General features: G+C 40.6%; 4 protein-coding genes across 4 annotated transcripts in view; 1 reads left to right on the top strand and 3 right to left on the bottom strand.

The window, feature by feature from the left end:
* dmrt2a (doublesex and mab-3 related transcription factor 2a) overlaps positions 1 to 5,447 on the bottom strand; it is a 6,452-nt gene extending 1,005 nt beyond the window's left edge. The window contains exons 1-4 of the mRNA XM_061767098.1: positions 5,325 to 5,447; positions 4,073 to 4,439; positions 2,863 to 2,965; positions 1 to 1,476 (exon numbers count right to left, since the gene is read on the bottom strand). The exon at positions 1 to 1,476 is cut by the window's left edge and continues 1,005 nt beyond it. Coding sequence (XP_061623082.1) covers positions 506 to 1,476; positions 2,863 to 2,965; positions 4,073 to 4,426 — 1,428 coding nt within the window. The 5' untranslated portion in view covers positions 4,427 to 4,439; positions 5,325 to 5,447 and the 3' untranslated portion in view covers positions 1 to 505. The remainder of the gene's footprint in view (positions 1,477 to 2,862; positions 2,966 to 4,072; positions 4,440 to 5,324) is intronic.
* Positions 5,448 to 14,517: 9,070 nt separating this feature from the next.
* On the bottom strand, positions 14,518 to 18,906 carry dmrt3a (doublesex and mab-3 related transcription factor 3a). The gene is made up of 2 exons (XM_061767106.1): positions 18,508 to 18,906; positions 14,518 to 15,649 (listed from the first exon to the last, which is right to left on the bottom strand). Exons 1-2 carry the CDS (start codon positions 18,869 to 18,871, stop codon positions 14,694 to 14,696), a joined length of 1,320 nt encoding a protein of 439 aa, XP_061623090.1. The 5' UTR covers positions 18,872 to 18,906; the 3' UTR covers positions 14,518 to 14,693.
* Positions 18,907 to 22,941: 4,035 nt separating this feature from the next.
* Positions 22,942 to 53,307, bottom strand: dmrt1 (doublesex and mab-3 related transcription factor 1). Its single transcript, XM_061767109.1, has 5 exons — positions 52,119 to 53,307; positions 49,840 to 50,017; positions 45,229 to 45,380; positions 39,486 to 39,648; positions 22,942 to 25,145 (listed from the first exon to the last, which is right to left on the bottom strand). Exons 1-5 carry the CDS (start codon positions 52,371 to 52,373, stop codon positions 25,012 to 25,014), a joined length of 882 nt encoding a protein of 293 aa, XP_061623093.1. The 5' UTR covers positions 52,374 to 53,307; the 3' UTR covers positions 22,942 to 25,011.
* A 378-nt stretch (positions 53,308 to 53,685) lies between these two features.
* On the top strand, positions 53,686 to 58,592 carry LOC133474925 (cilia- and flagella-associated protein 157-like). Its single transcript, XM_061767108.1, has 6 exons — positions 53,686 to 53,854; positions 54,076 to 54,347; positions 55,856 to 56,009; positions 57,640 to 57,907; positions 58,209 to 58,425; positions 58,498 to 58,592. Exons 1-5 carry the CDS (start codon positions 53,703 to 53,705, stop codon positions 58,365 to 58,367), a joined length of 1,005 nt encoding a protein of 334 aa, XP_061623092.1. The 5' UTR covers positions 53,686 to 53,702; the 3' UTR covers positions 58,368 to 58,425; positions 58,498 to 58,592.
* Positions 58,593 to 62,100: the final 3,508 nt, after the last annotated feature.

Consider the following 62,100-nt stretch of genomic DNA (forward strand, 5'->3'; position numbering starts at 1 on the left):
TAGCTAAAAGAAAAATGTAATCTAACGCTACCAACATAGCACAGTTAGATAAAAACTTTGAAATGTCATTACCATCACAAGATTAATCAATTTTTTAATCAATATGCCATTGTGGCGGTAATGACATTTCTCTAGGGTATCTGACAAAAAGACCAAATAAAAAAATAAAAAAAAATCTTAAATCAATACATACGGACATGATTCTGACTCACAGAAAGATGACAATTAAGGTAAGGTAGGTATATATCGTTTTTGTGACATTTTATTTTTGAGAAAAACGAAAATCAATAGTGCCCGAAATAAAATAAACACCCATATACATTTTGTGACATTTTGTTTGGTGGCACGCTGTGAGATTTTTCTTCTGTAAAATGAGTGCCTCAGCTCACTAAAGGTTGGGAAACACTGGTATCGTTAGTTATTATGGGGGGTCATCGATCACTATTTGTAGCAGGGCTCCGTTCCTATCCATCTGCGAAATGTGGGGGTTTACTGTATTTATATTTCAATGAAATGCCTGACTCATGGCAGGCCTTTTCAAAATGGCCTCCACAGAAAAGGAGAGAGACTCGCTTGGGCCCATCTTGGTCCCTCCCGGCTTGGACGGGAAGTCTTTGGCGTACCTGTCGGCCATTTTGCCGGCCTGCGCGTCCTTGCCGGAGCTTTCCCTGAGCTTGCGGGCCGCCTCCTGCAAGAGTTCTTTGCAGTACGGCGCCCCCCGGAGTTCGGCCACTGCTGTCCCACCACCGCCCTTGTCGCCCAGCGAGTGCTGGATGAGAGAGTGGAAGGTGGAGTTCACTTTTAGAGAGAACTTGGCGGCATCCTTGGCCGGGAAGGCTTGTCCAAAGCTCCTCTTTGGCGGGTAGAAAGCAGAGTTCTCTCTCGTAGTAGATTTTGGTGCCACCCTTAGCGGGTCCTCGTGGTCCTGCAAAGTGGCAGCTCGCAAGCCCTCGGTGTCGGCGGCGTCCTGCACCGGCGGGTGGCTCTCGGCGGGCATGGTCTTGGGCTCCCACACTGCTCCACTGGGCTTCATATTCTCCACCGCCGTGGCGTTGAAGAGGCACTGGCGGTAGAGCAGGGCGTCACCCAGGTTGGCGGAACCGCGGGGCCACACCACGAAGCCTCCCCGCGGGTAGTGCCGGTAAGTAGTGGCTACGCTCACGTTGGACGAGATGAGCTCCATGTTGTTGGCGGCCGCAGGGTACGGCATGGGCACGTCCAAACAGGCGGGGCCCAGGCACATGTCCTTAGGGGGCGCCTCAGGCGAGTATGCCACTGCGTGGTGCGCCATGTTGTTGGAGAAGAGCAGCGGCGAGACCTGGCCGCTCTCCAAAAGCTCGCGTTCCTTGTACTCGCGCTCCAGCATGATGCTCTCCAGCTCCTTGTCGGCGAACGCCCGCCTCTTGCGCATGCGGTCGCTAAGCGGGGGCGGCAGGGAGGAGGCCAGGAAGGGATCGGACGGCAGCGGGCGGAAACCTGTTGATTGGGGGGAATAAAATAAGAAACTTTAGCAGGGATGAAACAATATGTATTAATATCTCCATGTGCTGTATCGTCACAGGTCATGAGACTGTGTCAATTAAAGCTGCAGACAATGATTAATTCATGTTTTAGGGCAGGTCATAAAACTTTGCTGCGTGTTTCGCCCGCAATCAATGACAAAACTCATATATATATATAGCGCCGCCAATCTGTCTAGTACATGGGTTTCGAAGTTGATAGCAATGTATGTATATGAATCATGGAGTATGTCTTTGAAAGACTCCTCGAAATGGCCAAAAAGACCTTAAAATGGTTGTTTAAAAACAAAATAGCAGACTTCCTGTCTTTTCCAGCATTGCTTCTTGAGACTTTTTTGTAGGCCTAGACATGTCTACCAAGGTTCATGTTGCTACATGAAATGTTTAGTCAAGATATGACCTTGTGAAATGGAATTATTATTTGATTTTGGTGTTTTGTGGTGAATCGTCAAACTTAGCTGTCCAGCGTCACCCACCCGGAATGATGGAAACTCAAATCACAATTTTGCCTTGCCCGTCTGTCTATCCATCCATCCATCCATCCATCCATCCATTTTCTGAGCCGCTTCTCCTCACTAGGGTCACGGGCATGCTGGAGCCTACCCCAGCAATCATCGGGCAGGAGGCGGGGTACACCCTGAACCGGTTGCCAGCCAATCTGTCTAGTGTAGCTGTTTCAAATTTGGTAGCAATTGGACCAAATCTCTTGGATAAGTTCACTTTTAAAAGGACCCCTGAATATGAGTCAAATGGCCAATTCAAAGCAAAATAGCAGACTCCCCGTAATTCTTCAGGCATAGCTTCTGGAGACTTTTTTTGTGAATCTGCTCATGATGAACAGGGCCACTAAATTTCATGTTGCTAAGTGAATCTGCCTTCAGTGGCTGGATATTATTTTAAGCTCCAGATGTAATTTTGGAACTTTTTGGCCAAAATGGGAGACTTGCTGTGTCTTTTTGGACATGGCTTTCTGAGGCTTTTTTTGGGTTTGCTCATTATAGACATGCCTACCAAATTTCATGTTGCTAAGTGAACCTCACTTTGGGTGCTGAATTTCTTTTTAATTTCATGGGGCATTACTGAGACATTGTGACACCAAGCAATTACATTCACCAAAGACCGCTGTCTTGTTTAAACTAAGACCCTTTTGTCATGATCAATACATTGCAGATTAATAATGTCCATAACTATCCATGTATCTTGAGCATTGAATTACTTCTAATTAAGTTAGAACGATTCATCATGCCGTTACAACAGATAACAATAATATTTACAACAGCTGCTTTAATATGAATTATTTTTCAAGACCAAAGGAGGAAATATGTAATCTTCAGTTTTTTACCTTCGAGGATGCTTTTGGCCAGCAGAGTTGATGGACGAACATGTCTCTGATAGATGGTCCTCCTCTCGGCTGGAAGTTGTTTCCCAGATAGGCCTTTTTTGTCCTTATAGATTAAAAAAAAAGAGCTTGTCCTTACATACAATAAAAACAGTTGTAAGCCATCATTCTCTTTGTCTCCCAATTGTAACACTTAAGGGGATATGTTTCATCATTAATTCATTCCATCATAGCTGAAACATTGCCCCATGTCTCATGTTATAATCCTTATGGAAACAGATAGGCCACCCAAAACAACATGTGCATTGCATTCAGTTTAAAATAAGATGTTAGATCATTTTGTAATTATTTTTCTCTGAGTGTCTTATTAAATCTAATGAACTCATAAAAACACATGAAACCATATAATCGCAAACGGAGCTACATCGATACATGAATGTAACAGTAGCGCAAAACAAATGACTCAACCCAGTCAAAAGCTTAGAAAAACACCTCACATGAAGAATGATGGATTATCAACCCTTTTTAAATATAACAAACAACAAAGGGTCCAAATTTTGGTGGGTTGTACAAATTCAAAATAATTAAAATAAATCGTTGTGAAATGTATGCATATGTTATTTTGTTGAACATTTATTACAAATCAAGTCTAAATAAAATTTGAAGGAAATTCAACTCTTGCAAATATACACTGTAATGAGAGCATCTTTCGCTTTTTAGTTTTGCTCAAGACAAGAATCCAAAATAAATGGACCAACTAATTGTGCACATTTATATCTAAACATTCTACAATTGGAATTCAGATTTATTTTTTCAAAAAGTAGTCCTTGTACATTTTTGTTTTACTTTTACATAAAGGAATAGCCAGACAGACTGACTGATTGTACATGTCGAAAGCATTGAAACACTTTCTCATGCCATGGAGTAGTGACGTGTCTCCAAACTTTTGAAACACACAACCAACAAGAAGAAATACAAGAGCAGCATAGAGGAGGAATTAAAAGAATTGTAAACCTAGTCCAGAAGAAAATGTTGACCAGAGTTTTATACATACATATCTAATTTTACACAAGTATGTGTCCCGAAGCACAGAGGGCCTACTTTTGCCCCCTCTGATTTTAACACGCGCGAGCGGGCCCCTGACGCGCCTTGCACGCTCCCCTGGTTAAAGAGGCCCGTCCGGGTTCGAAGGCCGGCCCTCCCTCAGCCTTACCTCCGTGGCTTGCTGCCTCCGTAGCGCCACCTGCGCGGCCATGACCCGCTGCCTCTCCACCACCAGCAGGCAGTTGGCGCACTGGCAGTCCCTCCAGCGGCAGAAGCGTTTGTGGCCCTTGAGGCACGACACCACGCCGTGGTTGCGGCACCGCGCGCATTTGGGCGTGCGGCTCAGCTTGCGCTGCTCGCCCGGGCTCAGGCCTCCGTGGCCCGGCTTGCCGGCGTGAGCGTCCCTGCCGTCCCCGTCCGGGTTGCGGTTGTGGGGGTCGTCGTCCTCCGGTCGCTCGCTCGGCTCGTCAGCCTCCGCCTCCACGCTCTCCACGTCGATCTCGAACTCGCAACCCTCCGTCATGTTTGCAAGCGCCCTGCACATAAAAGTGACCTTTTATTGAGTTAACGTCGATCGTTAATGCCCTGAATATAGTGACAATATGTACATAAATGGCTTGGAATTGTTTGCATATTCTTCTACTTGAAGTGGATAGAGGGATAAAAAGGACACTGTTTTATTAGTAGTAGTAGTATTATTGTTATTATTATTATTTAGTCGTTCATTTGGTCTGCAGTATACAATTCTGGACTCTAAAAAAAACATTTATGTTTTCATGTAGCATCCATTATAATTCAGCACTTTGAGAAAATTGTTTGGGTTTTTTTTTTACATTTTGGCAAACGTTTTTGTAGAAATGAGAGGGAAATGCAAAAAAGGTGTAAAACAAATCTGAATCTTTTAACCGCTTTATCTGCATATTTTATTTTAAGGTAGCTGGATTTTTTGGAAAAAAAAAGTCAACCTAAAAAAGTTTAAGTGACGAATTGTAATGCAGACTATAGGAATAAATAACAATAAAATGCATTTCTAATGTTAAAAAAAATTGCAGAATGCTAATCAATAATATATGAATGACTAACACATTAAAATACTATGCATGCAAAACAAATAAAAACCAACATAATTTTAAAAAATGTAAAAATAAAAGAGCAGGATTCTAATCCAGACTACATAATTTTTTTTATTCAATTAAGTGCTTTAAAGTCCAGACTATATGAATAATAAATACAAAACGTACAAAAGAAATCCCAACAGTAATCCAGAATGAATTAGTCTTTTTTAAATAATTCAAAATATATGAGCATTCCATCAAGACAAAACTGTCATAAATTAATTATAAGTCCAACAATATTACTCATGCAGTTTTTAAAAAGACAGTGTCAGTAGTGAGGAAAACAAAACAAAAATCATCTTTTACCTCCACGAGTGGACGGTCCCTCCTCTCCAAGTGTTTTCCAGCCTACTGGAAAAGCAGCGAGCCCTTAATTAGCTGTTAATTGAGTGTTGGTCTGTGTGTGCGCGCGCGTGTGTGCGTGTGTACCGACTGAGCCAAGTTTCCTCGTGCAGCGGCAGCTCACAGCAACGCTTTCTCGGAAGCCACGCCCCCTCTTTGGTGATTGGCTGCCTCTTACCGACACAGCCAAATAGGGAGCCTCGTAGCAACCGGAGACGTCAAATCTGCTTGGTGACACTTGATTCAAGGTAACTTGACAACTGAACTCTTGTAATAAATGTTTGTTTGAAGATGAAACATGAAATAGGAGTGTTTAAAACTAACTAGTACGTTATTTATGTTGTGGTGTTTCAGACAAATAAGTATATTATTCAAGTCTAGTGCTATTTTAGCTCACTAATGTCTAATGCCAGAAAATCTAGCGCCAGCTAGGCTAGTTAGCTCCTTCAAGAGATTTCTTCTTTTTATTTTAATTGTATTTAAATTCCTCATGATGATTAATGTTTCTAAACAAGCCAATGACGAAACTAACATGTTTAGAAATGAGCTGGCTCTCTGCTATCCAATCTCCATTTAGCCATGGCATACTTAACGCAAATTAGCGGCAAGGTAGCAAAACCCCATTGATATTATATGACGATGTTATTTAAACACCCATTTATGTACAGCTAGATTTGCCAAATAAAAAAGTCAAAATCATAGTCGTCCTACTACAATGTGCCCTAAAATCTATTCTGTGATGAAATGGGTATCCTTATACATTATATAGCAACCAAAAAAAACCCATTTATTATTGGGAGTAGTTAATGTCCCCCAACTGGCCGTCTATCGTGAAAAAGCAACCTGAGATGCTAAAGAGGCATGTGCATCTTAGTTTAATTTTTTAAAGTTATTATTTGTTTAAAGATTTGTATTTGGTAATAGATTTTTGTTTTTATTTGTTATGAAATTTTACTTTATGGTTTATTTATTTTGACATTTTCCATTGTATTTATTATTTGTTTTTTTGGGTTTTATTTTTGTCATTCTATTAAAAATATGTTTACTTCATTTGGTTATTTATTTTATTTTTGTTTCATTCTATTCTGAATGATTTCTTTGCTTTATTTTTTCATGTATTTTTTCACTTTATTTGGTTGAAATGGTGTACAGTATTTCTTTTATACATTTTCTTTGTTTTACATTTTGTTTTATTTTATGCATGTATGATGTATATGTATATTTTTTTGCTGCATACATTTTTAGACTAATAATTACATAATAACTGCAATATGTAATACTATCTACGATGTTTCCATGTTATGTCAACTCCATTTTAGTTCAATTAATTCATAATGTGGTAATGTCAGCAAATATGTGTAGGAACTGTGTAATAACTCTTAACCTTAGATTTTGTGCATGTTGGTTTAATTGTTTACAGTTATTTGTTTTATCAATACGTATTTCTTATACTGTTTTCTTCAATATGTTTATTTTTATATCTAAATGTATTTATTTAGTTTTTCCATAACTATGATCACCTTTATCTTTTATTTTATTCTTTTGTTATTTTGTTTGGGTTTTTTGTCATTAAATTTTTTTTTACTTTATCTTGTTTTCAAATTAAATTAAAATAAAATAAAACAATTAAATTAAGATACTGGTTTATTTTTTGTATTTGTTTATTTCCACTTTATTTGTATAAATTACATTTTTCTTGAATTTTGTTTTATGTATTATGTACCGTATATTTTGTGTGTATTATTAGCTATTATGTGTAATAACCATGTAACATCTGTGTGAAGTAATAATCCTCAATCTAAGACACTAAAGTGTGAAGTCTTTGCTTCTCTGGGGTCCTAACTCTTCCTCCATGTGTGGAGAAAGGTGGGGGTGTCTGAGTGGTTTATTTTGGGGGGTGGTAGGGGGCTGAAGACCTGCAGGTGCAGCTTGATTCTCCACTTTGTCTCTTAATTTATGACGGAGGTTACAGGCGGCCACCCTGCGCTGCATTTTCCTGGCCAGGAATGCTTTGATCCGACGGGCCCAGGCCACGGCTCGGGTCGGAGGGATGCGCTCGTCACCAGGGTCTAGACACCTCCAGGTGTAACATGTTCTCTGTGGCTCATTAGGAACCCCTGGGATGATACTTTGAAGGAATTCCTGGCATCTTAACAAAAAAAAAAGTTACACTGGGAAATGTGGGACAGCCTGTAGACCTTGAATGTCTTCCAGAGGTCCTTGTGACGGTTCTAAATTTCCTTGAGAGGGGACTTCTGGCTTCTCAATAAAACCTCGCCTATGTGTCCCCCATGAGGGTAAAGTCAAGTTTTTACCATTTTCTAATATGGAACATGCTACTAATATGCAGGCCTTTGCCAGGGCTTCACAAACTTTTTCCAGCTCGACCCAGATTACATATAGCGTTCCTCTCCCGGGATCCCTGATTCATTTGCCAAGAATCGGCCACCCAATAAAAACTGACACCAGACCCATTTTGGGTCTGCTCTGGCCTACGAAGCTACACAATCAAGACCCCAGCAACCATAGCTAATTTCAGCTATTTGCTCTTAAAGAGGTCTTGAACCAATCAGTCTTCAGGTTCAGAAGTCATTGTAGAATCTCAAAAATGTTTTTCTGTCATTTTGGGGTTCACGGGACACGGGATTGGTTGTATCACTCCCGAAGTAGGTCCAGACCCTGGTTAGGAAGAAGAATGTTGTTTTTGAAGGATTTGCTATTTCTTGAAGGGATTTCAGGTTCTGTTGATGATTTTATGTTCTTGCGGGGGTTCAAAAGAGTCTTAATGTAGTTTTAGGTCCTGTGAAAGAATACTTGAGGTTATTACCATAGTTCTGAGTAGTCTCTGAAAGGGTTCATTGACTCTTGAGGGCTCACAGTGCCTGTTAAATAATGGTTTGGGGTTCTTGCCATGGTTCCAAGAAGTCTTGGGAAAGGTTAATTGACTTTTGAATGGGTTCAAGGTCGTGTTAAAAATGTAGGTTTCAAATTAGTATTTAGAAGGATTCACTGACACTTGAAGGGGTTCCAGGTACTGTTAACGAGATGTTTGGATGTTGTCGTGGTTCTAAGGAGTCCTTGAAAGGGTTTTTAAAAAAAAGAAAATGGGGCTAAGGCACGTTTTGAATGTTTTTATCAGGGAGCATGCTACTGACGTGTAGGCCGCCATCATGGTTTCATATACCTTTTCCAGCTGCATAGATGGATTACAAATGGAGTTCCTCGCTCAGGACCACTTATCCCTTTGTGAAGAATCTGGGACCCAATAAAAACTGCCCATTTTGGGTCAACAATCGCCTGGAGATTCACAATCATGACCTCAGCAACCACAGCAAATTGCCATTGTAAACTATGTTCTGGTCCCCCGAGAGAAGTCCTTGTAGACTGCCCAAGGTGTTATGTCATTCTGGGGTTAATTGGAATGGTTGGCTCATTCCTGAAGGCGTTTCAGACCCTGTTTATGAAGAAGAATGGGTTACTTGCAGGGGTTCAAATCAGTCTTTGGAAGGATTCACTCATTCCTGAAGTAGTTCCAGGTCTTGTTCAAGAAGATTTGGGGTTCTTGTGGTGGTTGGAAGGAGTCTTTAAAAGGATTTACTGATTCTTGAAGGGGTGTCTGTGCCTGTTAAATATTTGGCGTTCTAGCTCTAAGGAGTTTTTGGAAGGATTGAATGACTCTTGAAGTAGTTCTAGATCCTGTTAAAGAAGATTAGCCATTCTTGTTGGGATTCTAAGGAGTTTTTTGTGGGGTTTATTGAGTCTTGAAGCGGTTCAGGGCCCTGTTGAAGATTTGGGATAAATGCTGTGGTTTTGGAAGGGTTGAATGATTCTTTAAGCAGTTCTAGGTCATGTTAAAGAAGAGTTTGGATTTTTTTGCAGGGGTTCAAATAAGTCGTAGGAACAGTTAATTGACTCTTGAAACAGTTCCAGTTTCTGTTAAAGAAAGTTTGGTCTTCAAAGAAGACTTTGGAACTGCGATTGGCTGGCGACCAGTTTAGGGTGTACCCTGCCTCTCCCCCAGAGTCAGCTGGGATAGGCTCCAGCATGCCCGCGACCTGAGTGAGAATAAGCGGTACGGAAAATGTATATATGGATGAGACTTTGGAAGTGAATAATGATTCTTGAAGAGGTTCCAGGTCCTGTTTAAAAAAAATAAAAATAAAAATAAAATTAAAAAAAAAAAAGTTGTAGTGGATTGAATGAGTCTCTGGAAGATTTCTTTTTCTTGAAGCGGTTTAGTGCACTGTTTAAGATTTTGAGGTTCGTTCAGGGATTCAAATGAGTCTTGAGTTGAATTTGGTGTTTAATGAATATTTCCCAGGGCTTTACCCAAGAGGATTTGGGGTCCTTGTATGCGGTCAAAAGGAGTCTTTATGAAGATTCAATGATTCTTCAAGCAGTTCTAGGTCCTGTTAAAGAAGATTTGGAGGGTCTTGTGGTGGTTCAAATGAGTCTTTGGAAGGCTTTATTGAATCCTAAAGATTTTCCACGGCCAGGTTCTGGAGATGTTGAACAGGTTTAGTGCTGTTGAATGAAATCTTGGTCCTTTCCCGATGTGCAGACATCATTGGAAATCACAAATAGGTGTGAAAAAATAAAACCTATTCAGATGTATACTAGATATTAATAAGTGTTTTCATCATTCACTAGGTTGTTTTTGTTTGTGTGTTAGACTGCACATATCGTGAATGGTCGCAACCTGTATAAACACAGAGTTGAAATGACACTTGATCCCATGTTGTGGTAATAATTGAAAGAGCAGCATCTAGTTGGAAGTGTCCCACTGAGAAGAAGAAGGAGGTGCACTCCACAAAAAGTGTAAGAGGAGCACTGTTATGTTAATTAACCTGTGATGGACTCACAACACATGCACTTAAAGACTAAAGCAGACGTCGCGGGCGGCATTTGTCTCCGTCTCAAGTACTTTGACCCCTCCATGCTGACCTGGCGACCAGTCAAAACCAAACGCAACACAATAGGCAACACAATACCTCAGTTCTGACCACGAACTGCGCTATTACGTTGTTCATGTAGTTTATTTATTTTCCTCATTTAGTTTTTATACATTTTTACATTTAGTTGCCCTTTCCTGATTTCTTATTTTTTTGCATGTTTTTCAAACTTAACTGTTTCCCATCATCAAACAAATTTAAATATTAGTCAAACAAACACAACACAAGCAAACACAAAATGCAGTTTTTAAATCAAGATTTTTATTATTACTACATGGCCCTGTGATTGCCCACCCCCTGTGAAAACATACCTGTGGTTTGTCATACCTGAGTTCAATTTCTCTAGCCACACAAAGGCCTGATACTACCACACCTCTTCTCAATCAAGAAATGACTTCAATAGAACCTGCCTGACAAAGTGAAGGAGACCAAAAAATCCTCAATTGAGATCTATTGGCATGGAAAAGGTTATAAAGCCATTTTTAAAGCTTTGGGACTCCAGCGAAACACAATGAGTGCTAGCGTTGTCCCGATCCGATCTTTGAGATCGGAAATCGGTCCTATGTTAGCAATAAAAACAAAAATCAGATCGGACTGGACCGAAAATCTCCCTTTAGAGCTCAAGATGTGCAGAGCGGTTACTTTATGTAACCCATTGGTTAATAATAAATGGGTCTTTTTTTTTTTCTCTCTCATGCCTACTGTTGCTGATTATTTTTCTCTGCTTGTGTAGTATCACTTGATCAAGGCTTTTCTAACGTTCCATACTACAAAATACTGTAAGTATGTACAGTATGATTGTTGCGGAAATCGACCGATATCGGTATTGGCCAAAACTCAAGGCTGCAGCAGGACAATGATCAATAACACACTAGCAACCTCACCTCTGAATGACTGAAGAAAAACAAAATGAAGACTTCGGAGTGGCCTAGTCAAAGTCCTGACCTGAATCCTATTGAGATGCTGTGGCATGGCCTTAAAAAGGCGGTTCATACTCGAAAACCCTCCAATGTGGCTGAATTATAACCATTCTGCCAAGATGAGTGGGCCAAAATTCCTCCACAGCGCTTTAAGAGACTCATTGCAAGTTATCGCAAATGCTTCATTGTAGTTGTTGTTGCTAAGGGTGGCCCAACCAGTCATTAGGTTTAGGGGCCAATCACGTTTTCACCCAGGGCCATGGAGGTTTGGAGTTTTCTTCTCCCTTAATAATAAAAACATTCTTTTAAAAACTGCATTTTTACATTATTTTGAATTGCAATTTATGTGTTTATTTACTTAGATATTTATATATTTGTAATTTTTGTTTTAATTGTTTCATTTTATTTGTTAATTTATTGTTTTTAATTTATTGTATTTTGTGTTGTTATTATTTTGCTTAATACATTTTAATTGTAATTGTGACTGTGTTTTATTTAGTTTCATTTTAATCTTTTGTCATTCCGTTTTATTTTATTTGTTATTTTTAATTTAGGTTTACCTTTACTTCATTTGGTATATTTTTTGTTACTTTTGTCTTTTTTCAATATTTGTAACTGTCCCTTTTTTCTTTCCAATTTTTTTTTCCAATTTATTTATTTATTTTTACCGTGTTATTTTAATGTGTATTTATTTACATTGTACTGTATTTGGTTGAATTTTTGTTCCACAGCTAAATGTAACGTGTAATAAAAACGCATTTCAAGAAAGCAGTTTTACCACTACTGGGCACTTAAACTTTGGCCCAGTTTTTTGATGATTTATTTTTTTCATGTGCATGATACAAAATGAATGTGAAATCAAAACGATTTAGTTATAAACTATAGAACCACTGTTTAAATTAGTGCATACAAAATGTTTAATGTTCAGCGCCTTAGCACAATAATGAAAAGTGGCAAATGTCGTGTTGACTTCTAAGCACTAGATGTCAGGCAAAAGCAGGTAAACACAACCGTCCTGAGTGTACCGATTGACTGGAGCAGTTGGACTCCTGAATTGTACACATGTTGTGTAGCCATTCCATCAGCAGATGGCAGCATTCGTCATGTTATTTGAATGGAAGAACTCCGGTTAAGATGAGTGTCTCCTGAAGTGCAAAAATAGTTATATGGCAATCAAAATGAACCCGCTGTATGTCTTATATCCAGTATGCTATCTTTAATCTTGTTATTGCCTTTATAACGTTTTTTTCGTAGATGGAGATGCTTTATCTGGTCTGTCGTGGCGCCACCTGTTGGACAAGAAGACCACGCCGGATGAGAGTCGCTTGACGTCCCATCATGTCCCGTTAGTGTTTCACTTCCTTTTACACTTTTGAAACACTTTTTCATACACGCCGCTATTCGTTTTACACATCACTATTTACCCTACATACTATAAATACTACTAGTACACCTGCTGCTGCTACTACTATCACTATTACTACTACTATTGTTACGACTACTACTACTAGTACAACTATTACTACCATCATTAATACTTATCTTTCTATTCGCTACAGCTAAACTACTACCACCACTCTAAATATAATAATAATCATCATCATAATCATAATAATCATACATTTGTAAGCGCCTTTCTTGGCCTTCAAAGTCACTGTACATCAATAAAACAACAGTAAAAACAGAAGTATACAGAAGGAATAAAACAAATAAAAACTGTAGGGCAGTGCAAGTAGAGTGAGTAGGAGACCTTGAACAGGAGGGTTTGGAGTTGGGATTTGAAAGTGGTGAAAGAGGCTGAGTTGTGGCGGTCGGGTGGCAAAGAGTTCCAGAGCTGGCGAGCAGAACGGCTGAAGGCTCTGCTCCCCGTGGCGCTGAGACGGGCAGGCGGGTGGCGGAAGGCGGAGGAGGTCGGCCAAATATGGAGGGCCTTATTGATAGAAACGAGGAGCTTGAATTGAATTCTACATTTGACCCAGAGCCAGTAAAGTTAAAGTATCACTACTGTTACTACTCGTATCACTACTTTCTCTGTTTAGTACAACTACTATTATTTCTTTCACTACTGCTTCTAAAACTACACGACTACTACTAGTACAAGTACTACTACAGCTACACATACTGTATACAAAAATTACACGACTACTATTGCTTCTACAACTATAGCCACAGTACTACTATTACTAATTACTAATACTACTACTCTGACAACTTCTAAATTGATTTAAATTGATTCTACTACTATTACTACTACTACTACTACTATCATAACTGCTACTACTCCCATTACTACTAGTACAGCTATTCATATTACTACTACTAGTACAACTACTACTAGAATTATTACTTTTTGCTACAACTACTACAACTATTGACAACCATTAATACTTTTGTCATTCACTACAAGTAAAACTACTAATACTAATACCACTATTGATATTGCCATTACTACTATTGCTATTACTACTATTAGTATTACTACGAATGTTACAACTACTAAAACTACTAACTCCTAATACTACTTCAACATCAATTTAGTACCACTAGTGCAACGACTATTACAACTGCTACCACGTTTACTGATACTATTGCTACAACTACTACAAATACTTCTACTTCCATTTACTAAAACAACAACTACTCGTAGTACAAATAATGTTACTACTACTAAAACTACCACAACTATTACTACTACCTGCTTCTACTACTAATATTACAACTACTGCTATTACTAATACTATTGCTACAACTATTACAATTACCAATAATAGTTGTACTTTCAGTTACTACAACTAAAACTAATATTACTATTGCTGTTATTACTACTCCTAGTATTACTACTGATGGTACTAATACTAGTAAACTACTACAACTATCACTAATGCTACTGAAACTACTACTGTTATTACTACTACAGACACTCATATTACTACTACAACTGCTAAAATTGCTAAAACTACAACTCCTACTACTATTGCTATTGCTGCTACCATTACAACTACGACTATTAATACTACTACTGCTACTATTGCTTCTACTATCATTACGCACAGTAAAACCTTTACTACTATTCCTACTACTACCACTACTCCATTTATTACTACTACCCTACAATGCAGTGTGACCTCGCTTGACTACAGTGTTGAGTTTTAAATATCGGCTGTGGTTTTTCCACATGTTCCATTTAAGAATGCTGAAATGTGATTTGTGACGCTGACCAGATGATTTCTATTTGCATAATTTTCTTTTGTGTACAACATGGAGGTTGTGGCCAAGCTGTACGAAAGCAACATGTCACACAGTTTCGTTGTCCAGTGTTGCTCGTTTATTATTCACACTCAACACATGCTCACAATCATGACAACATGCTGACAGGAAGTAGACGTAAAGGTTTGTACATTCATGAGTGGCGCTCACTTCATTGTTTGTCTGGATCCGATCCAATCAAAGCAAAACGCATTCTAGCCGGACGAGTTCAAGATCCGCGAGTCGGCCGAGTCTGAACGCTCCTCGTAGTCCTCGTCGGGCGAGTACAGGCCCCCCTTGGCCCCGGGCCCGCAGCCCTCGCCCTCCTGGATGCCACCGCGGGGCTCCTCGGTGACTCTGGGGTGGTGCTGGTGTAGCAGCGAGGCCCCCCGGAAGACTGATCCCCCGGGGGCGCAGGCCGGACCAAAGGGCGACACGTATTGGGCGGCGGAGCGTAGTTGGTACTGCTGCTGCAAGGCCATGGTGTTCCACAGGGTCACGTCGCTGTGCACCAGTGCTCCGCCTGGGCCCCGGGTCAGGGAGTTGCGAAGCACTAGCGGGTAGCGAGGGTGCTGCAGGGGGACCCTCAGGGCGCCCACCGAGGGCGACTCGGAAGTGAAGCGCAGCGAGTCCGGCACCCTGAAGGCGGAGCCCACCGACCACTTGGCGGAGGAAGTCACCGGGTGGTAGGAGCCCAGGCCGTGCTCGAAGGGCTGCGCGCCGGGCGGCAGCACGATGGGGTCGGGGTGCGGGTCTGCGTGCGGGTGCGGGCCCCCGTCGGGGCCCCGGCTGGACAGTAGCACCTCGATGGCGCCAACCAGGTCCCCTCCGCAGCCCCGGAGGATGAGCTCCAGAACAGGTGCCTTGTGGCCAGGGAAGATCTTCTTGAGGACCTCCAGAGGAGGGCGGTTGGCTCTGAGGCTGAGGGGCAGGTTGACAGAGCCAGCCAGACCCTCAATGACCACCCCCCGGCCCCCGGGACTGGCGGGGCTCTTCTGGGGACTCTCTGCTTTGGCCTCCTTCTCCTCCGAGTGACCATCCGGGGGTTCTGGGGTGTAGCAGGAGTTTGGTTTGGAACCTTCCGGGGAGCTCACCTGATCGTGGTCCCGCTCACCAGGGCTGCCTCCGGTCTCAGCCCCAGACACCTCCCCGCTTCCGTCCTCTGGACCATCTGCAAAACATAAGGCGACTGTTTTTTTTCCGTTTACATTTAATACAAATCAATGATTCAATTGATGAATTAATATGGATGAATAAACTTGCCACTAAGCATTTATAGTGTTTTTTTTTTTTTTTTGGCATTTGAAAATTTAATGATGAGCCCTGTGGAGTCTGTCTCGGAACAAGTGACCAGTCAACCCTGACCAAGAGACAAAAGTCAATTGGAGCTATTGTGCTGATGTATGTTGTTGTGCTGTTAATGATAAATCACAAATTATTGTTTGTAAAATGTAAGATTTATGACATTGCCTGTGGAAGAGAAACTAGAATTAATTCCGATAAAAATAAAGTACATCAGGCACTTAAAAAGTATTGTAATGTAGTTTTCTTCCTGTGTCGATATGGATCCTGTCCATCCATCCATCCATCCATCCATTTTCTGAGCCGCTTCTCCTCACTAGGGTCGCGGGCGTGCTGGAGCCTATCCCAGCTATCATCGGGCAGGAGGCGGGGCACACCCTGAACTGGTTGCCAGCCAATCGCAGGGCACACATAAACAACCAAGATATAGTTTTAAAAACAACATTAAATATATTCATTTCATCCACACCCCACACTCAAATGATTTAAATATAATTATATATTTTTTTAGAGTTGTCAGTTAACCTAGCATGCATGTTTTTGGGACGTGGGAGGAAACCAGAGTACCCGGAGAAAACCCTCACAGGCACGGGGAGAACATGCAAACTCCACACAGGCGGGGCCGGAGATTGAACCCTGGTCACTCTGGTCCTGTGAGGCAGACGCTCTAACCAGTCTTCCACCATGCCTGGATCCTGTCCCACGTTATATAAGAATGCATGTTTTAACAATGTATTGTTTTTACACTTTTGTTTATATCTAACAATATTTTTTACATTTTATATATTTTATATATATACACATTTACATTATATAGATAGATTAGATAGATAGATAGATAGATAGATAGATAGATAGATATAGATAGATATAGATAGATAGATAGATAGATAGATAGATAGATAGACGGCACGGTGGATGACTGGTTAGCACATCTGCCTCACAGTTCTGAGGACCGGGGTTCAAATCCTAACCCCGCCTGTGTGGAGTTTGCATGTTCTCCCTGTGCCTGGGTGGGTTTTCTCCAGGCACTCCGGTTTCCTCCCACGTCCCAAAAACAATTAATTTTTATTTTAATTGACAACTCTAAATTGACTAATTGACTATGGTTGACAAACATAGGTGGGATAGGCTCCAGCAGCCCGCGACCCTAGTGAGGATAAGCGGTAATGAAAACGGATGGATATATATATTACATATAACAATGTATTTTTCATACAATTGTTTTTACATGCAACAATATCTTTATGTTGTTGTTTTACATAAAATTTATATATATTTGTTTCATCTGTAAATGCATCACTGAATTTAATTAACCCCGCGCTCGAGTCATGACAGAAGAATAAAATAATAATAATAATTTATTTACATAGCGACTTTCTACCACTCAAGTTTGTTCTTTGCAAAGCTGCTTAGCCAGCATGCTGTGTAAAAACATAAATTGTTGCTTGGCAACATTTTATCTCAACGTTGCGAGAAATATGAAAACAACTTTATCAATTTCACCATCCGATTGGTATAATTTTTTACTTTTGGCATGAATTAAAAACTCCAGCTGTTATAAGATACTCTACGTTAGGTGACACAAATAAAAGAGGTGGCAAATAAAATGTGCAATTTAAATGATGTAGATAACTGAGGGATTTCATTTGTATCAATCCTAGAGGAAAACAGCCATAAAGTGTCCAGCTACTACAAACTACAACCAAGTCTCATTTATCAATAAAAACCTTTACATTCCAGGTGGAATATCATGTATTATATCCTACTATTTCACTTGTTCTATTTCTCCATAATAAATAGCTATACAAGAGGGAAATCTTTCATATATCTATATTTTTACAGGCCAGCCACTGGATTCTGACTGTGACATAAAAACAATATAGATATAGTTTTAAAAACAACATGAAATATACTCATTTAATCCACACCCCACACTCAAATGATTTACATATAATTATATATATTTTTTACATTGTTTAACTGAAAGGATAGGCCCATTGTTATATGTAAAAACGTGTATTTTCACACGCACGTTTACACTTTAATTATAACAATTGCAATTATTACAGACAACAATGTCCTTTTTACATGTATTTTTTTAAAATCATGAAATACACAAATTCAATCCTATGCTACTTTAAATGTTTTACATAAAGCAATGTAAGATGTTTTATTTGGAATTGTTATGTGTAAAAAGCATGTATTGTGTACATAAACTACGCCTACAATGTTATTTCGTCATAATAATCTTCACTCATAGTGATTGGAAATCATTTTTATCATTTAAGATAGTTGTCTAAACTTTTATCATAAAGTAATAGTCATGTTTCATTATTTTCCTCCAAATACATTTTCAATGCTAATTTATTACGAATATTTGATAGTCATTTTAAAATATACAGTACCACCTTACGGGACCTTGAGTGCTTAGAAAGGCGCTTCTCTTAAAAATGTATGATTATAATACCAATTAAAGCGTCCAAATGTGATCTGAATAAATCCGTAGTTCGTCTTGAAAAATGTTCAAGATTCTCAACGCGGTTCCTATTGTAATTGTAGGGTGGACCTTCAGGCGCCTGGGTAGTAAAAATGATGACGAATGACGAATGTGCCAAAGTGAGCCGACTAAAATGCTTTTTTTTTTCGTGTTTCTAAAGTGTGAACTAGTTTCAAATTGCTCGGTTATTAATAACATCTCATATCCCGCCGGGGGTGCGTCCTCACCTCGTCTTTCCTCCGCAATCCTCCATCTGGCTTCGGGCTCCCCGGTGGTCGCCGCCGCCGCCGTGGCCCCCTCCGCGGGCACGACCCTGAGGGCCTCCGGGATGAGGCTGTCCAGGCTCTCGTTGGCCTGCTGCCGGCGCAGCGCCACCTGCGCGGCCATCACCCTCTGCCTCTCGATAATGAGGATGCACTTGTCGCAGGCGCAGTCCTTGAAGCGGCAGTACCTCTTGTGGCCCTTGAGCCACGACAGCACGCCGTGGTTGCGGCACCTGGCGCACTTGGGGGTCCGCTGGAGGGGCGCTCGCGGCGGCTGAGACACCGGAGCGCCGTGCACGTACAAGTACGGAGAGCCGTAGCCGTTCATCGCGGACGTATACGCGCACCGCTGATGTGGACACCCGCAAGATAAGAGCAATGAGAGTGAGGGGACCGAGACCGGGGGGCGTGGGCGTGGGGGGCAACTTACAGCACACGCCCACCCACCCGCCTGTCAATCAAAATGTGCACCTAACCTATAGGCGAGTAGGCACTTTTTACATTTTATTTGTAGCAAATACGCGTCAAAAAGTAGCTTGCTGTCACGAGTGAATAAATTTTTTTCATTTTTATTTTGAACCCCGGTCCTCAGAACTGTGAGGCAAACGCTCTAACCAATCAGCACCGTGCCGCAATGTAAATAATTATTTTTAAATAAATAAATAAATAAATAAATAAAAATAAATAAATTTAAAAACAAATATTTGGTGTTTGGAGAGATTAAAAAATATTTGCAATTTTTTTCAAAGAAAATGTCTTTGGGAAATGTACAGAAAATACGCACTTTTTTTATTTTATTTTATGAAATGCATTAGTTAAAAATGGTTTGATGTCACAAGTGAATACATTTTTTTATTTATTTCATGTTAGTCATAATATTAATATTAATTATTGCTATTATGTTTGGTTATTTAATGTATTAATCAGTGAAACATTAAGCAAAACGTCCAAGTCAGAGCCTCCCCAAAAAACAAAAATTGGGAACCAAACTTAAAAATGCCAATAAAAAGAGGATACTAAATTTATGGGGGCAGGGAGAGGAAATAAATACTACTATTACTATATTTTATGAGCATATTTTCGGAGGGCTTTTTACTGTACATAACAGTAGCTCTGATGTTTGATTTGATTTTAGAAGTGCATCAAATTCCCCATTAAGATCACACCAATGACTGAAGAAAATATTGTTTTTATATATTATATCATAACGTCTCATATATTTCTGTTCCAAATTCAAAATCTTATAATTCAACATTTTGTTAATAAAAAAACATATTTCCATGCCTTAAAAATGCAGAAAAAAATTTAATCTATGAAAATACGTACAAAATGTATAGAAAAAGCTGTACTGTATATTATCCATTGAGAAATGGAATAAAAACCATAATAATTCCAAAGAAATACTATGTGGGGGGGATCCTTGACCCAGATCTGTATTAAAAATGTAGACATTGTTCCCTCACCCACACGCCACCCCACTGTTAAGGGTCGTGGAAACCCTGTAAGTAGTCATTTACACCATCTTGCCCATGCACCAACCAATAATTGGCTCTTAAAATCACACAAATAAAAGACTGATTCATTTGGAAATCATCTCCAACTTTTACAACTTCTTTGTTTTTCATGCACTGCTGTGAATACATATTGGGTAGGATCTTCTAATGGAGGCCAGAGAAACAGAGCAGTTTATTGAAGCACATAATGGGATGGCAGGGCAGGGAATCAAGTGGGGCCATTAAGCTTTTAATTGGAAAATGGCCCAGCACGTTTTCAAGGTGACAAGACGGGTCTGTGCGACAGTTAAACACATGAATATGGACTCCAGGTCCAGCAGGACGCTCACTGTCATACTTTCCTTCCTGTCATGTTAGGTGGTGACACTGGAAATAAGTGGTTCATTTCATTCTTTGTTCAAGAAAAAAAAAAAAAAAAAAAAAAACTGGCTGGCAACCAGTTCAGGGTGTACCCCGCCTCCTGCCCGATGATAGCTGGGATAGGCTCCAGCACGCCCGCGACCCTAGTGAGGAGAAGCGGCTCGGAAAATGGGTGGATGGATGGATGTTTTAGATTTTATACATTTATGAGTAAATCAATGCTAAAAAAAAATAATGTGGTAAAAATATTAAAAATACAGTATTTTTAAATAGCTGTTAAATGTGGATGATTTGTTGAAGAAAACAATATTATATTTGATACATTTTTGACAAAAAAATCTATATTGTAGAAAAAATTGAATGTTGATTTATTGAAAGAAAACTTCATAAATATTAAAATGGTATTATTACATTTTATTGAGTTTTTGCTACATATTTTTATTGACCAAGTGAATTATTGATTTGAAAATATATCATTAGGATAAAAAAAAAAAAAAAACATTTGACAACAAGGTTGAATTTGCAACTAAATATCGAATTGGGCAACGTAAGTTGAACCAGACAACATATGCTGAATGTTGAAATATGAATTTAATGTTGATTTTGCAGCTGAATACGTTGAATATTTGACAGCGAATGTTGAATTTCTAGCTGAATATGTAGAATTTCATTCATTCATTCATTTTCCGAACCGCTTCTCCTCACTGGGGTCGCGGGCGTGCTGGAGCCTATCCCAGCTATCTTCGGGCGAGAGGCGAGGTACACCCTGAACTGGTCGCCAGCCAATCGCAGATATGTAGAATTTTTGAAGCTGAAAACTACATTGAATATTTTGATGGTAAAAAAAATCAATGTTAGTAATTCAGATTCAAAATTTGATGGCACAAATATATTTCCATAAGAACCCCCCACCCCCCTGACCAACACCAACACCTCCAAAATGACAACTTTTCAGAAAGTTGAAAAAAAATACATCTCGCTTGAGTTTCCAAACACCGCTTTGTTTAAGGTGGTATTATACCTTATATTGCTATCATAGTTGCAAATTCAACATTCAGTGTATTTTTCTCCAAAAATGTCACTTCCAAGGTGCGTTTCATTCAGAAAGTTGGAGATTTCTCACTACCCCGCGTTGGCTTTCGAAGATGGCTGTGTCAACAGTAAGCAGAATCTCCTGTAATAATCAGTTTCTTATCACTTCTGAATAGTTTTTGTCACATTAAATCAGCCGTATACATAGTATTGTTAGACGTACAGTATATATATGGCACACTCACATCAACACACATCAACTCACATGTTTATATCTTATTTAATATCCTAAAAATTGCTAATTTATGACAGTGTTATGGATTAAAATCATATGAACATGGCCCCAGCCTGCCGTGCCCATCAAAGTCCACCGCGATCACATGACAACACCACTGTACAAAAAGCCTCTAAACGCAAACGCCTGTGTTACGTCACGTTTCCAAACTCTTTTTCAAAGGTCTTACAGCCATGAGGGAAACGTTTTGGGGATCCTAACAAAATGGGGGTGGGCGACGAGGATAAGATGGCGGTGATTAGGAGGCGCTGATTGTGGGGTGGGGTTTGTTGTCACGGGGTGGGTGATTTAAGTCTCCCCAGGGGAGCAAATATTGTCCACACGTCTCAATCCACTCATTCACACGGACACACACACACAGACTGTCAGGATATTCAGACAAAAATAGGACAAATACAAAAGCAACTGCATACAAAAAGACTGTGACTGTGTTCATATATATTTTTACGTATTCATATTTTTATATTCACACTGCGACGTCACACATGACATTTTTTAAACTAAGCATTTAGAACCTTTCTTGTGTTGCATCAAGATCCATTTCCTGTTCTAGGCTTATCATCACAAAATCCTTTAGATTCTCACTGTGGTGAAGTCTCACGAGAATTCGCATTATGAAGTTTAGTGTGACTTTTGAAGGTGAAACCAACACGTCGATCCACCAGGGGGCGTCGTGGTGCGCTCGCTGTGTAAAAAAACCAAAAATAAAACAAGCAATGGGGAGACACTTTGTTCTCCCCGTGATAAAATGGCTTCTCTTAAGTAAAGTCGTAAAAGCGCGGGCCATAAAAGTCAATCTTGTGTAAAATCCAATTAAGTCATTATCTGACTGATTGTATCTTTAATTGAAAACAGAAGTGACAGTAAATTTGTGTGATATATCAGCATCAATCGATACTAGCGCCGCCGCTGATTTATGGCGGCACGGCGCTTATAGGTAACTCCACATTCTTCTCTCTAAAACCACTCGGGGATGAAATTAAGAGTAAGTGCGTTTCATGAAAAAAAAATAAAAATAAAATAGAACAAGACGCCGGTGTTATTGATTCCAGCAGATGGGCCACGACCCAGAGTGTTAGCACAAAGAAAACACTTCTTCTTTGTTTTTTTTCTGCCACTCTCCATCATTTGAACCCCTAAACAAACTTGTAGCCACATAAACCCGAGAAAACACTTCACATGACGAATCTCCATGAGGCGGTTTAACATTTTTATGTTTAGAATATTAAGAAGAATATTTGTGAGGGGAAAACAGCAGAGAAGAGTTTACAATTCTTTAGGATTAGCCACACATCACGTTGAGCAAAATGTACCCAAAAACATACATTTGTCATTATTATCATGTATAACCAAATGAGCTTGCAAGGAATCAATTAGGCTGCTAATTTGTTTTTTAAGAGTAAATCTTTTTTTTCTCTCTCTTATTTTTGTATTTGTTTTTAAAAGTAGTCAAACACGAAGGATAGATGTTGGACTGAATTTTCTTGATTGGACAGTTTGATCAATTAAGTCTTTAGTGGGGCAAGAAAGGAAAACAAACATAAAAATGAAACTCATAAGAAAATGCAACATGAGAAGAAAAAAAGAAACTTAAAAAAAAACTCTAATCAGAAAACATGAAAATAAACATGAGGAGCAAATATAAATGAGAATAAAACAACATAAGAATGGAACAAGAAAAACAAGACCATGACAAGAAAACAGCAAATGCTAAAAAAAACACACAAAAGCCTGAAGAAAGTAACTTGAAAAGAAAACAATAAACGTGGAATAAAACACCACAATGTGAGAAGAAAATAAACGTGAGAAACAAACACATCACGAGAAGAAAACATTCATTCTCACATCTTCTGAAGTTGGGTCGTGGGGCAGCAGTTTAAGCGGGGAAGTTTCCCCAGCCACTTCGTCCAGCTCTTCTGGGGGAATCCCGAGGTGTTCTTAGGCCAGCTGAGAGAAAAGGCATTTGACCGTGCCCCTCGAGGAGTCCTGTGGGGGCTGCTCCGGGAGTATGGGGTACCGTACCCCCGATAAGGGCTGTTCAGTCCCTGTATGACCGGTGTAAGAGTTTGGTCCGCATTGAGTTGAATACCTTTCCAGTGAGGGTTGGACAAAGGCTGCCCTTTGTCATCCATTCTGTTCATACCCTTCTTGGACAGAATTTCTGGGCACAGCCAAGCCGTTGAGGAGGTCCATTTTGGTGACATCAGTATTGCATCTCTGCATTTTGCAGATGATGTGGTTCCGATGGCTTCATCGAGCCGTGATCTTCAACTCTCGCTGGGGCGGTTCGCAGCCGAGTGTGAGGCGGCTCAGCACCTCCAAATCTGAGGCCACGGTCTTCAGTAGGAAAAGGATGGAGTGCCCCCCTCTGGGTCGAGGAGGAGATCCTGCCCCAAGTGGAGGAGTTAAGAATCTCGGGGTCTTGTTCACAAGTGAGAGAAGACTGGCGCGGGAGACCGACAGGGAGATCGGTGCAGCGTCTGCATCAGTCTATTGGGGTGAAGAAGGAGCTGAACTCAAAGGAAAATCTCTCGAGTTACCAGTCGCATTACGTTCCTACCCTCGCCTATGGTCACCAGCTGTGGGTCGTGACCGGAAGAGCAAGCTCGCTGATACAAGCAGCCGAAATTAGTTTCCTTCACAGGGTGTCCGCTCTCACTTAGAGATAGGGTGAGAAGCTCAGCCATCCGCGAGGAGCACAGAGTCAAGCGGCTGCTCCTCCGCATTGAGAGGAGCTAGATGAGGTGGCTAGGGCTTCTGGTTAGGATGCCCCCAGGACGCCACAGTGAGAACAAAACACAACAACCAAACATGAGACGCAAAAGAATGGGACGAACAAATAATGAGAAGGAAAAATACAATGAGAAAAACACATCCAAATATAAGAAAACACAACAAGAAAAGAATAAAACAACAAATGTGTGAAGGAAACAACATGAGACTGAAACAAAACATGAGAAGAAAACAACAAACGCAAGAAGAAAACAACAAATGCAAAGAAAACATGAAAACCTGAAGATAACAACTTGAGAAGAAAACACACCATGAAAACAAAATGCACCAACATGAGAAGTACCAAAAAATAAATCATTTCATATAGTAAAAAAAAAAAAAAAAAAATGCAATTATTGCTGAATTGAAGAAGTGAAAAGTGAAGTCATGCCTCCTAATGTTGTTTTGGATGATTAATGGAACCGCTAACTAACTCGACTACAAAATGTATTTATTTAAGGCGTTGCTTGTAGAGCAAAAAGTGAACCTCGGTGTTCATTTGCCCACGTCTTCATCGATGACAAGGCGGTCGGACTTGTCGTCTTCGGCATCCAGCTCCGACTTGATGTCCGCAACGGAGTTGAAGGCCATGGAGTCCTGGACGGCGCCGATGCTGCTGGCGGACATGGCTGCACACACACAAACGTCAGTACAATTAACAATGCATCCATCCATCCATTTTCTATAGCGCAGTAGGGTCAGAGGAGTGCTGGAGCTTAACTCGGCTGACTTTGGGCAAGAAAAGCAGGGTACAGCCTCAACTGGTCACCAGCCAATTACAGGGCACATATAGACGAACAACCATTCGCTCTCACATTCACTCCTCAGTGCAATTTAGAATCTTCATGGTACCTGGAGAAAACCCACGCAAGTACAGGGGGATCATTCAGACTCCACACAGGAAGGCCGGAGCCCAGATTTATACCCCCCAAACTCAGAAATGTGAGGCAGATAGGCTAACTGCTCGCCGCTGTGCCACCTTGACAATGCATCTATATACGTACACAAATCTACGTTAGAGACAAATGGGAAGAAACCTACAGACATGAGAAGAGTAGAAAACACATCGGAAGAAAACACTTTAGAAGAAAAAAGAAAACACAACCTGAGATGAAAACAACAATATGACAAAAAAAATACATGACACAAAAACACATTGACATGAGAAGAAAAAAACAAACAACAGAAGGATACAAACCAACAAAAAGAAAACGTACACAAGAAGAAAAGACAACATGAGAAGAAAACTACTACAGGAGAAAACGCAACATGAAATGAAAAACACAATGACATGAAAAATGAAACCATATCTACAGGAGAAGAAAAAAAACAAAAGACAGGAAGAAAACAAACATGAAAAGAAAACACAACTTGAGACGAAAACAACATGAGAACAAAACATGAGAAGAAAACACAGCGAAATGACATTTTAAAAAAAAATAGAAGAAAACAACATGACAAGACCACACCTGGAAATAAAACACAAGAATGAAAAAGAACAATAAAACAGAAAACAACAACATTACTAAACAAAAAAAGAACAACAACACCACCAGAAGAAAAAACATAAAACAAATAAGAACAAAACACAACATGAGAAGAAAACAACTTCAGACAAAAACACCCTATGGAAATACAGAAAACACAAAATTAGAAGACAACATAGAACAACATAACAAAAAACAACAACATGAGAAAACAAAAACATCAGCAGAACAAGAAAGATAAACAAGCCCCATGAACAAATGAATGAAGCCTTTGTTCATTCTATTATACTGTAGATTACATTTTTAAAGCAAAAATAAGGCTGTTCATAAGTAAATATTTTAATAATGTTACAATATCGAAGCTGTCTTTACATTTCTATTAACGAGCGGGAATGTTCAGAGTTTCCTGGAATCCTGCGATGCGATTGGCCAACGATCCCTCCCTGCTGTCCTTCCCCCAAGAGTGTTGTGAGGTCATTTCTCTTCCCATTAACTTCCTGATTGGTTCGAGACAATCACTTTTTTGGGCCGTCTGCACTTTGTCACCACTTTCAAACGGGCGCCTCCATCATTAAAAGGGATGGTTGTGTTGCAAGGTACAGCCTGGGTCCTGCGCTTGTTCGCCACTGTGTTTGTGTGTGTGTGTGTGTGCATGTTGGTAATTAAAGGTGCTGGGGGGTGTTAAATGAGGACATGGTCCACATGTTTGCTGTCTAATGCACTTTCCTGTTACATCTGTTTAAGAAAGCCAAATGCAACATGATTTTCATTGTCAATTAGCTCAATTTAGCCACTATGCAATTACAATTAGTGATTGCTATTTGTCTATTTTCATTCATTATACAATGGGGAAATTAACAATCAATTTACAATATTAATAATTAAATCCTATAATTACACAATTGTCACATTGAGTAAAAATGGAAATGAACACAACTACATGAAAATGACATGCATGAGAAGAAAACAACAATATAAGAATGAAACACAACATAACAAAACAATATGAGAAGAAAACGCAAAAACATGAAAATGATACATGAAAAGAAAGCACAGAAGAAAAGAATGAAAATGAAACAAGAATAAAAAGAAAATGACAGTGAAACAGCATGAGAAGAAAGCACATGAGAATAAAAAACACAATGACATGGGACTGAAACATTGAGATGAAAACAACCAAAAGAAAGCACAAGATGAAAATTGAACTACATGAGAATCAAATACACAAAAATCAAACAACAAGAAAACACAAATATGAGAAAATTAAATGTAACATGATAGGAAAACAGAACATAACGAGAAGACACAACAACATAAAAATGAGAATTAAACATGACAATGATACATAATGGCGGCACGGTGACCGACCGGTTAGAGCGTCAGCCTCGTTCAATCCCCGCCTGTGTGGAGTTTGCATGTTCTCCCCGTGCCTGCGTGGGTTTTCTCCGGGCACTCCGGTTTCCTCCCACATCCCAAAAACATGCATGGTAGGTTAATTGACAACTCTAATTTTCCCATAGGTGTGAATGTGAGTGCGAATGGTTGTTTGTTTGTATGTGCCCTGCAATTGGCTGGCAACCAGTTCAGGGTGTACCCCGCCTCCTGCCCGATGACAGCTGGGATAGGCTCCAGCACGCCCGCGACCCTAGTGAGGAGAAGCGGCTCAGAAAATGGACGGTATGATACATAATGAGAAGAAAACAACATGAGAGTGAAACAAAACATGACAATTAAACCTAAATAAACACATTATGAGAAAACAAGAAAGCAAAAATGGGAAGAACATGACAGTGAAACAAAGCATGAGAACATTAGAAGAAAAAACAACAACATTCGAATAAAACAAACCATGAGAAAGACAACATCAGAAGAAAAAGGGAACAGCATGAGAATGAAAGCAAGATGAGAAAGAACACACAGCAACATGAAAATTAAACATGACAAGAAACTACAAGATGAGAACACAAAGCATGAGAATGAAAAAGAAAATGAGAACAAAACCCAACAGGGTACAGAGGACGAACTGACATCAAATGTCAGCATAATTCCCGAAAGTTCAGTTTAGTGAACACCAACTGGAGTTTGACTTTTTCTTTGGCTTTCGTTTTAACATCGATTAAGAAGTACACGGTGTTGAAAATTGTGTCAGAAGAGTGCTGCTGGGAATGAGGAAAAGTTCGAAGTGAACTTCTGCCCCGGTGGCCGTCACTCAGCGCTCAAACAATGAAAGTCTCGCTCTTTCTTTTTGTGAGGGGGGACAAAAGGAGGCGTTTGTAACCTCCCCCTTGTGCTGGCTAAAGAGAGTCGGGGAGTGCATCAAAGTGCAATCATTGCTTGCCACGCTGACCAACAAAAGCTCACATGTGACAAGATCATCTCTCTCACGGGGTGTCATAATAGTCAAAGCCAGCATGCACATTGTTGGGCGGCATAGGGGTGAGATAACGCTTAAGCAAACATACCGGACTGAGCGTGATCACAATCTTCCACAGCAAACTCTTCTCTCATGTGTGTAACTCTTTGAAATTACATTGAAAATTTGGAGTCAAGAACACAAAAGGGGATTTTCTAGCAAAGAACCGAATGAAGGAAGGGATAGAAATAAAGGAAGGAATGATGCAATGTCTAAGGCAAGGAAGGCAGGAGAGAACAGAAAGGAAGGTAGGAGGGAAGGAAGCAAGGAAGAAAAAACACTTCTGAGGTGGAAGGAATGAGGTAAGGAAGGCAGAAAGTAAGGGTGCTTCAAGTAAAGGAAGGAAGGGTGGAAGGATGCATGAATAAAAACAGGTATGACAGAAGGAATAATTTAAGAATGCATGAAAAAATGCAGGTCTGAGGGAATGAAGGCAAGAAGAAAAGAAGAAAGGAGGTCAGGAAGGAAAATATTCCAGGAAAAAAAGTGAGTCTGGGGAAAAAAAGGTGGGAAAGGGGTCAGAAAGGAAAGTAGGAAGGGAGGAAGGAATATAGATAGAATGAAAGTGAGGATGCAAGAATAAAAAGCAACATTGAGGGAACGATCGAGGAAGGAGGTCAGGAAAGAAAGCAAAGAAGCAAGTTTAAGAAACAGAAGGAAGGCTGCATGAATGACAAACGGGTGTGGTGGAAGGAGGAGGGAAGAAAGGAAGGCAGAAAAGTAGGTTCAAGTGAAGCAAGGAAGGATGCACGACTGCATGGAAAAAATAGGGTCTGAGGAGAAGAAAGGCAGGAAGGAGGTCAGAAAGGAAGTAGGAAGAAAGGGAGAAAATAGGAAGGATGGAAGTAAGGAGGCAAGAATGAAAATCAACTTTCTGGGAAAGAAGAAGGATGTTAGGAAGGAAGAAAGGAAGGAAAGCAGAAAAGCAAATTTAAGGATGGAAGCATGCATGAATAAAAACAGATATGATGGAAGGAGGAGGGAAAAAAGGAAGGCCAAAATGTAGGTTTAGTAAAGGAAGGAAGGGTGCATGAGAAAAAGTGGGTCTGTGTGAAGGAAAGGCAGGAAGGAACGAAGGAGGGTAGGAAGGGAAAGTTGCCAGGAAAAAAAACGGGTCTGAGGGAAAGGAAGGCAGGGAAGTAGGAAGGATGGAAGTAAGGTTGCAAAAATCAAAATCAACAAAGGCAATGATGGAAGGCGGTTAGGAAGGAAGGCAGAAAAGTGGGTTTAACAGGAAGGAAGGAAGGAAGGAAGGAAGGAAGGAAGGAAGGATACATGAATAAAAACCAGATGTGATGAAAGGAGGAGCAAAGTAACAAAGAAGGTCAGAAAGGAACAAAAGAAGGAACAAGGTAAGGAAGGCAGAAAAGCAGGTTTAAGCGACAGAAGGAAGGAAGAAGGATACATGAATTAAAAAAAGCAGGTGTGACGCAAGGAAGGAGATAAGGAAGCCAGAAGAGTTGGTGGAGCAATCAAAGGAAGGATGGAAGGATGCATGAATAAAAAGGGCAAGCTAACGGGGGCTCACACTGTAGGCTTGGGTTTTTGCTCTTCCACCCCAGTCCTGTAGGTGTCTCTATTGCGCATTTCAAAGTGTTGTCGACGTTTTTTGTATCAAACCCAGTCAACACAGTCACAGAACCTTCTGGAATACATTGGAAAAAGACCAACACAAACTATAGAAGGAAATGAAGTGTTGCTGCGGTCCAGGGCCACTCTCGCACGTGGCACAAGCAGTTATTGCGGCAACAGCAATTCAATCTTCACAATGAAAAGTAGCCTGTCACATGACAAGGTTAGCTTGGGATGAAATGGCTCTCATTAAAACGATACGAGCACAATATGTCCCTGGACACACGTTTGTGTGTCTGCGTGCGCGTGTGTGTGTGTGTGTGCGTGTGGGTGGGTTTCGTCATCATCAGCCGTCCCAGCGCAACTTAATGATCCAGAAAACTCTGCCAAAGGGCAGCCAGGCAGGCGGCTTTTAAACACGGTGGCTCACGGCAGTCCGGATGATGTTCACACGGCGGACCTTCACCCCAACGTTTTGACCATTCATCCCGTGGTGACTTTTTCATCATGAGTTTGAACATCACAATGACACAACATTAAAAGAAAACACAAGGACGTGAACATGAAACAACATGAGATTCAAACACAACAGCAAAAAAAACCCCCAAAAACCAAATGAAATACAAGAACACAAGAAGAGCACAATTGAGAATGAAACACAAGATGAAAGAACGCAACATAAGAAGCAAACGTAAATTGATTTATGACCTTGGTCATGGAATGACTCAAACTGGTGAGTGAAGGTACTGCTGTATTTCGGACTGGACTAGCATCGGTGCTCTAAAACTGCTGACTTGGCATGGCTGCTGAGAATCCAGGGTGTGTGTGCATATGCAGCCATCACAACCTGGCTGACAGACGGCATGAGTGTCGGGGTCAGAGGCTAATTAAGCAGCGAGGACCCTTTGGCCCCATATTGTTAACCAATCTGTCCCCACTGGAAGACGACTGGCGGGGAAGGGGCGGGGGTCACCATCCTCTTCCCCCTATGTTCAATCTCCATTCGGGTCTGTGCGTGCCCCATCAACTGGCAAAATAGCCTGTCTGTCTAGCAAACCTTATGGATACGCCTTAATGAGCTGAGGTGGCTGATCGATATTTGGCTCCCCTTCTCTCCCGGGTTGCGTTTTAAACAAAACATTCATTGAGGGCGGACAGACAGTGCAAGAAAAATGCCAAAGTAAAGGACACACGAGAGGGGTGGAATAAATATGGAGGATGCCTCTTGTATTGAGCTGTTACGGAGCAAACAGGAGTTAAACAGTGAACCCTCGCCATATCGCAGATTATTAGGTAATATTTTTGGACAGGTTTTTACACTATACAGGCAAGTCTGAATATAAAGTTGCGTGCCTTCAGTGTAGTACCATGTTGTACAGCAACATGCCGGGCAGCACCGAGGTATACTGGCTAACCTACCTTTTTTCACTCGTTATTGTCTAAATAACATCCAGACCTCCAATCTTGAGGTGACGTAATTGCCAAACAGCTCCCGCAGAGTGACGAAAGAAGCAGAGTTTGACAACATTTCTCAAGACAGTTGAGCAAGTTGAAAGTGATTGCTTCTCAAGCTATTTTTAGCTCTTTAAATTGGTTCATATAGAGCATAAAAATGGCGGCACGGTGGACGACTGGTTAGCGGGTCTGCCTCACAGTTCTGAGGTCCGGGGTTCAATCCCCGACCCCGCCTGTGTGAAGTTTTCATGTTCTCCCTGTGCCTGCGTGGGCCGCGACCCTTGTGAGGATAAGCGGCTCAGAAAATGGATGGATGGAAAGCATAAAAATAACAATTCACATGGGGACCAATAATTGATTTGTGAAAAAATATAACATTGACCATATTTGGACGTACGAGGTTTCCACCTAAAAGTAGCAGTTGTTTGAAGGTTTATAATTACCGTAACATGGATGCTCATTTCCAATAGCCTGTTTATGGTATTTGGTATTATATTTAAGCATTTAGCAAGTGGAATTTGTTAGGTGAAATTATGTGGTTTGATTGAACATTTTGGTGTATAAATATATAGCATTTAATCCTCTTACTTGTTTTATGTGTCGGTTTTACAGTAAACTTAACCAGGATTGACAAACAGCTTGAAGTGAGCACACACTGCCTCTTTTGGGGAGAACTGTCGTGCTCAGTGGGTTCGCCTTTGGGTCAGGCTGCGGACGAGTACATAAAGCACACGGGAACCATTTAATGGCTTCCTGTGCCTGCAGCCTGCTGTTAATGGCGCTGTCGTACAAGCCATTACAGCAAACAATTACACTTGTATTTAGCGCTTAGCAGCACAGCAGGGCAGCAAAGACAATGTGAAGCCCCCCAAGGGTCTGACATGCCCCAGCGGGAACCCGATGACTCGCTCTCACTCTTACTTACAGATCACAAACCGAGTCTGTGGCCTTTTTCCACTCACAGCGATTCCATGGTGTTGACTAGCCTGTGTCAGTTAGTTAACTAGTTAGGACAGCTTTTCTAACTAGCCTTGTGCATGAACTGACCAGAACCAGAACAGTCCAGTAGCAATCGATTCAAAGCCCTGAGAATGAAATGAAATGGATGAAAGAGAATATTCACAGCCTCCTTGCGAGTGTTCTCATTTTATATTTGTGTGTTTGACTGTTTGTCCCATCCAATAGTTGGCTGAAAGTGCGTTCATTACTGTGGCATTACAGTACCTTAATTGTTCCATTTTTGTTTGACTTATCCGAAAACAGCGGAAACACAGAAACTCGTTAATAACTCTTATATTGGCTCGCAACAGAAAGCAAAAAAATCAGACCCATGCGATGACTCGTAACTTTAAAAAACTGTAAGCTGGGGCATTACGTAAATCAAGGTACTGTTGTATCAGGTTACAGCTCAGATTCAGCCTCTCTGCAGCCTGAAAATTGCCAGGACGAATTCCCCCATTCAAACATGAGAAAGAGTCAAGAAAACGCCTTCTATAACAGGAGGTGTGTAAGGTTTTGGCCATGCCTGATTTGTTCTAGGCCAAAAAATTGCACACAGGGTGAGAGAGGATGGCAATCCGAAAAAAAAAAGATTGTCGTATTGTTTTGAAGCTTGAGGGGAAAAAGTGCCGTAACAGGCACAGTGTACAGTGACGCGGACTGAATCAACTGAAAATGATCTCAGAAAGATAGTCATGGATTTCTAAGTCTTGGCGGGCTGGCGCGGGTCTATCGATTAGCACGCCTCTAATTTGCATTTAAATGTCCTCTGTCCTGACACCCGTATAACCGAAGCAGGACCCATATCGACGCACGCGTACAAACTTTAGTTTGAATCTTTGCTTTCAAACTGCGATTGATCCAAAAAGTTGAGCTGGCTAACTTTTACAAAGTCTCCACAAGGACGGGGGCAAGAAGGAACATGAAGCAAGACCTCCCCCCCACCACCACCACCATCACCACCACCCCTCTACGCTTTGGATCCTGGAGGATGGGTGTATGTGTGGACAAACATTCTGACTGTGTGTGTGTGTGTGTGTACATGGAGATGGTGGGGGGCAGGAGGAGGAAAGGCTTGATGGACTGCGCTGTCACCCCTCCGCTCGGCAATTTACGGTGGCGAGGCTGCTGACGAGTGCGGCGCAGTAAACGGGCGGGCCGGGGGGGCGCGTATTTCACACGAAGCTGGCTTTTATGAAGAACACCGCCACGGCTCTCCCCACCAGCGCCGCCCGGGCCGCCGTGACGGATGGAGAAAGACGCATGACAAGCTTCATCATTGTTTGTAAATCTTAACTGTTCCCGCTCACTAACTCCAGAAGGCAATTTTGCGGAGACAGCGGGGACTGCGGAGAGGAGGTGGTGGTGGTGGTGGGTGGGTATTCTGAGGGAGGCGGGGGAAAGGACAGCAATGGTGCTCCTGAAGGTTATTTGGATCTCTGTATTTGGCCAAGTGATTAGCCCTCGCCTTGGAAGCCCCGATAAATCTGTCGTAGCGCTGTTTGGCAGCTGCAAGGTGCCTCCCACTAGTTCCTGTTCCTGGCTGGTCCACATTTGGACAGCGTTTTACAGGCCCAAGCCAACAAACTAGAAGTTCACTTCTTCTGTAGTCTGACATTCAAACAGTTTACTGTTTAATACAGTATATTACAGCAAGGAATGATGTTGACGACAACACTCTTTTACACAGAGATCCTACAAAATTGAAGCATTACGGTCACGACAAAAGCTCTGGCAGTTATCCTCCTTTACCTTTTACACAGAATCCAGTGAAGCGGGTTATTGCCGCGACTGTGTACAACTTTACAAAACGTCCCCCAATCAAATAGTTAAATGACGTCAGTACCAGCATTTTCTATGTCGTGGTCAAACACTGCATCAGACAGAGCCAATTGCTTTCAACACAACAGGGCGAGAGAAGTGTGTGTCAGGTGTTCGAAGGCATCCGATCGTGTCCCTTAGGGAGTCCAGTGGGAGGTGCTTCAAGAGTATGGGGTACTGGACAGCCTGGTATGGGCTGTTAGGTCCCTATATGACCGTTGTCAGGGTTTGCTCTGAATTACCGGCAATAAATCTGATTAGTTTCCAGTAAGGGTGGACTTCGCCAAGGCTGCCTTTTGTCACTGATGCTGTTTACAACCTTTATGGTCAGAATTTCTAGGCCAGCCGAGGCATTTAGGGGTCTGGTTTGGTGGCTTCAATATTGCGTCTCTGCTTTTTAAAGCTGATGTGGTTCTGTTGGCGATCTTCAACTTTTGCTGGAGCATTTCACTGCCGAGTGTAAAGCGGTTGGATGAGAATCAGCACCTCCAAATCTGAGGCCATGGTCCTCAGTCGGAAAAGGGTGGAGTGCCCTCTCCAGGTCGGTGATGAGATCCTGCTCCAAATGGAGGAGTTCAAGTATCTTGGGATCTTATTCACAAGTGAAAGAAGAAGAGATTGACAGGCAGATTGGTGCAGCGTCTCCAGTAACGCAGACTCTGTATTGGTCTCCCGACTGGTCTGGTAACGCCTCAGGCTCCCCCCCCAGAGGAGTTGGACTAAGTGGATGGGAAGATAAGCTTCCCTGCTTAAGGTGCTGCCCCAGTGACCCAACCCCAAGTGGAAGAAAATGGATGGATGGATGGATTTAGGCTCTTTTACAAAGAAATCCTGCTAAATTGCAGCATCACCACCTTTGCCTTGTTACACAACTCAGCGGAAAAGATTGCGCCAATTGCTTTCAACACCACAGGGTGGGAGAAGTGAGTGTCAGGTGTTAAATTCACACCCCTCCCCAGACTTTAAACATTCCCCTTAGCATCTTTTACAGAGATCCCACAAAATTGCTGCATCATTGCCACAACAGATCTGCCTTTGCCCATTTACATAGAACCCAACGAACAAGACAGTGACAATTGCTTTCAACACAACAGGGTGGGAGAAGTGAGTGTCAGGTGTCAAATTCACATCTGCGTCTCAACTTTTCACCGGTCCATTTAACCTCTTTTACACAGAGATCGTGCAAAATTGCCACATCACAGTCATCACGCATTCATCTGCATTTGCCCTTTTACACAGAACCGACAATTGTTTTCAACACAACAAGTTTGTCGAAATTAGTCAACTTGTGGCATTACGGTATTCCTGAGAAGAGGCTTCATCTCTCTTACTGCACTTTGATACTATCTCCGAATGCACAATATTGCTCGGTAATTACAATGATCCCCGTGCTCCTTGCGGGAGTGAAAATCCAACCGCAATATCTGAAAATCCGAGATACACACAGAGGTCATATTATTATTATTAATTATTATTATTAGTACTGTAGTGTAGTTTCAGTAGTCATGTCTTGTTTCCAGTTTTAGGCTTATTCAAGTGTTTCTTGGTTACTTTGATGATCAGTTTTGGGAGTTTGTTTAGTTTGCTTTTTCCATGATTCTTGTCTGCCTTTGATTTGGAATTAAATATTTTTGAGACTTCTGCCTTGCCTCACTGCTTCCCTGCACTTGGGTCCTCCACATTTTGCCTTGCCTTCCTTGCCTTCAAACCCCCCCCCGTGACAGAATTACTGTAAAGCCATCTAGTGGCACTGTCTGTTATTTCTATTCCTGGGCAGGGAACCATCTATACGGGGAAATACAGTAATCACATTTTAAAAAGGCTATTTATACCAGATCTATCAATGTTGATGATACTCACAAGAACAGCATGCTTATTACACTGCTGAATGACACGTTGGCTGGATAAGATTAGCGAGTCTTCTTGGCCTCGGTTCAAGGCCGCGCAGTCCAGGACTTGCTCGCAGGAAGCTCGGGCAAGCGTAAGGAATGTTGCGCAGACACGTCGCCTCGGACAAGACCTGATCTATCCATTAAAGACGCCCACGTGCTGGATGGGGATCAACTGTCCGATAAGATGTGGAATCCATGCGCATCCGAATTTCTCACAAGAGATATGGAAATAAATGACTACAGAGGAATGCCAGCTACTGCTTTTGCCCAATGATTATTCTGGCAGTGTGAGGAAATGATGCAAGAGTGCGATTCCAGACAGAATAAACACATCGCATACAGTAGCTCTGACCTTGTGGAGTTGAGTCATTAAGAGTTTTGTGTTTTATGTAGAGTCAGCAAACGTCATCGCCATGCTCATCCCACATGCAACGACAAAAACTCAATGTTTTTGCAGTTTTCCATCACGCTTCAGTCTCGTAATTACGATTCAAAATTGGTAGCAGTTGAACAAAATCTCTAAGGTTTTGTCTTTGAAGGAACCCTAGAAATGGCAAAAATTACTATAAATGGCTGCTTCGAACCAAAATGGCAGACTTCCCAAGTCTTTTCGGACATAGTTTCTTAAGACTTTTTAGTGTGTCTACTCATGTAAGACAACCCTACTAAATTTCATGTTGAATGTTTCATGCTACATGTAGAGGTGATGGATATTATTAGTTATGGCAGGTGTACCCAATGTTTTGGAAGGCATTTCCTGTTAGGTTAAGGGAAAGAAAAAAGTGGGGACCACAGGAGGGCTGCCACCAAATGTGGGACCACCCGCGGTGAAGGCGGTTGTGATCTTGTAATGGAGCGTGGAGCCATGGGTAGCGTGGGGCTGATGCGGGGGACCCTCACAGGAAACAGACAGGTGAAAGTCCAAAACAAATACGAAGGAGATGCAGGGGTCTTAAAGCTGCTGAGGCTCGCGGTGCTGCGCTAGGTGAAATGGTTCAAGTCAACTCAGCAGTTTTTTTCACCTTTATGGGTAGTATCAGAGTTGTAAAAATTTGCATTGACATTAAATTTATACAGCTCAATCCCAATCTAAGACTTTTTTTTAAAACTTAAGACCTCACTTTCATTAAATGTGATGCCATAGGGGCTCGAAAATCAAATTTGGGGGGAATTTGACCACATTTTACGATATTTTTAATGTACTGAATAAAACATTATAAAGACCATTTTAAGGCCACTTCGAAGAAATTGAAGACCTCTCTTTTAGTAAATGTGATGTGATACCCACTTAAAAGGTCATGTTTTAGGGGAAATTGAACAATCTTATGCCTTTTAAGATTATGCCTCAGAGTAAGACATTTTACAATATGTTTGATATACTGTATGAAACATTTAGAAACAATTTTTATGTTTACGTCCATAAAATTTAAGATCACTCCTTCATTAAACAAAATAACAAAACATTTTGTAATTTGAGGACACATTTAGATAAAAATGTCCACACATTTTGCAATATATTGGACATATTATATGAATAATTCTTAAAGACCCTTTTTAAGGCCCCTTTCATCAAATTTAAGACCTCTACGTCAGGAAATGTTATGCGACATGCACTTATAATGTCACATTCTGGGGAATTCGAAAACAGACTTCAAGTAAAATATGCCCCAGAATAAAACATTTTTTATACTGTATGTCATATTTTGAAATACTATTTTTAGGGCCACTTCCATCAAATTTAAGTCCTCTCCATTTTTGAATGCAATATAGGCTCAAAATATTGACAATTTTGCAAATATAAAATTTTTTAGAAATACACGTTTGACATTTTTGATGTACCATAGGAAGTAAGGCCACTTTTATCAAATTTAAGACCTCTGCTTTAGTAAATCTGATGCAATACAAAGTTAAAATACTGTCTTCAAGTAAAATATTCCTCAGTGTAATGCTAAAATATTTTTAAAGACGATTTGTATGGCTATTTCCATCAAATTTAAGACCTCTCCTTCGTTAACTGCAATGCGATACCACAAACGTCAACAATTATTAGAATTTCAACACAATTTCGGGGAAAAATATGCCTCTGAGCAAGACATTTTTGATCTACTGTATGACAATTATAAAGACCTTTTTCAAGGCCACTTTCATCAATCTTAAGACCTCACCTTTATTAAATGTGATGCCTTACGCCATTAAAATGTCCAATTTGGGAAAATTTGAATACTGTCTTCAAGTAAATATGCATTAGAGTAAGACTTTTTTATATACTCAATGAAATATTTTTAAAGCCCATTTTTAAGACCAATTCCATCAAATTTAAGACCTTTCCTTTATTAAATACAATGGAAAACAGGCTCAAAATATTGACAATTTGGGCAATTTTAAACTTTCAGGGAAAATATACTTCTAAGTTAGACATTTTTGAAATACTGTATGAAATATTTTCAAAGATTCTTTTTACGGCCTCCTCCATCACATTTAAGACCTTTATTTCAGTAAATGTGATACAATATGTGGTTAAAATGTCAACATTTGGGGAATACATACACAGTTTTCAAGTAAAATATGCCTCAGAGTAAGACACTTTTATAGACCATATGAAATATTTTAAACACCATTTCCAAGGCCACTTTCTTCAAATTTAATACCGCTCATTTTTTTTAATGTGATGCAATACAGGCTCGAAATACGGACAATTTTGGGAATTTGAACACAATTTTCAGGAAAAAATATGCTTCTGACTAAGACCATTTTTAATTACTGTATGAAATATTTTTGAAGACCATTTTATAACGACTTTCATCAAATTATGATCTCTCCTTTAATAAATGTGATGTCATACATGATAGAAACACCACATTTGGGAGAATTTTAAGTCAAACATGCCTGATCTTTAATATACTGTATGAAATATTTTTAGGTGGCACGGTGAGCCAACTGGTTAGAGCATCTGCCTCACAGTTCTGAGGACCGGGGTTCAATCCCCGGCCCCGCCTGTGTGGAGTTTGCATGTTCTCCCCGTGCCTGCGTGGGTTTTCTCCGGGCACTCCGGTTTCGTCCTACCTCCCAAAAACATGCATGGTAGGTAAATTGAAGTCTCTAAATTGCCCCTAGGTGTGAATGTGAGTGTTAATGGTTGTTTGTTTATATGTGCCCTGCGATTGGCTGGCAACCAGTTCAGGGTGTACCCCGCCTCCTGCCCGATGATAGCTGGGATAGGCTCCAGCACGCCCGAGAAGCGGCTCAGAAAATGGATGGAAATATTTTTAAAGATCTTTATTAAGGCCACTTTCAGGTGCGAGGTGTGTGTGTATGTTGCGAGTCACTTACAGGCGGCCATCGCCTCGGAGCAGCTGGTGTCCTCCAGGGTGAAGAAGGAGGAGGAGCCGAGGCCCTGGGGGAGGTAAGTGGCCGCCGCTGGGTAGTAGGTGTGCATGCGGTACTGCGGAGACATGCTGTGGCCCGACAGGCGGCCGCTGTCGGCGTGAGGCACCTGTACGGGTGAGAAACACACACTTGTGAGCGAGTCCTTCACATGGCACGGCAAACTTTTGCAACGAGCCGTCTACCCGTCAGCGAAGGCCGCTTTTTCAATTTCACTTTTTATGGAATGTGATTTCTGTCAGCGCCAAGAGCAATACGTCATCCGCCTTGTCCACACCATCAGCTCGCTGACAGCTTTATAAACTGTTATTTAAGCGACACTCAGCTCTTGTATTAGGCTCTGAAAAATACAATACAGATTGGACGGACCGATGGGGGGAGCAAGGGGGGCTGGCTTGGCTTTGAGGACCACCAAACCGAGATGATCCTTGTATAACCGCATTATTTGCATTGATAGTCAATCAGAAGTCCATAATTCTGTCTGTCTGCATGAAACATGTGTACGGGTCAAGACTAATCAAATATTTTCAAGACCCTTTTTCAGATTTAGGACCGCTCCTAAGAATTTAAACAGAGTATAATATTTTGTGACAGTGTAAATAATATGAAAGATTTTTACAATTCTGTGGGTTTAGAGATAGCCAAATCAAATTTAAGACCTCCCATTCGTCAGCTGTGATGTTATATGACCTCAAAATATCAACAATTTTTGCAATGTGATCACACATTTTGTGCAAAATATGGCTTTGAGTAAGAAACTTTGTGAATAGTATGAAACATTTCTTCAGCTTTCCACATTTAGGAAGCCAAATCAAATACTTTAAAGGCCATACTTCCAAATTAAATACATTTTCTTCAGTAAATGTGACGTGATCAAAAAGTAAAGTTTTAGGGGAAGTTGGCAATCATTTTTTAGGAAAAAAAGAACCTCTGTGTCAATACTGAACAATTTTAAGTTGAGCATATTTCAAATGAAAGACTTCTTCTTCAGTAAATGTGACAGGCTCAAATTGACAAATTTTGAGCTAATTTAACATTTGGGAAAAATTTACCTGGCAGTTCGCCTTTTTTATATACTGTGTGAAAGATTTTTAAAGACTGTTTTTAAGCCGGGTCACTGATGGTGTAGTGGTACACTTGCCTGACTTTGGTGCAGGCAGCGTGGGTTCAGTTCCCACTTGGTGATGGTGTGAATGTGACTGTGAATGGTTGTCTGTGTCTATATGTGCCCTGCGACTGCCCGGCGACCAGTTCAGGGTGAAGTCTACCTTTCCACACGAAGTCGTCTGGGATAGGCTCCGCTGCCCTGTGACACTTACTTTATTTCTGGAATTTCTTTGGATCGTGTTGTTTTGTTGCAGCTTTTTTAGAACTTTTGTCCGGCTTGATTTTGTCAGGCTAGATTCTTTTTCAATGATTTCTTGATTGAACAGGTCTGGAGGTAATCAAGCTTGGGTGTGAGCAATTAAAATTAACCAAAAATTGTAATTAGCTACATTTATGATTTAACAAGGGGGGTAATTACTTTTTCACACAAGGCCGGGTAACTAAAAAGTTTTTTATCCTTAATAAAGGAAATCACCATTTACAAACATCATTTTAAGTTCCCTTGGGTTATAGCTGTCTGATATTTACATTTGTCTGAGGATTTGAAACATTTAAGTGGGGAAACTATGCAAAAATCTAAGGATTTGAGAAGAGGGCCAATACTTTTTCACGGCATTGCATTTTTATCATACATATGACAGTTAAGAATGTTAAACTGTTTTTAACATCAACATTATTAAGAGTTAATCAATGTTTTATGATGGTGTCTGTGTGTGTGTTAGCTTCGGGGGCCTGTACCTCCCTGAGAGGTCTTGACTTCCTTATCAGGCACCATCTCGTGTCTGCAAGCTTGTGCACCCAGCACCCTTATTTGATTTACCATCAGCCACCTGCATGGCAGGCAAGCACCAGTGAGTGTGGAACACAGCACAGTCGGTCGGGGGCTGTGGTGGCTATTGGGTGGGTGTTAGATGGTTCACATGATAAACAACTAAATGTTTCCTCTCTCATTCTACTTTTTACAGCCAAACTGAAACTACAATTTACGAAGCACTGCTCTGGATGTACATCAACTTTTTAAGGCCTCTCCCGCATTTACTGTAATGTGACCACGAAGAGTGGGTGATATGAACTATAATATATCACTACATTGAAAATAATTTTACCAGTACTTTGATGTGAATACTGTATGAATTATTGGAACAGGTTTGCAGGTAAAGGGCCACTTCAGATTGAACACCTCACCCTCATTCAACATTTAGCGATATTTTTTTAAATATATTGTATGAAACATTTTTACAGGTTGCAGGTTTAAGGAACTTGAGAAAAAAGACTTCTGAGCCCTTTCAAAGGCCACTTCATCAAGTTTGGCACCTCTCCTTGATTAAATGTGGCCACAAGGAGTGGGCAACATGCTCAATAGTTTGACATTTTTCAATATTATTTTAATAGTCTATGAAACGTTTTTTACAGGTTTAAAGAAACCAAATGTAAGACTTCAAAGAATTCAATGTTGTTAACGCTTTTTTAAAAGCCACTTAAAAATTCAACACTTCTCCTTCATTAGATGGAAGCACCAGGTGTGGGAAACATGTTCAATAGTCTAAAAATAAGTGTAGGAATTTTCTTAACAGGTTTAAGGAAGCCAAATGTAAGACTTTAGATTTAAAGATGTTAACACTTTTTTTTTTTTAAACTAATTAAACATTCAACACCTCTCCTTTAACTGTGACCACTTGCAATATGTGATATGGGCTCAAATATACCACAATAGTTTTAGATATTTTGCAATTATTATTTTTTTGTTTAATATATTGTTTGAAGCGGCGGCACGGTGACTGGTTAGAGCGTCAGCCTCACAGTTCTGAGGACCGGGGTTCAATCCTGCCTGCGTGGGTTTTCTCCGGGCACTCCGGTTTCCTCCCACATCCCAAAACCATGCATGAATTGGAGACTCTAAATTGCCCGTAGGTGTGACTGTGAGTGCGAATGGTTGTTTGTTTGTATGTGCCCTGCGATTGGCTGGCAACCAGTTCAGGGTGTACCCCGCCTCCTCCCCGATGACGGCTGGGATAGGCTTCAGCAGGCCCGCGACCCTAGTGAGGAGAAGCGGCTCAGAAAATGGATGGATGGATGGATATTGTTTGAAGCACTTTTACAGGTTTGCAGGTTTAGGGAAACAAAATGTAATGGCCACTTTGATCAAATTAGCACCACTCCTTCATTAAATGGGACTGCGATCATATTTTGAGTTACTGTATGAAAATTTTTCTCAGGTTTGCAGGTTTTAAGAGGCCCAATTTAAGACTTCTGAGACCTTTATTAAGGCCACTTTCATCAAATTTAAGACCTTCATTAAACATCATGTAAAATGGGTAATATAATGCTAATGTCTTTTATATATTATATAAAATCAGTATTTGACAGTGATTGAAACTTGCAGGTAGCAGCCTTTTTTCACGTAAACAACCTTAATGGACCTTATCTACTGTCTCAATAAAATGAAATACTTTCTTAGCATTTTCAAGCACTTTAAAGAGCACATTTAAAGCTTTTGTGTTTTTTTAAGAATGTGTAAGGCTTTCATTTTAATCACACTGTAAGTAAGTAAGTAAACACTGTAAGTGTTTTGATGAAAAATCTGTTCAATTGTGCTTTTGACTGAAATTAAAACATGAAATATGAAAATATACTGTATACAAGTGTTGTGTGTCTGAGGCTCCTTCACTTTGACGCAATCACAATAAAGCGACCATCTGAATTTGAATAACCTGGAGATGACATCTCGGATAAAAATACTATCAATCACTGAGCGGGATGGCTAAATTATGGTAAGGAGTGCTAACTGATTAGCATTAATGCGCTGGCTTTCCCCCTCTGCGCACTGAGGCGGAGCACTTTGTTCCTGCGCCGACAGACAACACCATTAACCTTTGCAATTCGGGCGCCGCCGCTAAGCCGCCTAGCGTGCGGTGACCCCGACGCTCCATGTTGCTACCGAGGAGAGGGGTGGGCGGGGCTGACAAACATTTATCATGGAAACTAAAATGCCTCATTCCAGATCGCTCAGGAGTTATGGAGCTCATTTCTTCAACTCGCATCACTCATTATGGTCGACACAGTAGAGGTACGTTGAAGCTAAGGCAGCGGTGGGCAAAGTATGGCCCGCGGGCCACTTACTTTAATCCAGCACACAAGCATTTACATTAGCAAGAGTCATGTGATATTTTCTGTTTTTCCCTAAAATTGGTGGGTAAAATTTAAATGTATGTATCATTTTTTTTAAACTCAGACTTGCCTGTACAGTGGTGCCTGGAAATATGTGTAGAATTCTTTGCGTTACCATGCTCATAACTCAAAATCATCTTTCCCCACTGAAATTAATGGAAATGCAATTAATCCATTCCAGCTTCCCCCCAAAAAATAAAACACGATTTTTTTTTTTTTTATGAGAAAAATATTCTCCTTTATAAAAACATGCAGGATTGACAAATAAATAAATACAATGTAGAGAATGAAACAGTTTTTTGCCAAATTCTTTGCCTCAATTCAATGGACATTGTGCAGTGTGGACATGATGGCCACTTGGGGCATGCAGATATACTGTATTGTGACATTCACAGCTTCTCATTAAGCTGTAGTAATATTTGTCATTCTTTGCAGAGGATAAGGAATATAATGCCTGTGAGTACAGTTACATTATCTGTCTACATATCCTGTGTTTGTGTTCAAATATCCGTCGCTTAAAGTGTTATAACACCGTCAAATCAGTGCTATTCATTAGCACATCTACGGCATTTTGCATTGTTCGCATAAACCTAAAGAGACTTTCCTAAGGCAAAGCTGTGGTTGTTTTCAATGGATAATGTCTAATGTTTGCTGTTTAGTTTGACAGTACACTTCAACTGGGAGTGGTGCAAAACAGTTTGAAACCTTTTTGAAGAACGTGAGTTGAATTCACTGCCACCATACAGCACTTGCATCTTAAATATTTGCTCGCAAGTCAAAGAACAAAATCGGTCGAACGAAGGTTCGTATCTCGAAAAACCCGTATCTCAAGGCACTACTGTATTTAGTTCTGCCTTGCTGTTTAGTGCAGCCGCTACTAATGTTTACACGAGCAGTCACGTAACTGCTGCGTCCGCTGCGTTCGGTTACACTTAGTCAACAAATGGGAATGTGTTTCTTTCTTTCTGTACAGGATTATAAAATGGATTACTAGAGGAATGTAAACATTTGTATTGGACTGCTTTAGTCAACACACACTACAGTATTCCATGGCTGTTTGTTGTCATGCTAGAGTGGCTCCAACTACCGGAGATCAAATGTCTTGATCACACAGTTGTAATGATTCATTTTGTTTTGTTTATTTTGTTTTGTAATGCAGGATTTATTCTGTAAGTGCCGCCATGTTGTCTTACGCTGAAAATTGAGTGAAACATATACCATGTTCAAGAAAGTTTGTGTTTTTGAACAATATTTCATTAAAGTAAATCACATTTTCATCACAATTGCAAGATGTGATGGCATTATCAATTATCAGTGGTCAGTATCAGTGAATATGCAAATGTAAGTACTTGTACTGTCTGAAAAAATTGGTCTCGGTGCATCCCATGTAAAACCCCCTAAAAAATGATGTCACCTGGTATTGCTGGTGGTTGTACAGATTGTTGTAGTAGGCCGAGTAGCAGGGGGGCTGGTAGAGGTTGTGGTAGGAGGTTTCCAACTGCAGCTCCGACTGAACGTCATTGAGAGGCCTGCTACTGGCCACTGGGCTGCAACGACTTCCTGCACCTGACACAAACACAACACAAATTCAAGTGTTTGCTCCCAGACTGGTTGGCACGGTGAACGACTGGTAAGAGCGTCTGCCTCACAGTTCTGAGGACCGGGGTTCAATCCCCGGCCCCGCCTGTGTGGAGTTCGCATGTTCTCCCCGTGCCTGCGTGGGTTTTCTCCGGGCACTCCTCTTTCCTCCCACATCCCAAAAACATGCATGGTAGGTTAATTGATGACTCTAAATTGCCCGTAGGTGAGAATGTGAGTGTGAATGGTTGTTTGTTTATGTGTGCCCTGCGATTGGCTGGCAACCAGTTCAGGGTGTACCCCGCCTCCTGGCCGATGATAGCTGCGATAGGCTCCAGCACGCCCGCGACCCTAGTGAGGAGAAGCGGTGAAGAAAATGGATGGATGGATGCTCCCAGACTCCGCCTGTTGGTATTAGGTGGAATTGACAGCGACATGCTCGTCTCCTTACGACCACCAATGTGGAATACAAAATAATAAGAAAAAAATAAGATGTTAAAAAATGCAGTATAACAAAGTCATAATTTAATAATATAACACAAAAATAAAAGAAAAGGATGGAATAAAAAAAATAAACAAATAATAAAATAATTTTTTTTAAATCAATAACACAGGTAACTAAAATACTATTAAAAACTAAATGAATCAAATAATTTAGAAAATAATTAATTTATATTATTAAAATCATAACATATAAAAACTACAACAATAATAAATAAAATCATATTTAAATGTTAACAATAAAAAATACAGTAACTGTAATACCAATTACCATTATCATAATAAAATATACTATAAATATGACTAATAAATACTACTGCTACTACTACTACTGCTGCTGCTGCTGCTAGTTTAGATTTGTAAGGCGCTTAAAAATTAATAGCATGCTAATAATTAACAATTATTACTAATTGTGATTGATGATAATAAAACAAGCAGATTTCTCTCAGTCAGTCGACATATGAATAAAAACATTATGTACATATGTAATAATGTATGTGTAAAAACATACATAGAAACTAATATTATGATGATTATTATTATTTAAATATTTGGATAATATTTTAACCCTTTAAAGGGCAAATGTTAAAACAACCTTCGACACAACAACACTTTTTCTTAATTTCTGTATATTGTACTGTATTTTCTCATTATTCTACATTCATCTTTACAGTATTTTATAATTCAGATTTCTAGCCCAGTGACCGGACGGCAGCTGCGCCTAATTTTTCAAAGCACTTCAAGTCAACAGCACCACCTAAAGGCCGCAAGAGCATTGGCCGGGGGAACAAGTGCCTTTTCTCCAATCCCCATCACACTTTGGCCTTATCACCAAGGCCACATTGTTCTCTCGTCCAACAGATGACATCAGCGCCAACGTCGGCACATCACTCGCCTCGCTCTTGTCATCGCAGATTTGCCGCGTGCTCGCCTCCTTTTTGGTCCCGCTCCCGTGACTGCGGCGGCGGCCTTGAACGGTAATGTCGCACACCTCCAAAAAATGTGCTCTCCGATACCAGAAGGAACACCGTATCAGCATGTGCGCCTCCCCAAGTGATCGCACCTTTTCCCAGATGCTTTTAAGGCGCTTACTTCACTTTTTAGAAGCTTTACGTATCACACCGTGTGTAGCGATTGCTGATGTACCTCCACCAAGGACAAAATGTTAGAAAAAGTAGCCAAAAATTGAATGAAGCGATGTACTTTTGATATCTATTTGGTAGCTAGAAAAGTGATTCCCACAGTGCACCATGAGAGCTCATCGGGTGTGCCACGGGAAATGATCCATCCATTCTATAGAAATCTGTAACAACACACTGTACGTATCGAAACCGAAATCGCGCCACAAGATACGAACAAACTTTCGCCTCTGAAATGGCAAAATCATGCCACTCCCCTTCCAAGTTTGTGCCTCCAATCCTAAAACAGCCATATGGCCTCACAGGGCTACCCTGTAAAGTAAATTCAGAGATTTGTTTCTAATACATTCTACAACCCCAATTCCAATGAAGTTGGGACGTTGTGTTAAACAGAAGACAATGATTTGCAAATCACGTTCAACCTATATTTAATTGAATACACTACAAAATACGAAAACGGCGACCCCGGACTGTTGAACAGCTGAAGGTGTACATCAAGCAAGAATGGGAAAGAATTCCACCTACAAAGCTTCAACAATTAGTGTCCTCAGTTCCCAAACGTTTATTGAATGTTGTTGAAAGAAAAGGTGATGTAACACAGTAGTAAACGTGACCCCGTCCCAGCTTTTTTGGAACGAGTTGCAGCCATAAAATTCTAAGTTAATGATTATTTGTTAAAAACAATAAAGTTGATCAGTTTGAGCATTCCATATCTTGTCTTTGTAGTGTATTCAATTAAATATAGGTTGAACGTGATTTGCAAATCATTGTATTCTGTTTTTATTTATGTTTAACACAACGACCCAACTTCATTGGAATTGGGGTTGTACTATTGAACATTAGTGCTGAAAATGTGCAAAGACTGAGAGCAATGTAGTCCTAAATTGTTGTGATATAGTGTTAAACTATTTTTCACCAAGACCAGGTACGCACTTGGGCTTTCAGGTATGAGTCGGCCCCTTCTCCGCTGTATAGGTACTTGGCGGCTTCATCCTATCTGTGGTGATACGGCACAATTGCGAGTCACTTAGTAATAGTAACTTGGCCCATTACTATCACTACAGCATGCCGTTATCTAGCAAGCTATGCCTACAACCTGAAAAATGCATCTTCCCTGAAGTGTTTTGTGTTATTCGTGCTACGGTGTTCCTGTTATGTGGACCCACACACCATACACGGAGCGAGGCGGTGACGAATAAGATGAGCCCACTGCCAGTCCACGAGTTGCTGAGCTAGCCCGCTAGCTATCTTGTGGACCAGCAGCACGGGTCGTCTAATTCGTCACTTCGGTGTTTGGGTCCACATAACAGCGACACTTGAGGGAAAGTTAACTATTCATTAAACACAGCATCATGTTGTTTAGCCTGTGGCTCACACTACAGACATTTGAGCATAATCACATAGTGTAAGAATGTATTTTTTAGCAGGGAGTTTTCAGTGCAATCAGCAGGCACGCCCACAGCGTCCAACAGCTGGAATGAGGTCTTTATTTTTCATTATTGTTTTTTTTTAATTTTTTTTTTAATTATTATTCATTCAAATTTGGCAGGCTCATTAACAACAATCTTCTCTATGGTGTGTCAACTGTATAAGACATTTGTATTTTCACTTTACAGGGACTTTAATATAATAATTATTGTCATTATTATGATCAAATTCATTTGAAAAAAAAAGTAAGCAGAGATTGAAAATACATTTCTTTGGCAATCCTCAGCTGACTGTGTCATGTGTCTTACTTTTTCCGGCAAGTGTCATCTGACCAGACCGAGCAAAAGTGTGGCTACCGCAAATGCTATTGTTACTTCAACTACGTCCGGAGAGTTGTCTAATGGAGAGGAGTAAACATGGCTAGTACTACTAATCCTGAAATTGTGGACCCTCCAAGATCATTTAGGTCAGCAGGATGAGAGAAATTTGGATTGAGCTCACATAGATTGACAGATTGAACGCACATAGTTGACAAGACCCAGACTATTTGCCGTAAGTGCTTCAAAAATCTTCCCCAAGTAATGCTGAACATGTTAATGCTCCTTCACAAAATTGATTTAAGTGGTACTTATTTTGTTTATTACATTGTAGTTTAAAGCACAGACAAGAATGTTACCTCAGAGGTGTATTTTTACAATCATTTATAATTAAAAGTTATAATAAATAATCTATTTTTGCTGTCAAAATATCCTCTTCCTCAAAAATCCAATTGCGTATCAGAAATTGAGATTAAAAATGTAATATTGACTTTAGTGTTACGTTACAGTCCCAATTCTATACCACTTTTTCTCCCTCGGGAGCCAATCCCAGCTGACTTTGGGTGAAAGGCGGCGTCCACCCTGGAATGGTTCCCGGCCCATCACAGGACTTGTAAAGACAAACACCCATTAACAACTAAGGACAATTTTGATTCTTCAATTAAACTAAAATGCATGTTTTTTGGAATGTGGGATGAGTATCCGAGCACCCGGAGAAAACCGCTCGACCACCATGTTCATCTAGGCCAGCGACATATAGTGACAGACGGAACAATGAAATGCTCTTTCACTAGATGCCACGAGGTACAATTAATTGCAATCTCAAGTGATATCACCTGATTATGCAGCTCGGCTTACCTAGATGATAGGACTTCGATCAATGCGAACTTGTCTAGCTGACTATGTCCTTTGGGGAGAAACTCACTGTTATGTGAATTACCCCACTGTGACGTCACAATCTGGCAAGACCCCCTTTTTATGCTTGTATGATGGGTCAGAATGTGTAAAATGTTGCCTTAAAACATTACCTGTGTAGTAAATAACGGTTTTATGATGTCTCACCTGCGGTAGAAATCAGAGAAGAAGAAGAAGCTTCAGCTGGGGCGAGGGGGTGTCCTTCGGCTGTGAACAGGCAGTGGACATCGTCTTCCGTCTTCACCATGGACACCGGGGGTGGCAGGTTCACCGGGCTGCAAAGGCCCAGCTCCTCTTCCTGAGCTTGCTGCCTCCTCAAGGCAACCTGGAAGACCAACAAATGACCTATTTATTTACCAATATATTGCTAATCAATCCATTATATTGGCTCAATCGTCAATATAAGGGTTATTTGTGTCAGGGCACCGCCAATTTGCAGGAGCAACAATATAGTACATAAACCAGTTTGTAAATTAATTAATTTTTAATGGTCTTTTTCTCTTACTATGAATGTTTTGGACAATTTTAGGTATGAATGAAAAACGCAGACAACTAACTTGTAGCATCTTTTCTACAGTGTAAGGACGACTAAATATGGGAATCTACCGTAATTCACATGATAAATAGAAATGCTATAGGTAGCATATTATAGCAAAAAAATCTGTCTACTACTGTATCTACTAACTAATCAAATGTATTTCTTTGTCCTACTCTTTGATAGTAATGAAATAGCTTATATATCTAAGACCGAATAAAAATTCAATACATGGTTGAAAAGTATTTTTAGTATGGGAATACAGTATGTATTAATTGGCATGCTAATATATGACGTATTGAGCAATAGAGCAAAACAATCTAATTTCCCACTGTTTATTAGTAATTAATAAGATAAAATACACTAATTAAACAAACTCCATACATTTGAAGAAAGACGTTTTTCTATCGACAAGTAAACCATGACTAAATACACGGGGAAATGTGATAGCATTTAAATTAGCACACTAATTAAAACATGCTAGCCTACCACACAAATGAATTCAATTACTGCTATTTAGTCAATTTGGTGTTGGAAATTGAAAGAAAATATCAACAACTATAGACAACACATGGCCTACCGATTAAAAAAAAAAGGTCCCAAAAAGTATAACGTAAAGGAGGAATAAATATGGAAATATTCATCATTAATTTGCTAATATACAACATACAGCATAATACAGCAAAAGAAATCCTGTATTTCAAAGTAATGACTAATCCTATTAAGACTGAGTAAACATTAAATACATCGTTGAAAAGAAGTTTTGTAGAACTTAAGGACGACGATTAGCGTGCTAATACACAATATGACATACAGTACAGTATCGCATCATGCAGCTAAAAAAAAATGTTCAAAATAAAAACAACATTTCCTACTGTTTAATAGTAATGACTAAGCTTAATATAACTGATTTAACTAATTAACCAACATTTTATAAATTTGAGCAAAGCATTTTTTTTTTACAAATAAGTAAACCATTAAATACACGGGGCTACGTCAGAGCTTTCAAATTAGGCCGCTAATTAAAATGTGCTAGGCTATAACACAAATGCATTCAATTATTGCTATTTAGTCAATTTAGTGTTGGAAATTGAAAGCAAATATCAACAACTATAGAGAGTCCATAGCGTAGCTATTTAAAAAAAACAACTTGAAAAGTACTTTTTGTCGAGAGTAAAACATAAAGGACAACTAAATATATTATTAGAATGGTACTATACATGTAGCATAATGCAGTAAATCCATCTTAATGCATTTGAACAATACAGGTTTTTTTTTTCTCCAAATAAGTAAATGGTGACTAAACACACGGGGATAGTTCCTAGCTTTTAAACACTAATTGAAATGTTTCTCTAGTATATCACAAAAAAATTATTAAATTACTGTACATGAAGTGCATATAGCATAATTCAGCAAAAATCACCCCCGCAGCCTTGCGTGGACTTTTTACCTTTTTACTCCAGAAAATCACCTTATTTGTAATGGAGTGTTGCAATGGAGGGTTTGATGTTTTAGTTTAGCCTGTGAGTGGGCAACAAATGAGTGACAGCCCCTATGGTTTCGCCTTCTGTCTCTGATTGTTTGTCTTTCCTCGGGCCCAGTGGTTTCTTCATATCAAATTAGAGGCAAAAGATGGGGCCAAAGACGGCAATTTTGTTTCTCACAGATCATGTTTATCATGTACTACTGTCAACTGATATCGACTGTTTTAACCAATATGACAAAAAATAGATGTTTTTTTTCCCAAATTCTCACTTTGAATTAAGACTATACAATGACTTTATTTATTTATTTATTTATTTATTCCCAGACAGCAATGACAGCAAATAAATCACATTCCACTCTAGTTATGCCTAATTAATGAACAATTAATACATGAATGCGTGTTTACCTGAGCCGCCATGACCCTCTGCCTCTCGGCTATGAGCTTACACTTATCACACTGGCAGTCCTTCCACTTGCAGAAGCGCTTGTGGCCCTTCAGGTGCGACACGTAGCCGTGGTTGCGGCAGCGGGAGCACTTGGGCATCCGCGGCCCCCGCTGCTGGACCGCGGTCGGCGGCGACGAAGACGACGGAGGCTGCTCGCCGGTCGGAGGTGCCAGTTTGCTCATGGCCGGAGGAGCTCGGAAATGAAAAGTGATCATTATGGTGATGATTATTAAGGTGGAGGCTGAGAGGACGCCAGTCCTCCCACGTCCTCGAGCAACTTTCTTTTTCTTTTTTTTCTCTTTTTGTACAAACGTGGGAGTTGTTTTCACATGTGGGAGGAAGGTACACTGCACTATATTTCCAGGTCCGGGAAAATTCAATTTCAAATCCAATATAATTCAATTAAAATTTCATTATTAAGATTATGACAAATGTTAATGATTACTCGAGACCCGGTATATATTATTTGCGTTCTACTTAAATTTATTGCATATATTGATCATTTATTATATACAGGGTGGTTGAAAAGTAACTCCCTATTTTAAAATACTTATAATTTGTTGCCTGGTAAGAGCGTCAGCCTCACAGTTCTGAGGTGCGGGGTTCAATCCCCGGCCCCGCCTGTGTGGAGTTTGCATGTTCTCCCCGTGCCTGCGTGGGTTTTCTCCGGGCACTCCGGTTTCCTCCCACATCCCAAAAACATGCATTAATTGGAGACTCTAAATTGCCCGTAGGCATGACTGTGAGTGCGAATGGTTGTTTGTTTGTATGTGCCCTGCGATTGGCTGGCAACCAGTTCAGGGTGTACCCCGCCTCCTGCCCGATGACAGCTGGGATAGGCTCCAGCACGCCCGCGACCCTAGTGAGGAGAAGAGGCTCAGAAAATGGATGGATAGTTTGTTGTAATGTTGTAATATTTTTCTCAATTGTTTTGCCTATGTTCCATGATTAAAGGAGTAAGAATATTCTACCAAACCAACGACTTTGGAATAACTTTAAAAAAAAAAAATGTAAAAATGATATTAAAAGGGCCTCTTATTGCGGGCCGCCTAAAACACACCTGTTCAATAATCCTGCTGTCTAATTAGCATCTTAATTTGCCACATCTATCTATCTATCTATCTATCTATCTATCTATCTATATATCTGTCTGTCTGTCTGGATTTATTTACACGACATGATACACGTGTTTACTCAAATATCTGAGATTGTTTTTGCTATTTCAACAGTATAGGAACCCAGCAATACAATCATGTCATTCACTCTAACGCTTACTTATCTTGCTCCAAAACGCAACTAAAGTGGTGTGAGGGCACTTATTTTCATATTCATTTTTCATACTAACATTGAATACATATTATAATAGCATTTTTATTAAAAGATCACGAGAGGTTGTGCATAGTTGCTATTTTGACCTGCCGTTCCTAAGGTATCCGCTGAGTCCTTCTTTCTCCAAGCGTCCCTGAATGCACCATTGCTTAGCAACCACGTAGCGCACTTAGCCGCGGTCAACTTTTTCTAAAGCTAACTCAAACTTTCTTGCCATGCCCAAAAAGAAGGAGAAGAAACAAGAGGAAGGCGACAAAACAAAGAAAAAGCAAAGTCGAGTCACTCCCGCTGAAGAACGAGAGTCTGGGGACAAAGAGAAGGATTTATATGTCGTTCAAATCGGCTTTTTGAGCGAGGAGCTCGAGAGGTGAATCACATCAGCTATAGATAGATAGATAGATCGATAGATGATTGACAGGTCGACTGGCCAATGAAGAAGTAGTGCAAGTAATGATTGACGTTTAGACAGACCAATGGCAGGCCTGTCACTGTTGCTGAGTGTAACGATTGACGAGTAAACGTGCATCTGTTGGTGGTGCTGCTTGTGTTGATTGACAAGTACACTGACCATTGACTGGACCTGTGCAGACAGCAGCTGAAATGCAAGCGCCTGGAGAAGGAGAATACGTCGCTGGCGTGTCGTTGCGTCTCCGTGGAGACGGAGAAGAAGGATGCGGTAGAGTACCTGAAGAGGGAGCTGCTCGAGAAGGAGGACGAGGTGGACCGGTTGGCGGAGCAGCTGGACCAGAGTCTGCGCGAAGCCCACACAGACCGGGACGACCTGAGGAGCCGGTTGACTGGGGAACTCCGGGAACTCCAGGATCGCATCCACCGGCTGGAGGATGACAATGCCGGGCAAGGTGAGCAGGACCCGAGCACTGGCCCAAACACTATCGGAAGCACTGACCCACTGACCTCCTAAATCAAATTTTTATTCCATGAAATTGGATTACAGTGTTCCCAAGCGATTCGCCATTCAAGTAATTGATACCTCCCCCAAAGACGTTTGCTTGTATATGGTGGAAAAATCCACTACTTTTGTTTAAATGAAACTCCTCAACTCACGTCAACATAGTTCATTGGCACCAAGATGCATCAAAACGCTGCTTTTGTCTGAAGGAAGCACTTCCCTGGCACCAAGATGCTACAGGAAAGCGCTACTTTTGTCAAAATGAAGCTCCTCAACTCACTTCAACATAATTAATTGGCACCAAGATGCCACTAAATTAATACTTTTATTGCTTTGGCACGAGCACACTTTTTCAGCAAATAATGGAGAGGCAAAAAAAAAAAAAAACTAACTAACAAATCGGCAATACATGTATACCTTTGATGTGTGCGGGCCGCTGCACACATCAAAGGGGACATCTTTTGCCAAACCGACTTTGTCTCTATGGTGCCTCAGTAAACGTGAAATATGTATTAAAGTCATCCACGCATTCCTAAGTTCCAGACATTTTTCTGCGGAGAGGACTGAAATCAGGTGATTCGAATTTCTCGAGCTTATCTACGTCACCAGGGAAGATCTCCACCTTCCCTTTCAGCTCCCAAGCCAGCGTGCTCTCACAAGTGGGTCTTCTACACAGAGGCAACCAATTAGAGGAAAAGGGGGCGGTCTTAGCCAAATATGGACAAAGTGGATACAAAACTGGGTCAAACAGAAGTAGCTGTCAGAGAGGCCTTTTCTGGGCACTCGTATGACAAAAGCAAGGTTACCAATGTTAGAGAGTCACCCTATGGAAGTCTAAATAGCAAAAATTCAGGACCTTGAAAAGTCAGCATTTTTGGTAAGTATGACGTATTTTATTTTCACGTACAGGAAGTCCTCTAGTTACGACTTTAGTCGACCTACGACGTTTCGACTTTACGACGCCCGTGCCTCGTCCGCCATTTTGTCCCCAGCACCATAGTGCTTCTCTGTGTTTGTCCGCCGGGAGTATCTTTGCCCTTTTCGCCCTCCTTTTTTCACACTCGCAGCAGTAATGGTAAGTACAGCACCTTATTTTTTTATTTTTATATATTTTAGTTTCTTCATATGAAGTATTTCGACGTAAATTTCGACTTTAACGGTGAAATCCGACTTACGCGGAAATTCGGGTTACGTCGCCAGCGTAGGAACGGAACTCGTTCGTAAATCGAGGACTTCCTGTATTATGTTTTTGTCATATTATTAGATTACGATTGATGTAGAGCTACACCAGGTGATGTACATGGCACAGTTGCGTGCTGTTATAGTGTGGGTTTTTTTATAGTACAGTTTTGGTCTCTTCTATAATAGCAATGTTATAGTGGTGGTATTAAGAAGTGGATTAAGTTGGATAAATCCCCACTGAAGGTCAAATGCCAATTTTACTGACACTACTCCTAGTGGTCAGGCTGGCGGCGGTGGAGACTTTCGAGAAACAGAAGGGGCAGCTGATGTTCAACATGGCGGCCACAGAGAAGAAGCTGGCCGACCGGGAGGAGGAGCATGCCGACGCCGTGCAGGCCGCAAAGATGGAGGCGCTGCTGGAGAAGACCAGGTGACAACATCGAGAACGCATCACTGTCCAGTTACCGTGTTGTTGCAAGATGGCTGCCATTGTTGGCCAGCTTTGCGTGGTTTTTATTGGACGGTAGCTATAATCCGCGATTTCTGTCACCCCCTACTGCTGGAATTCAGCATTACGCCAAAGCCTCAGTCCCCGTCTCTCCACCCATCGCGGGTGAATATACAGCGTGTAACAAAGCTGTTGAAAGTCGCGAGGTGCGAGGTAAATAAAACGGGTGGAAAGAAACTCAATAGTTTAAGATTCTCTAACCACTGCTGTGTTGCAGTACCTTTTTGCTCATGTAGAGTCACGGTCACATTTCCGGGTTGTCCCCAACCCATTCAATTAATCTACATTATAAAGTATACATATTATTGTGTTTTACAACACACATTTATATTCTACCTGTGGATAAAAAAAGTGGAGCTGGTGGCCAAAATGTACGCGGGGGGGTATATGTCTGTACCTCTTGGCCCCAAGTCAAATAACTCTTAAAATACTGTATCACACCTTCCTCCTGTTCATGTAGCAACCCACTTCTTCCTTAACTATTAATGTATCTTTTTATGGTTTAATAAATGGGATGTAGTACAATAATGTATGTGCAGCATCAAACGCACGTCCGTTAGCGATACATGCTTTTCATTGGACAGTTGAAAAAGAAAAACATTTTCTTCTGAGAAAGGAAAAAGAAAACAAAAAAATCTGGAGTTAATGTACATGTTTTTCATTGGACATTTATTTAAAAAACAAGCATATCTGCCTCACAGTTCTGAGGACCGGGATTCAAATCCCGGCCCCGCCTGTGTGGAGTTTGCATGTTCTCCCCATACCTGGGTGGGTTTTCTCCGGGCACTCCGGTTTCCTCCCACATCCCCAAAATATGCATGGAAGGTTAATTGAAGACTCTAAATTGCCCGTCGGTGTGAATGTGCGCGAGAGTGGTTGTTTGTTTGTGTGTGCCCTGTGGTTGGCTGGCGACCAGTTCAGGGTGTAAGCCCGCCTCTCGCCCGAAGATTGAAAAAAAAAAATTAGAAGATATGTATTTTTGCAGACAGTTGAAAGAAAAAAATATTTTATCTGAGAAAAGAAAATGAAAAAAATAGAGATAATTGTGTTTCATTTGACAATTTAAAAGATATGTATTAGAAGAAATAAAAAGAACAAAAAATCTGGAGATACATGTTTTTTGGGGGGATGGTTAGAAAATATCAGACAAATAAAAGCTGCTTTTCATCAAACAGTAACAATCATTTTATCAGAGAAATGAAAAAACAAAACAAAAAAAAACAAATCGAAAATCTGGGATGATGTTATTTTTGGCGGGGGGTAGTTGCATGAAACAAGTTACACGTTTTTCATTGGACTGACAGGTTTGTTTTTACTTTTTGTATTTTATCTAGGAAAAAAGAAAAAAACTCAAGACAAATAGATAACAATGCTTTTCATAACAGCTTTTTAAAGTTGTTTTTAATCAATGAACAAAACTTTTTTTTAACCAAGAGAAAAACATTTTCCTTCCTTTGATCAAAGAAAGTCATTTTTCCGTTGTTGAAAAGAAGGCAAGGAACATCAAGTTTGAAAACGGCCAGTAAAGTTGCCCTTTCTGTCCTGTGGACAGGCTGGAGAAGGAGCTGGAGGCCCAGGCGGCGGCGAGGGCGGCGGAGGTGGAGCTTCTGGTGGAGCAAAAGCTGCCCGAGGCCAGCAAGCGGGTGGCGATGGAGAACCTGGAGGTGAAGGCGCGATATGCCGAACTGTCCGAGAAGGCCCACCAGCTGGCGCGGGAAAACCACACCCTGAGACAGCAGAGGGGCCGGAAGGCGACCGACGTTGCCATCCTCGAGGAAACCATCGCGAAAATGGCGCGGCAGAGCTGCGTACGCAAGAAGGTCCGTTTTTCCAGTTACCAGCCACCGCTTGGTCCATTTTTTGTTTTGTGTTGTGAGACCAAATTTGAGTTCTGAACGAGTTTCAGATAATCCACCACTTGAGTGAAGTGACAAAAAAAAAAATAATAATTGAGCAACTAGGAGAATAGTAAAATAACAAACTAAAATTAAATCTTAGGATACATCCAAAGTAGAAAAAAAAAGGATTCAACAAAACTTGATGCAAGCTTTTTTCTCGATTTTTCTTCAAATGAAACGTTAGTGATTATTCCTAACTGTATTAACGACCTCCGTCCACCAGGTGGCGGAGCAGTTGCAGGCAGAGCTGACAGAGCGCAGTTGTGACCTGGAACTACTTCGGAACCAACGCGACCAATCCCGCGCCGAGCTGGAGGCACTCAGGTCCAAACTTAACCGTATATCGGCCATATTGTCACGTGACATAATTTTCTGCCTATGATGTCATCTTCATTCAAATGTTTCCATTATTGTGGTTGGGACAAACCTCCTTGCGGGAGGTAACAGTAATTTCCTGGTATACATCCGACTCGAGGGACACCCTACCACAACCAGTTTTTTCCTCTGCGCAGAAAGAGACATGCCGCGGCATCGAGTCGTCTGGAGGCGGAGCTACAGGTGGAGAGGAAGACGACTGGCCGGACGAAGGAAGCCGTCACCGCCCTCAAACTGACTTTCATGGTAACATTTGACATGTTCCAAAAAAAATGGAAAAAGTAAAAATGAAATTGAGAAAAAAAAATAAAAATAATCTAACAAAAAAGATTAAATGTTAAGCAACTATTTGAATCTGAATATTTGAGGTTTGAAATTTGACAAAAAATTATTTACATTTCTTGGCTTCTATGCAATAATATTTAAGCATTTTATATAACAATAAAAGGCTCAAATTCCATCTTATTGCTCATATTTTAACACGTTTCCTCTTATTTACTATTACTATCTAATTTACTATGCTTCAGTATCAATTTAATACTACTCAGTTTTGATGTGGATACATTTTGAATTGAAGTTTAGGCAAAACAAATGGGTCAAATTAAGTATAAATGTAAATTTCTACTCATTTTGTGTACGTTTAATGTTTAAAATTTGTATGAAATAAGAAAATGCTTATTCAGATTTTTAAAAAAGAAATGTAATATTATTGCTCATGTCTAGTCTAAATAATGTGTGTGTGTGGGAGGGAGGTAAATTTTCTGAATTGTTTTGCTGTTATACATTTGAAAAATTCATATTCCTTTGCACCGACTGATTAGCACATCTGCCTCACAGTTCTGCGACCGGGGTTCAAATCCCGGCCCCACCTGCGTGGGTTTTCTCCGGGCACTCCAGTTTCCTCCCACATCCCCAAAACATGTGTGGTAGATAAATTGACAACTCTAAATTGCCCGCAGGTGTGAATGTGAGTGCAGATGGTTGTCTGTTTGTATGTATGTGCCCTGCGATTGACTGGCGACCGGTTCAGGATGTACCTGGCCTGCCGCGCGAAGATGGCTGGGCAGCCCGCGACCCTAGTGAGGATAAGCGGCAAAGAAAATGGCTGGATGGATTATTATTATTCATCGTTTTTTGCATAGTTGTTACTCAATTTTAAAATGTAATATCTTATTTTGGTTAAATTTTGCTTGAATTTAATATTACTGGTCACATTCTACTCAAATCTAGGTGGCTAAATAAAAATGCTGGTGAGATTGGGTATGCAGCAAATGTAACACTACTGGAACATCTGAACTTTATTTGGTGTCAATCAGAGGCACTTTAAAATGGTGCCAGGTGCGTGCTGACTCCTATTTAAGTTGAGTTTGAATGTGATTGGTTAATTCTGAACATAGCCATATCCCAGTTATAGAGGGTGTGCACACTTGTGCAAACACCATCTCAATTTTTACACGGACTCTCGAAAAGATTTTTAAAAATAAATAATTGAGTTGTACAGGTTGTAGGTCACATTGGAACGAGTTTTGAAACTATTTATCTTGGTCTCATTTTTTTTTAATATCGGGAAAAAAAAAACCTGGCTTTTGAACAGGGTTGTGCCAACTTTTTCTATCGGCTTGTTTACCTGGTCCAGGATGAAGTGGTGGATGTGGTCCAATGGAAACAGCAGATGCAGAAGCTCCTAGCTCTCCTGGAAGGCACCACCATCGCTCCCCTCAGTGACCCCAACCTGATCAAAGAGGACCCGGAAAGCGATAGGTCGGAACTCCTGGAACTCAAATGGTCCTTTCCACTTCCTGTTTGTTCATTTGTTGTGTTTGAATAGGACGGGAAGCGGGCACATCCATCTGGGGTCAATCCCCCGGCCCGCTCTAAAGACCAAACATGCACCCTCACACAGGTTAGCAGTGTTTTGTTTTTTCTAACATAGAATACAAATGTGGAATTTTTTTTGTTGCTCAAATGTATGATGAATGTCAATTGTTTTTGCTCAAATTTCGTGGAAATGTCATTGTATGGTCTACATTTTATAGATTTAATATTAATTTAAAATGTTTTAATTTCACTCAAAAATCATGGCACTATGTTAAACTGAGGGAAGGAGGTTCATTTAGTCAGGCCATTGTTTGTCTAATAGAAAAAAGTGCTTTGCCGCCATCTTGTGGCATATTCAGTTAATTACACACCTTTTGCGGTGGCTGTTATTTATTTGCCACAGGGCTAATGCAGCAAAGATCTTCGAAAAGAGTTTGTATGGCTGACGTGACACAGGCGTTTGCTTTTAAATAGACTTCACACCGATTTGATCGGGCTGATCGGTATCGGCCGATATTTAGCATTTTATGCTGATCGGCTTTGTCATAATTCGCCGATCCGATCGCTCCGCAAAAGACATTTACTCTGCGTCACCGCGTGCACAGTATATTTGAATCCAAAAGCTAGTTTATTTTTAGCCTTGTCGCGTGTCTTTTGACGTAGTACTGTAAATATCTGACAGCCAAAGAACTTATTTTAAAAAATAAATAAAATAAAAACTCGGCGGCGTGGGACAGACGACACGTTGGAGACAGGCAACACATAATGCCCGGATCAGACTACAAGACAAATGTGCTCTTTCACGATTGCATTGTCAGACTACTACAATAAAATCTTGTACTCCGCATCCCGTTTTTTACGATCATTGGGCTTTATCTTGTCAACTCAAATGCGACCGGATACAAGAGTACAACAAGAGTGGAGCAAGCCTACAGTATTAGAAGGACAAAATGGGGAAAAACGTGTTTTGGTGGTCACCGGTGCTCAGGACAGGAGAGGACGTCCGTTTAAGGCTTGCTTGAGGTATGTTCACGTACTTTTAATAGGATACGGCTTGCAAGCAGGCAATAAAATGTTATGTAGCCAAGCAAGCTAGCGGTAGCACAAACGGTTGGACGTAAACATGCCGCCGACTGGGCCAGACCGTGAAAATCGAAAATCTGCGTATAGTTGATGCCCATTATAATTGCATTAAAAAAAAAAACATTTTTTAAAAACTTGAATAAGCGGGGATAAACCGGCAATAAATTTTGTGGGGGTTGGCTCCCCACAAAAGTGAAAAAAAGAAAATTAAAGAGGAGAAAGAAAAAAATGCAAATAGGTCCACGAGGGTCCACTGTAATACGAACTTGAACAAAGCGGTTTGGAAACTCAAGCAAGATGCCGTTTTTATTTCCTGATAAGTTGTCATTTTGGAAGTTGGAGGATTCCGCCCGACAGCGACTATATAAAGTCTGACTAAATACTGCCACTTTATAGTTCTAATACATTCCTTTTTCCACACTGACTATGCAGTGAATTTCGTCTCCGCTTCAGCCACACCAACTTATTGGGGGCATGTCGATACTGTTGATAAAAAAAGGGGCGTTCCAAAGGCAATTAGTTATTTTACAGTTACAAATGCAATTACTCCAAAATGGATTGATATTATTGGAAATGACAACCAGTTTCATTTTCTTTAGGAGAAAATACATAAAATCAACTCGTTAGTGAAATATGGACCATTTAGAGCCCATAGGTCCTTCAGATGTTACAGTTGTCGCTCTTCATCAATCAGGAAAGCCACCACCCCAAATACCACCAGCATGATCTTGGACTACTCACGTGCACAAACAGGAGTAAAATAAAAGAACAAAGAATTAATAAAATAAAAATCTGATGCATCCGTTGGACAAATGTTTATCATTATGAATAGTGTTATA

The sequence above is a fragment of the Phyllopteryx taeniolatus genome, chromosome 3 (assembly GCF_024500385.1).
Source record: "Phyllopteryx taeniolatus isolate TA_2022b chromosome 3, UOR_Ptae_1.2, whole genome shotgun sequence".
Taxonomy (NCBI): Eukaryota; Metazoa; Chordata; class Actinopteri; order Syngnathiformes; family Syngnathidae; genus Phyllopteryx; species Phyllopteryx taeniolatus.

Coding starts and splice junctions, on each gene's coding strand:
- dmrt1 (XM_061767109.1), bottom strand. CDS start 52,373: ATGATCACTTTTCATTTCCGAGCTCCTCCGGCCATGAGCAAACTGGCA. Junction 45,381..49,839: donor TTCTCTGATTTCTACCGCAG/GTGAGACATCAT, acceptor TGTTTGTGTCAG/GTGCAGGAAGTCGTTGCAGC. Junction 25,146..39,485: donor CTCCGAGGCGATGGCCGCCT/GTAAGTGACTCG, acceptor GTGTGTGTGCAG/CCATGTCCGCCAGCAGCATC.
- LOC133474925 (XM_061767108.1), top strand. CDS start 53,703: ATGCCCAAAAAGAAGGAGAAGAAACAAGAGGAAGGCGACAAAACAAAG. Junction 54,348..55,855: donor GGATGACAATGCCGGGCAAG/GTGAGCAGGACC, acceptor CACTACTCCTAG/TGGTCAGGCTGGCGGCGGTG. Junction 57,908..58,208: donor AGAGCTGCGTACGCAAGAAG/GTCCGTTTTTCC, acceptor TCCGTCCACCAG/GTGGCGGAGCAGTTGCAGGC.
- dmrt3a (XM_061767106.1), bottom strand. CDS start 18,871: ATGAACGGCTACGGCTCTCCGTACTTGTACGTGCACGGCGCTCCGGTG. Junction 15,650..18,507: donor GATTGCGGAGGAAAGACGAG/GTGAGGACGCAC, acceptor TATGTTTTGCAG/ATGGTCCAGAGGACGGAAGC.